We start from the raw sequence: 64,603 nt of genomic DNA, 5'->3' as shown, positions 1-64,603 counted from the left end.
GCGGACGGGGAGGCTCTGAGTGCCTTTCGGGGAGGCTGGTCGGCCTCCGAGTGCCTTTGTGGGCGGTCGCGGAGGCTCTGAGTGCCTTTCGGGGTGGCCGGCGAGGCTCCGAGTGCCTTTCGGGGAGGCTGGGTGGCCTCCGAGTGCCTTTGTGGGCGGCCGGGCAGGCTCCGAGTGCCTTTCGGGGAGTCCGGGCCACCTCCGACTGCCTTTCGGGGAGGCCGTGCCGCCTCCGAGTGCCTTTCGGGGTGGCCGGGGAGCCTCCGAGTGCCTTTTGGGGCGGCCCGACCCACTCCGAGTGCCTTTCGGGGCGGCCGTGGAGGCTCCGAGTGCCTTTCGGGGCGGCCGTGGAGGCTCCGAGTGCCTTTCGGGGCGGCCCAGTCGCCTCCGAGTGCCTTTCGGGGCGGCCAGGGAGGCTCCGAGTGCCTTTGTGGGCGGCCGGCGAGGCTCCGAGTGCCTTTCGTGGCGGCCAGGGAGGCTCCGAGTGCCTTTCGGGGTGGCCGGTCCGCCTCCGAGTGCCTTTGTGGGTGGCTGGGGAGGCTCCGAGTGCCTTTGTGGGCGACCGGGGAGGCTCCGAGTGCCTTTCGGGGAGGCTGAGCAGGCTCCAAGTTCCTTTTGGGGTGGCCGGGGAGGCTCCGAGTGCCTTTGTGGGTGGCCGGGGAGGCTCCGAGTGCCTTTCGGGATGGCCATCCTACCTCTGAGTGCCTTTCGGGGCAGCCGGGGAGGCTCCGAGTGCCTTTGGGTGCAGCCGGGCCGCCTCCGAGTGCCTTTGTGGGAGGCCGGGGAGGCTCTGAGTGCCTTTCGGGGCGGCCGGGGAGGCTCCAAGTGCCTTTCGGGGCTACCGGGGAGGCTCCGAGTGCCTTTCGGTGCAGCCGGGCTGCCTCCGAGTGCCTTTCGGGGAGTCCGGGCCACCTCTGAGTGCCTTTCGGGGCGGCCGGGCCAGATCCGAGTGCCTTTCGGGGTGGCCGGGCCGTCTCCGAATGCCTTTTGGGGTGGCCGGGGAGGCTCCGAGTGCCTTTGTGGGCGGTCGCGGAGGCTCCGAGTGCCTTTCGGGGTGGACGGGGAGGCTCTGAGTGCCTTTCGGGGAGGCTGGGCGGCCTCCGAGTGCCTTTGTGGGCGGTCGCGGAGGCTCCGAGTGCCTTTCGGGGCGGACAGGGAGGCTCTGAGTGCCTTTCGGGGAGGCTGGGTGGCCTCCGAGTGCCTTTGTGGGCGGCCGGGCCGGCTCCGAGTGCCTTTCGAGGTGGCTGGGGAGTCTCCGAGTGCCTTTGTGGGCGGTCGTGGAGGCTCCGAGTGCCTTTCGGGGAGGCTTAGCAGGCTCCAAGTTCCTTTTGGGGTGACCAGGGAGGCTCCGAGTGCCTTTCGGGGTGGCCGGGGAGGCTCCGAGTGCCTTTCGGGATGGCCAGACTACCTCTGAGTGCCTTTCGGGGCGGCCGGGGAGGCTCCGAGTGCCTTTGGGTGCGGCCGGGGAGGCTCCGAGTGCCTTTGTGGGTGGCCGGGGAGACTCCGAGTGCCTTTCGGGGCGGACGGGGAGGCTCTGAGTGCCTTTCGGGGAGGCTGGGCGGCCTCCGAGTGCCTTTCGGGGCAGCCGGTGAGGCTCCGAGTGCCTTTCGGGGCGGCCGGGGAGGCTCCGAGTGCCTTTCGGGGCAGCCGGGCGGGCTCTGAGTGCCTTTTGGGGCGACCGGGGCACTCCGAGTGCCTTTCGGGGCGGCCGGGCCACCTCTGAGTGCCTTTCGGGGCGACCGGGGAGGCTCCGAGTGCCTTTCGGGGCGTCTGCGGAGGCTCCGAGTGCCTTTCGGGGAGTCCGGGCCACCTCCAAGTGCCTTTCGGGGCGGCCGGGCCGGATCCGAGTGCCTTTCGGGGTGTCCGGGGAGGCTCCGAGTGCCTTTGTGTGCGGCCGGGCCGCCTCCGAGTGCCTTTCGGTGCGGCCGGGCCACCTCCGAGTGCCTTTGGGTGCGGCCGGGGAGGCTCCGAGTGCCTTTCGGTGCGGCCGGGCCACCTCCGAGTGCCTTTCGGGGAGGCCGGGCAGGTTCCGAGTGCGTTTCGGGGTGGCCGGGGAGGCTCCGAGTGCCTTTCGGGGTGGCCGGGGAGGCTCTGAGTGCCTTTGTGTGCGGCCGGGGAGGCTCCGAGTGCCTTTGTGGGTGGCCGGGGAGATTCCGAGTGCCTTTCGAGGTGGCTGGGGAGTCTCCGAGTGCCTTTGTGGGCGGCCGGGCCGGCTCCGAGTGCCTTTCGAGGTGGCTGGGGAGTCTCCGAGTGCCTTTCGGGGTGGTCGGGGAGGCTCTGAGTGCCTTTCGGTGCGACTGGGAAGTCTCCAAGTGCCTTTTGGGATGGCCGGGCCGTCTCCGAGTACCTTTCGGGGAGGCCGAGCAGGCTTCGAGTTCCTTTTGGGGTGGCCGGGGAGGCTCCGAGTGCCTTTCGGGGCAGCCGGTGAGGCTCCGAGTGCCTTTCGGGGTGGCCGAGCCGGCTCCGAGTGCCTTTGTGGGAGGCCGGGGAGGCTCTGAGTGCCTTTCGGGGTGCCCGGGGAGGCTCCGAGTGCCTTGCGGGGCTACCGGGGAGGCTCCGAGTGCCTTTCGGTGCGGCCGGGCCGCCTCCGAGTGGCTTTCGGGGCGGCCGGGGAGCCTCCGAGTGCGTTTCGGGGCGGCCGGGGAGGCTCCGAGTGCCTTTTGGGGCAGCCGGGGAGGCTCCGAGTGCCTTTCGGGGCGGCCGGGGAGGCTCCGAGTGCCTTTCGGTGCGGCCGGGCCGCCTCCGAGTGGCTTTCGGGGTGGCCGGGGAGGCTCCGAGTGCGTTTCGGGGTGGCCGGGGAGGCTCCGAGTGCCTTTTGGGGCAGCCGGGGAGGCTCCGAGTGCCTTTCGGGGCGGCCGGGCCGGCTCCGAGTGCCTTTCGGGGCAGCCGGCGAAGCTCTGAGTGCCTTTCGGGGAGGCCGGGGAGGCTCCAAGTGCCTTTCGGGGTGGCCAGGCAGGCTCCGAGTGCCTTTGTGGGTGGCCGGGGATTCTCCGAGTGCCTTTCGGGGCGGCCGGGGAGGCTCCGAGTGCCTTTCGGGGCAGCCGGGGAGGCTCTGAGTGCCTTTTGGGGCGACCGGGGCACTCCGAGTGCCTTTCGGGGTGGCCGGGCCACCTCTGAGTGCCTTTCGGGGCGACCGGGGAGGCTCCGAGTGCCTTTGTGGGCGGTCGTGGAGGCTCCGAGTGCCTTTCGGGGAGTCCGGGCCACCTCCAAGTGCCTTTCGGGGCGGCCTGGAAGGCTCCGAGTGCCTTTGTGGGTGGCCGGGGAGGCTCCGAGTGCCTTTCGGGGCGGCCGGGCCGCCTCCGAGTGCCTTTGGGTGCGGCTGGGGAGACTCCGAGTGCCTTTCGGGGCGGACGGGGAGGCTCTGAGTGCCTTTCGGGGAGGCTGGGCGGCCTCCGAGTGCCTTTGTGGGCGGTCGCGGAGGCTCCAAGTGCCTTTCGGGGCAGACGGGGAGGCTCTGAGTGCCTTTCGGGGAGGCTGGGCGGCCTCCAAGTGCCTTTGTGGGTGGCCGGGGAGACTCCGAGTGCCTTTTGGGGCGGACGGGGAGGCTCTGAGTGCCTTTCGGGGAGGCTGGGTGGCCTCCGAGTGCCTTTGTGGGCGGCCGGGCCGGCTCCGAGTGCCTTTCGAGGTGGCTGGGGAGTCTCCGAGTGCCTTTCGGGGTGGTCGGGGAGGCTCTGAGTGCCTTTCGGTGCGACTGGGAAGTCTCCAAGTGCCTTTTGGGATGGCCGGGCCGTCTCCGAGTACCTTTCGGGGAGGCCGAGCAGGCTTCGAGTTCCTTTTGGGGTGGCCGGGGAGGCTCCGAGTGCCTTTCGGGGAGGCCGGGCTGCCTCCGAGTGCCTTTGTGGGTGGCCGGGGAGGCTCCGAGTGCCTTTCGGGGTGGCCGGGCCGTCTCCGAGTGCCTTTGGGTGCGGCCGGGCCGCCTCCGAGTGCCTTTGGGTGCGACCGGGGAGGCTCCGAGTGCCTTTCGGTGCGGCCGGGCCACCTCCGAGTGCCTTTCGGGGAGGCCGGGCAGGTTCCGAGTGCCTTTCGGGGTGGCCGGGGAGGCTCCGAGTGCCTTTCGGGGTGGCCGGGGAGGCTCCGAGTGCCTTTGTGTGCGGCCGGGGAGGCTCCGAGTGCCTTTGTGGGTGGCCGGGCCGTCTCCGAGTGCCTTTGGGTGCGGCCGGGCCGCCTCCGAGTGCCTTTGTGTGCGACCGGGGAGGCTCCGAGTGTCTTTCGGGGCGGCCGGGCTGCCTCCGAGTTCCTTTCGGGGCGGCCGGGCCGCCTCCGAGTGCCTTTCGGGGCGGACGGGCCGCCTCCGAGTGCCTTTCGGGGTGGCCGGGGAGGCTCCGAGTGCCTTTTTGGGCGGCCCGGCCCACTCCGAGTGCCTTTCGGGGCGGCCGGGGAGGCTCCGAGTGCCTTTCGGGGCGGCCGTGGAGGCTCCGAGTGCCTTTCGGGGCGGCCCAGTCGCCTCCGAGTGCCTTTCGGGGCGGCCAGGGAGGCTCCGAGTGCCTTTGTGGGCGGCCGGCGAGGCTCCGAGTGCCTTTCGGGGCGGCCAGGGAGGCTCCGAGTGCCTTTCGGGATGGCCGGGCCGCCTCCGAGTGCCTTTGTGGGTGGCTGGGGAGGCTCCGAGTGCCTTTGTGGGCGGTCGCGGAGGCTCCGAGTGCCTTTCGGGGAGGCTGAGCAGGCTCCAAGTTCCTTTTGGGGTGGCCAGGGAGGCTCCGAGTGCCTTTCGGGGCGGCCGGGGAGGCTCCGAGTGCCTTTCGGGGAGTCCGGGCCACCTCCAAGTGCCTTTCGGGGCGGCCGGGCCGGATCCGAGTGCCTTTCGGGGCATCTGGGGAGGCTCCGAGTGCCTTTGTGGGCGGTCGCGGAGGCTCTGAGTGCCTTTCGGGGAAGCTGAGCAGGCTCCAAGTTCCTTTTGGGGTGGCCAGGGAGGCTCCGAGTGCCTTTCGGGGCAGCCGGGGAGGCTCCGAGTGCCTTTGGGTGCGGCCGGGCCGCCTCCGAGTGCCTTTGTGGGAGGCCGGGGAGGGTCTGAGTACCTTTCGGGGCGGCCGGGGAGGCTCCAAGTGCCTTTCGGGGCTACCGGGGAGGCTCCGAGTGCCTTTCGGTGCGGCCGGGCCGCCTCCGAGTGGCTTTCGGGGCGGTTGGGGAGGCTCCGAGTGCGTTTCGGGGTGGCCGGGGAGGCTCCGAGTGCCTTTCGGGGCAGCCGGGGAGGCTCCGAGTGCCTTTCGGGGCGGCCGGGCCGGCTCCAAGTGCCTTTCGGGGAAGCCGGCGAGGCTCTGAGTGCCTTTCGGGGCGGCCGGGGAGGCTCCAAGTGCCTTTCGGGATGGCCAGACTACCTCTGAGTGCCTTTCGGGGCAGCCGGGGAGGCTCCGAGTGCCTTTGGGTGCGGCCGGGCCGCTCCGAGTGCCTTTGTGGGAGGCCGGGGAGGCTCTGAGTGCCTTTCGGGGTGCCCGGGGAGGCTCCAAGTGCCTTTCGGGGCTACCGGGGAGGCTCCGAGTGCCTTTCGGTGCGGCCGGGCCGCCTCCGAGTGGCTTTCGGGGCGGCCGGGGAGGCTCCGAGTGCGTTTCGGGGTGGCCGGGGAGGCTCCGAGTGCCTTTTGGGGCAGCCGGGGAGGCTCCGAGTGCCTTTCGGGGCGGCCGGGCCGGCTCCGAGTGCCTTTCGGGGCAGCCGGCGAAGCTCTGAGTGCCTTTCGGGGAGGCCGGGGAGGCTCCAAGTGCCTTTCGGGGAGGCCAGGGAGGCTCCGAGTGCCTTTCGGGGCGGCCGGGCCCGCTCCGAGTGCCTTTTGGGGTGGCCGGTCCGCCTCCGAGTGCCTTTCGGGGCGGCCAGGGAGGCTCTGAGTGCCTTTCGGGGCGGCTGGGGAGGCTCCGAGTGCCTTTCGGGGTGGCCGGGGATGCTCCGAGTGCCTTTCGGGGCGGCCGGGCCGCCTCCGAGTGCCTTTCGTGGCGGGGACGCTCGGCCGCCTCCGAGTGCCTTTGGGGGCGGCCGGGGAGGCTCCGAGTGCCTTTCGGGGAGTCCGGGCCACCTCCAAGTGCCTTTCGGGGCGGCCGGGCAGGCTGCGACTGCCTTTCGGGGCGGCCAGGGAGGCTCCGAGTTCCTTTCGGGGTGCCCGGGCAGTCTCCGAGTGCCTTTGGGGGCGGCCGGGCCGGCTCTGAGTGCCTTTCGGGGCGGCCGGTGAGGCTCCGAGTGCCTTTGGGGGCGGCCGGGGAGGCTCCGAGTGCCTTTCGGGGCGGCCGGGGAGGCTCCGAGTGCCTTTCGGGGTGGCCGGGCAGGCTCCGAGTGCCTTTAGGGGCATCTGGGGAGGCTCCGAGTGCCTTTGTGGGCGGCCGGGGAGGCTGCGAGTGCCTTTCGGGGAGTCCGGTCCACCTCCAAGTGCCTTTCGGGGCGGCCGTGGAGCCTCCAAGTGCCTTTGTGGGCGGCCGGGAAGGCTCCGAGTGCCTTTGGGGGCGTCCGGACCGCCTCTGAGTGCCTTTGTGGGCGGCCGGGCAGGCTCCGAGTGCCTTTGGGGGCGGTCGGGGAGGCTCTGAGTGCCTTTTGGGGCGGCCGTGGAGGCTCCGAGTGCCTTTCGGGGCGTCCGGGGAGGCTCCGAGTGCCTTTGTGGGCGGCCGGGGAGGCTCCGAGTGCCTTTGTGGGCGGCCGGGGAGGCTCCGAGTGCCTTTCGGGGTGGCCGGGGAGGCTCCGAGTGCCTTTTGGGGCAGCCGGGCAGGCTCCGAGTGCCTTTCGGGGTGGCCGGGGAGGCTCCGAGTGCCTTTCGGGATGGCCAGACTACCTCTGAGTGCCTTTCGGGGCGGCCGGGGAGGCTCCGAGTACCTTTAGGTGCGGCCGGGGAGGCTCCGAGTGCCTTTGTGGGAGGCCGGGGAGGCTCTGAGTGCCTTTCGGGGCGGCCGGGGAGGCTCCGAGTGCCTTTCGGGGCTACCGGGGAGGCTCCTAGTGCCTTTTGGGGTGGCCGGGGAGGCTCCGAGTGCCTTTCGGGGCAGCCGGGCAGGCTCCGAGTGCCTTTCGGGGTGGCCGGGGAGGCTCCGAGTGCCTTTCGGGATGGCCAGACTACCTCTGAGTGCCTTTCGGGGCGGCCGGGGAGGCTCCGAGTACCTTTAGGTGCGGCCGGGGAGGCTCCGAGTGCCTTTGTGGGAGGCCGGGGAGGCTCTGAGTGCCTTTCGGGGCGGCCGGGGAGGCTCCGAGTGCCTTTCGGGGCTACCGGGGAGGCTCCGAGTGCCTTTCGGTGCGGCCGGGGAGGCTCCGAGTGGCTTTCGGGGCGGCTGGGGAGGCTCCGAGTGCGTTTCGGGGAGGCCGGGGAGGCTCCGAGTGCGTTTCGGGGAGGCCGGGGAGGCTCCGAGTGCCTTTTGGGGCAGCCGGCGAGGCTCTGAGTGCCTTTCGGGGAGGCCGGGGAGGCTCCAAGTGCCTTTTGGGGTGGCCGGGGAGGCTCCGAGTGCCTTTGTGTGCGGCCGGGGATGCTCCGAGTGCCTTTCGGGGCGGCCGGGGAGGCTCCGAGTGCCTTTCGGGGCAGCCGGGGAGGCTCTGAGTGCCTTTTGGGGCGACCGGTGCACTCCGAGTGCCTTTCGGGGCGGCCGGGCCGCCTCTGAGTGCCTTTCGGGGAGGCCGGGGAGGCTCCGAGTGCCTTTCGGGGCGGCCGGGGAGGCTCCGAGTGCCTTTCGGGGAGTCCGGGCCACCTCCAAGTGCCATTCGGGGCGGCCGGGCCGGATCCGAGTGCCTTTCGGGGTGGCCGGGCCAGCTCCGAATGCCTTTTGGGGTGGCCGGGGAGGCTCCAAGTGCGTTTCGGGGTGGCCGGGCTCGCTCCGAGTGCCTTTGTGGGTGGCTGGGGAGGCTCCGAGTGCCTTTGTGGGCGGTCGTGGAGGCTCCGAGTGCCTTTCGGGGAGGCTGAGCAGGCTCCAAGTTCCTTTTGGGGTGGCCAGGGAGGCTCCGAGTGCCTTTCGGTGTGGCCGGGGAGGCTCCGAGTGCCTTTCGGGATGGCCAGACTACCTCTGAGTGCCTTTCGGGGCGGCCGGGGAGGCTCCGAGTGCCTTTGGGTGCGGCCGGGGAGGCTCCGAGTGCCTTTGTGGGTGGCCGGGGAGACTCCGAGTGCCTTTCGGGGCTACCGGGGAGGCTCTGAGTGCCTTTCGGGGAGGCTGGGCGGCCTCCGAGTGCCTTTCGGGGCGGACGGGGAGGCTCTGAGTGCCTTTCGGGGAGGCTGGGCGGCCTCCGAGTGCCTTTGTGGGCGGCCGGGCCGGCTTCGAATGCCTTTCGAGGTGGTTGGGGAGTCTCGGAGTGCCTTTCGGGGTGGTCGGGGAGGCTCCGAGTGCCTTTCGGGGCTACCGGGGAGGCTCCGAGTGCCTTTCGGTGCGGCCGGGCCGCCTCCGAGTGCCTTTCGGGGCGGCCGGGGAGGCTCCGAGTGCGTTTCGGGGTGGCCGGGGAGGCTCCGAGTGCCTTTTGGGGCAGCCGGGGAGGCTCCGAGTGCCTTTGGGGGCGGCCGGGCCGGCTCCAAGTGCCTTTTGGGGCAGCCGGCGAGGCTCTGAGTGCCTTTCGGGGAGGCCGGGGAGGCTCCAAGTGCCTTTCGGGGTAGCCAGGCAGGCTCCCAGTGCCTTTGTGGGTGGCCGGGGATGCTCCGAGTGCCTTTCGGGGCGGCCGGGGAGGCTCCGAGTGCCTTTGGGGGTCCCCGGGCAGGCTCTGAGTGCCTTTTGGGGCGACCGGGGCACTCCGAGTACCTTTCGGGGCGGCCGGGCCACCTCTGAGTGCCTTTCGGGGCGACCGGGGAGGCTCCGAGTGCCTTTCGGGGGGGCCGGGGAGGCTCCGAGTGCCTTTCGGGGAGTCCGGGCCACCTCCAAGTGCCTTTCGGGGCGGCCGGGCCGGATCCGAGTGCCTTTCGGGGCATCTGGGGAGGCTCCGAGTGCCTTTGTGTGCGGCCGGGCCGCCTCCGAGTGCCTTTGGGTGCGGCCGGGCCGCCTCCGAGTGCCTTTGTGTGCGGCCGGGGAGGCTCCGAGTGCCTTTCGGGGAGGCCGGGCCACCTCCGAGTGCCTTTCGGGGAGGCCAGGCAGGTTCCGAGTGCCTTTCGGGGTGGCCGGGGAGGCTCCGAGTGCCTTTCGGGGCGGCCGGGGAGGCTCTGAGTGCCTTTGTGTGCGGCCGGGGAGGCTCCGAGTGCCTTTGTGGGTGGCCGGGGAGACTCCGAGTGCCTTTCGGGGCGGACGGGGAGGCTCTGAGTGCCTTTCGGGGAGGCTGGGCGGCCTCCGAGTGCCTTTGTGGGCGGCCGGGCCCGCTCCGAGTGCCTTTCGAGGTGGCTGGGGAGTCTCCGAGTGCCTTTCGGGGTGGTCGGGGAGGCTCCGAGTGCCTTTCGGTGCGACTGGGAAGTCTCCAAGTGCCTTTTGGGATGGCCGGGCCGTCTCCGAGTACCTTTCGGGGAGGCCGAGCAGGCTTCGAGTGCCTTTCGGGGTGGCCGGGGAGGCTCCGAGTGCCTTTCGGGGCAGCCGGTGAGGCTCCGAGTGCCTTTCGGGGTGGCCGAGCCGGCTCCGAGTGCCTTTCGGGGCGGCCGGGGAGGCTCCGAGTGCCTTTCGGGGAGGCCGGGGAGCCTCCGAGTGCCTTTGTGTGCGGCCGGGGAGGCTCCGAGTGCCTTTCGGGGTGGCCGGCGAGGCTCCGAGTGCCTTTCGGGGAGGCGGGGGAGGCTCCGAGTGCCTTTGGGGGTGGCCGGGCCGGCTCGAAGTGCCTTTGTGGGCGGCCGGCGAGGCTCTGAGTGCCTTTGTGGGCGGCCGGCGAGGCTCCGAGTGCCTTTCGGGGTGGCCAGGCAGGCTTCGAGTGCCTTTTGGGGAGGCCGGGCCGCCTCCGAGTGCCTTTGTGGGTGGCTGGGGAGGCTCCGAGTGCCTTTGTGGGCGGTCGCGGAGGCTCCGAGTGCCTTTCGGGGAGGCTGAGCAGGCTCCAAGTTCCTTTTGGGGTGGCCAGGGAGGCTCCGAGTGCCTTTCGGGGTGGCCGGGGAGGCTCCGAGTGCCTTTCGGGATGGCCAGACTACCTCTGAGTGCCTTTCGGGGCGGCCGGGGAGGCTCCGAGTGCCTTTGGGTGCGGCCGGGCCGCCTCCGAGTGCCTTTGTGGGAGGCCGGGGAGGCTCCAAGTGCCTTTCGGGGCTACCGGGGAGGCTCCGAGTGCCTTTCGGTGCGGCCGGGCCGCCTCCGAGTGGCTTTCGGGGTGGCCGGGGAGGCTCCGAGTGCCTTTGTGGGCAGCCGGGGAGGCTCCGAGTGCCTTTCGGGGCGGCCGGGCCGGCTCCGAGTGCCTTTCGGGGCAGCCGGCGAGGCTCTGAGTGCCTTTCGGGGAGGCCGGGCAGGCTCCAAGTGCCTTTCGGGGTGGCCAGGCAGGCTCCCAGTGCCTTTGTGGGTGGCCGGGGATGCTCCGAGTGCCTTTCGGGGCGGCCGGGGAGGCTCCGAGTGCCTTTCGGGGCAGCCGGGCAGGCTCTGAGTGCCTTTTGGGGCGACCGGGGCACTCCGAGTGCCTTTCGGGGCGGCCGGGCCACCTCTGAGTGCCTTTCGGGGCGACCGGGGAGGCTCCGAGTGCCTTTCGGGGCGTCTGCGGAGGCTCCGAGTGCCTTTCGGGGAGTCCGGGCCACCTCCAAGTGCCTTTCGGGGCGGCCGGGCCGGATCCGAGTGCCTTTCGGGGTGGCCTGGGAGGCTCCGAGTGCCTTTCGGGGCGGCTGGGCCGCCTCCGAGTGCCTTTGGGTGCGGCCGGGGAGGCTCCGAGTGCCTTTCGGTGCGGCCGGGCCACCTCCGAGTGCCTTTCGGGGCGGCCGGGAAGCTCCGAGTGCCTTTGGGGGTGGCCGGGGAGGCTCCGAGTGCCTTTCGGGATGGCCAGACTACCTCTGAGTGGCTTTCGGGGCGGCCGGGGAGGCTCCGAGTGCCTTTGGGTGCGGCCGGGGAGGCTCCGAGTGCCTTTGTGGGTGGCCGGGGAGACTCCGAGTGCCTTTCGGGGCGGACGGGGAGGCTCTGAGTGCCTTTCGGGGAGGCTGGGCGGCCTCCGAGTGCCTTTGTGGGCGGTCGCGGAGGCTCCGAGTGCCTTTCGGGGCGGCCGGGGAGGCTCCGAGTGCCTTTCGGGGCAGCCGGGCAGGCTCTGAGTGCCTTTTGGGGCGACCGGGGCACTCCGAGTGCCTTTCGGGGCGGCCGGGCCACCTCTGAGTGCCTTTCGGGGCGACCGGGGAGGCTCCGAGTGCCTTTCGGGGCGTCTGCGGAGGCTCCGAGTGCCTTTCGGGGAGTCCGGGCCACCTCCAAGTGCCTTTCGGGGCGGCCGGGCCGGATCCGAGTGCCTTTCGGGGTGTCCGGGGAGGCTCCGAGTGCCTTTGTGTGCGGCCGGGCCGCCTCCGAGTGCCTTTGGGTGCGTCCGGGCCACCTCCGAGTGCCTTTGGGTGCGGCCAGGGAGGCTCCGAGTGCCTTTCGGTGCGGCCGGGCCACCTCCGAGTGCCTTTCGGGGAGGCCGGGCAGGTTCCGAGTGCGTTTCGGGGTGGCCGGGGAGGCTCCGAGTGCCTTTCAGGGTGGCCGGGGAGGCTCTGAGTGCCTTTGTGTGCGGCCGGGGAGGCTCCGAGTGCCTTTGTGGGTGGCCGGGGAGATTCCGAGTGCCTTTCGGGGCGGACGGGGAGGCTCTGAGTGCCTTTCGGGGAGGCTGGGTGGCCTCCGAGTGCCTTTGTGGGCGGCCGGGCCCGCTCCGAGTGCCTTTCGAGGTGGCTGGGGAGTCTCCGAGTGCCTTTCGGGGTGGTCGGGGAGGCTCTGAGTGCCTTTCGGTGCGACTGGGAAGTCTCCAAGTGCCTTTTGGGATGGCCGGGCCGTCTCCGAGTACCTTTCGGGGAGGCCGAGCAGGCTTCGAGTTCCTTTTGGGGTGGCCGGGGAGGCTCCGAGTGCCTTTCGGGGCAGCCGGTGAGGCTCCGAGTGCCTTTCGGGGTGGCCGAGCCGGCTCCGAGTGCCTTTCGGGGCGGCCGGGGAGGCTCCGAGTGCCTTTCGGGGCGGCCGGGCCTCCTCCGAGTGCCTTTCGGGGCGGCCGGGGAGGCTCCGAGTGCCTTTCGGGGCGGCCGGGGAGGCTCCGAGTGCCTTTCGGGGAGGCCGGGGAGCCTCCGAGTGCCTTTGGGGGAGGCCGGGCCGGCTCGAAGTGCCTTTGGGGGCAGCCGGCGAGGCTCTGAGTGCCTTTCGGGGAGGCCGGGGAGGCTCCGAGTGCCTTTCGGGGCGGCCAGGCAGGCTTCGAGTGCCTTTTGGGGAGGCCGGGCCGCCTCCGAGTGCCTTTGTGGGTGGCTGGGGAGGCTCCGAGTGCCTTTGTGGGCGGTCGCGGAGTCTCCGAGTGCCTTTTGGGGAGGCTGAGCAGGCTCCAAGTTCCTTTTGGGGTGGCCAGGGAGGCTCCGAGTGCCTTTCGGGGTGGCCGGGGAGCCTCCGAGTGCCTTTCGGGATGGCCAGACTACCTCTGAGTGCCTTTGGGGGCGGCCGGGGAGGCTCCGAGTGCCTTTCGGGGCTACCGGGGAGGCTCCGAGTGCCTTTCGGGGTGCCCGGGGAGGCTCTGAGTGCCTTTCGGGGCTACCGGGGAGGCTCCGAGTGCCTTTCGGTGCGGCCGGGCCGCCTCCGAGTGGCTTTCGGGGCGGCCGGGGAGGCTCCGAGTGCGTTTCGGGGTGGCCGGGGAGGCTCCGAGTGCCTTTTGGGGCATCTGGGGAGGCTCCGAGTGCCTTTCGGGGCGGCCGGGCCGGCTCCGAGTGCCTTTCGGGGCAGCCGGCGAAGCTCTGAGTGCCTTTCGGGGAGGCCGGGGAGGCTCCAAGTGCCTTTCGGGGTGGCCAGGGAGGCTCCGAGTGCCTTTCGGGGCGGCCGGGCCCGCTCCGAGTGCCTTTCGGGGTGGCCGGGCCGCCTCCGAGTGCCTTTCGGGGCGGCCAGGGAGGCTCCGAGTGCCTTTCGGGGCGGCTGGGGAGGCTCCGAGTGCCTTTCGGGGTGGCCGGGGATGCTCCGAGTGCCTTTCAGGGCGGCCGGGCAGGCTCCGAGTGCCTTTCGTGGCGGGGACGCTCGGCCGCCTCCGAGTGCCTTTGGGGGCGGCTGGGGAGGCTCCGAGTGCCTTTCGGGGCGGCCGGGGAGGCTCCGAGTGCCTTTCGGGGCGGCCGGGCAGGCTCTGAGTGCCTGTTGGGGCGGCCGGGCAGGCTGCGACTGCCTTTCGGGGCGGCCGGGGAGGCTCCGAGTGCCTTTCGGGGTGCCCGGGCAGTCTCCGAGTGCCTTTGGGGGCGGCCGGGCCGGCTCTGAGTGCCTTTCGGGGCGGCCGGTGAGGCTCCGAGTGCCTTTAGGGGCGGCCGGGGAGGCTCCGAGTGCCTTTGTGGGTGGCCGGGGAGGCTCCGAGTGCCTTTCAGGGTGGCCGGGCAGGCTCCGAGTGCCTTTAGGGGCATCTGGGGAGGCTCCGAGTGCCTTTGTGGGCGGCCGTGGAGCCTCCGAGTGCCTTTGTGGGCGGCCGGGAAGGCTCCGAGTGCCTTTGGGGGCGTCCGGACCGCCTCTGAGTGCCTTTGTGGGCGGCCGGGCAGGCTCCGAGTGCCTTTGGGGGCGGTCGGGGAGGCTCCGAGTGCCTTTCGGGGCGGCCGGGGAGGCTCCGAGTGCCTTTCGGGGCGTCCGGGGAGGCTCCGAGTGCCTTTGTGGGCGGCCGGGGAGGCTTCGAGTGCCTTTGTGGGCGGCCGGGGAGGCTCCGAGTGCCTTTCGGGGTGGCCGGGGAGGCTCCGAGTGCCTTTTGGGGCAGCCGGGCAGGCTCCGAGTGCCTTTGTGGGCGGTCGCGGAGGCTCCGAGTGCCTTTCGGGGCAGACGGGGAGGCTCTGAGTGCCTTTCGGGGAGGCTGGGCGGCCTCCGAGTGCCTTTGTGGGCGGTCGCGGAGGCTCTGAGTGCCTTTCGGGGCGGACAGGGAGGCTCTGAGTGCCTTTCGGGGAGGCTGGGCGGCCTCCGAGTGCCTTTGTGGGCGGCCGGGCCGGCTCCGAGTGCCTTTCGGGGTGGTCGGGGAGGCTCTGAGTGCCTTTCGGTGCGACTGGGAAGTCTCCAAGTGCCTTTTGGGATGGCCGGGCCGTCTCCGAGTACCTTTCGGGGAGGCCGAGCAGGCTTCGAGTTCCTTTTGGGGTGGCCGGGGAGGCTCCGAGTGCCTTTCGGGGCAGCCGGTGAGGCTCCGAGTGCCTTTCGGGGTGGCCGAGCCGGCTCCGAGTGCCTTTGTGGGTGGCCGGAGAGGCTCCGAGTGCCTTTCGCGGTGGCCAGGCAGGCTCCGAGTGTCTTTCGGGGGGGCCGGGCTGCCTCCAAGTGCCTTTCGGGGCGGCCGGGCCGGATCCGAGTGCCTTTCGGGGTGGCCGGGCCAGCTCCGAATGCCTTTTGGGGTGGCCGGGGAGGCTCCGAGTGCCTTTGTGTGCGGCCGGGGAGGCTCCGAGTGCCTTTCGGGGCGGCCGGGCCGGATCCGAGTGCCTTTGGGTGCGGCCGGGCCGCCTCCGAGTGCCTTTTGGAGCGGCCCGGCCCACTCCGAGTGCCTTTCGGGGCGGCCGTGGAGGCTCCGAGTGCCTTTCGGGGCGGCCCAGTCGCCTCCGAGTGCCTTTCGGGGCGGCCAGGGAGGCTCCGAGTGCCTTTGTGGGTGGCCGGCGAGGCTCCGAGTGCCTCTCGGGGCGGCCAGGGAGGCTCCGAGTGCCTTTCGGGGTGGCCGGGCCGCCTCCGAGTGCCTTTGTGGGTGGCTGGGGAGGCTCCGAGTGCGTTTGTGGGCGACCGGGCAGGCTCCGAGTGCCTTTCGGGGAGGCTGAGCAGGCTCCAAGTTCCTTTTGGGGTGGCCAGGGAGGCTCCGAGTGCCTTTCGGGGTGGCCGGGGAGGCTCCGAGTGCCTTTTGGGATGGCCATCCTACCTCTGAGTGCCTTTCGGGGCAGCCGGGGAGGCTCCGAGTGCCTTTGGGTGCGGCCGGGGAGGCTCCAAGTGCCTTTCGGGGCTACCGGGGAGGCTCCGAGTGCCTTTCGGTGCGGCCGGGCTGCCTCCGAGTGCCTTTCGGGGAGTCCGGGCCACCTCCAAGTGCCTTTCGGGGCGGCCGGGCCAGATCCGAGTGCCTTTCGGGGTGGCCGGGCCAGCTCCGAATGCCTTTTGGGGTGGCCGGGGAGGCTCCGAGTGCCTTTGTGTGCGGCCGGGGAGGCTCCGAGTGCCTTTCGGGGCGGCCGGGCCGGATCCGAGTGCCTTTGGGTGCGGCCGGGGAGGCTCCGAGTGCCTTTCGGGGCGGACGGGGAGGCTCTGAGTGCCTTTCGGGGAGGCTGGGCGGCCTCCGAGTGCCTTTGTGGGTGGTCGCAGAGGCTCCGAGTGCCTTTCGGGGCAGACGGGGAGGCTCTGAGTGCCTTTCGGGGAGGCTGGGCGGCCTCCGAGTGCCTTTGTGGGCGGTCGCGGAGGCTCCGAGTGCCTTTCGGGGCGGACAGGGAGGCTCTGAGTGCCTTTCGGGGAGGCTGGGTGGCCTCCGAGTGCCTTTGTGGGCGGCCGGGCCGGCTCCGAGTGCCTTTCGAGGTGGCTGGGGAGTCTCCGAGTGCCTTTGTGGGCGGTCGTGGAGGCTCCGAGTGCCTTTCGGGGAGGCTGAGCAGGCTCCAAGTTCCTTTTGGGGTGGCCGGGGAGGCTCCGAGTGCCTTTCGGGGTGGCCGGGGAGGCTCCGAGTGCCTTTCGGGATGGCCAGACTACCTCTGAGTGCCTTTGGGTGCGGCCGGGGAGGCTCCGAGTGCCTTTGGGTGCGGCCGGGGAGGCTCCGAGTGCCTTTGTGGGTGGCCGGGGAGACTCCGAGTGCCTTTCGGGGCGGACGGGGAGGCTCTGAGTGCCTTTCGGGGAGGCTGGGCGGCCTCCGAGTGCCTTTGTGGGCGGTCGCGGAGGCTCCGAGTGCCTTTCGGGGCGGCCGGGGAGGCTCCGAGTGCCTTTCGGGGCAGCCGGGCAGGCTCTGAGTGCCTTTTGGGGCGACCGGGGCACTCCGAGTGCCTTTCGGGGCGGCCGGGCCACCTCTGAGTGCCTTTCGGGGCGACCGGGGAGGCTCCGAGTGCCTTTCGGGGCGTCTGCGGAGGCTCCGAGTGCCTTTCGGGGAGTCCGGGCCACCTCCAAGTGCCTTTCGGGGCGGCCGGGCCGGATCCGAGTGCCTTTCGGGGTGTCCGGGGAGGCTCCGAGTGCCTTTGTGTGCGGCCGGGCCGCCTCCGAGTGCCTTTGGGTGCGGCCGGGGAGGCTCCGAGTGCCTTTCGGTGCGGCCGGGCCACCTCCGAGTGCCTTTCGGGGAGGCCGGGCAGGTTCCGAGTGCCTTTCGGGGTGGCCGGGGAGGCTCCGAGTGCCTTTCGGGGTGGCCGGGGAGGCTCTGAGTGCCTTTGTGTGCAGCCGGGGAGGCTCCGAGTGCCTTTGTGGGTGGCCGGGGAGATTCCGAGTGCCTTTCGGGGCGGACGGGGAGGCTCTGAGTGCCTTTCGGGGAGGCTGGGTGGCCTCCGAGTGCCTTTGTGGGCGGCCGGGCCCGCTCCGAGTGCCTTTCGAGGTGGCTGGGGAGTCTCCGAGTGCCTTTCGGGGTGGTTGGGGAGGCTCTGAGTGCCTTTCGGTGCGACTGGGAAGTCTCCAAGTGCCTTTTGGGATGGCCGGGCCGTCTCCGAGTACCTTTCGGGGAGGCCGAGCAGGCTTCGAGTTCCTTTTGGGGTGGCCGGGGAGGCTCCGAGTGCCTTTCGGGGCAGCCGGTGAGGCTCCGAGTGCCTTTCGGGGTGGCCGAGCCGGCTCCGAGTGCCTTTCGGGGCGGCCGGGGAGGCTCCGAGTGCCTTTCGGGGGGGCCGGGCCTCCTCCGAGTGCCTTTCGGGGAGGCCGGGGAGGCTCCGAGTGCCTTTCGGGGCGGCCGGGGAGGCTCCGAGTGCCTTTCGGGGAGGCCGGGGAGGCTCCGAGTGCCTTTGGGGGAGGCCGGGCCGGCTCGAAGTGCCTTTGGGGGCGGCCGGCGAGGCTCTGAGTGCCTTTCGGGGAGGCCGGGGAGGCTCCGAGTGCCTTTCGGGGTGGCCAGGCAGGCTTCGAGTGCCTTTTGGGGAGGCCGGGCCGCCTCCGAGTGCCTTTGTGGGTGGCTGGGGAGGCTCCGAGTGCCTTTGTGGGCGGTCGCGGAGTCTCCGAGTGCCTTTTGGGGAGGCTGAGCAGGCTCCAAGTTCCTTTTGGGGTGGCCAGGGAGGCTCCGAGTGCCTTTCGGGGTGGCCGGGGAGCCTCCGAGTGCCTTTCGGGATGGCCAGACTACCGCCGAGTGCCTTTCGGGGCGGCCGGGGAGGCTCTGAGTGCCTGTTGGGGCGGCCGGGGAGGCTCCGAGTGCCTTTCGGGGTGCCCAGGGAGGCTCCAAGTGCCTTTCGGGGCTACCGGGGAGGCTCCGAGTGCCTTTCGGTGCGGCCGGGCCGCCTCCGAGTGGCTTTCGGGGCGGCCGGGGAGGCTCCGAGTGCGTTTCGGGGTGGCCGGGGAGGCTCCGAGTGCCTTTTGGGGCATCTGGGGAGGCTCCGAGTGCCTTTCGGGGCGGCCGGGCCGGCTCCGAGTGCCTTTCGGGGCAGCCGGCGAAGCTCTGAGTGCCTTTCGGGGAGGCCGGGGAGGCTCCAAGTGCCTTTCGGGGTGGCCAGGGAGGCTCCGAGTGCCTTTCGGGGTGGCCGGGCCCACTCCGAGTGCCTTTTGGGGTGGCCGGGCCGCCTCCGAGTGCCTTTCGGGGCGGCCAGGGAGGCTCCGAGTGCCTTTCGGGGCGGCTGGGGAGGCTCCGAGTGCCTTTCGGGGAGGCCGGGGATGCTCCGAGTGCCTTTCAGGGCGGCCGGGCAGGCTCCGAGTGCCTTTCGTGGCGGGGACGCTCGGCCGCCTCCGAGTGCCTTTGGGGGCGGCTGGGGAGGCTCCGAGTGCCTTTCGGGGCGGCCGGGGAGGCTCCGAGTGCCTTTCGGGGCGTCTGCGGAGGCTCCGAGTGCCTTTGGGGGCGGCCGGGCCGGCTCTGAGTGCCTTTCGGGGCGGCCGGTGAGGCTCCGAGTGCCTTTAGGGGCGGCCGGGGAGGCTCCGAGTGCCTTTCGGGGTGGCCGGGGAGGCTCCGAGTGCCTTTCAGGGTGGCCGGGAAGGCTCCGAGTGCCTTTAGGGGCATCTGGGGAGGCTCCGAGTGCCTTTGTGGGCGGCCGGGGAGGCTCCGAGTGCCTTTGTGGGAGTCCGGTCCACCTCCAAGTGCCTTTCGGGGCGGCCGTGGAGCCTCCGAGTGCCTTTGTGGGCGGCCGGGAAGGCTCCGAGTGCCTTTGGGGGCGTCCGGACCGCCTCTGAGTGCCTTTGTGGGCGGCCGGGCAGGCTCCGAGTGCCTTTGGGGGCGGTCGGGGAGGCTCCGAGTGCCTTTCGGGGCGGCCGGGGAGGCTCCGAGTGCCTTTCGGGGCGTCCGGGGAGGCTCTGAGTGCCTTTGTGGGCGGCCGGGGAGGCTTCGAGTGCCTTTGTGGGCGGCCGGGGAGGCTCCGAGTGCCTTTCGGGGTGGCCGGGGAGGCTCCGAGTGCCTTTTGGGGCAGCCGGGCAGGCTCCGAGTGCCTTTGTGGGCGGTCGCAGAGGCTCCGAGTGCCTTTCGGGGCAGACGGGGAGGCTCTGAGTGCCTTTCGGGGAGGCTGGGCGGCCTCCGAGTGCCTTTGTGGGCGGTCGCGGAGGCTCTGAGTGCCTTTCGGGGCGGACAGGGAGGCTCTGAGTGCCTTTCGGGGAGGCTGGGCGGCCTCCGAGTGCCTTTGTGGGCGGCCGGGCCGGCTCCGAGTGCCTTTCGGGGTGGTCGGGGAGGCTCTGAGTGCCTTTCGGTGCGACTGGGAAGTCTCCAAGTGCCTTTTGGGATGGCCGGGCCGTCTCCGAGTACCTTTCGGGGAGGCCGAGCAGGCTTCGAGTTCCTTTTGGGGTGGCCGGGGAGGCTCCGAGTGCCTTTCGGGGCAGCCGGTGAGGCTCCGAGTGCCTTTCAGGGTGGCCGAGCCGGCTCCGAGTGCCTTTGTGGGTGGCCGGAGAGGCTCCGAGTGCCTTTCGCGGTGGCCGGGCAGGCTCCGAGTGTCTTTCGGGGCGGCCGGGCTGCCTCTAAGTGCCTTTGTGGGCGGCCGGGCCGGATCCGAGTGCCTTTCGGGGTGGCCGGGCCAGCTCCGAATGCCTTTTGGGGTGGCCGGGGAGGCTCCGAGTGCCTTTGTGTGCGGCCGGGGAGGCTCCGAGTGCCTTTCGGGGCGGCCGGGCCGGATCCGAGTGCCTTTGGGTGCGGCCGGGCCGCCTCCGAGTGCCTTTTGGAGCGGCCCGGCCCACTCCGAGTGCCTTTCGGGGCGGCCGTGGAGGCTCCGAGTGCCTTTCGGGGCGGTCGCGGAGGCTCTGAGTGCCTTTCGGGGAGGCTGGGCGGCCTCCGAGTGCCTTTGTGGGCGGTCGCGGAGGCTCCGAGTGCCTTTCGGGGCGGCCGGGCCAGATCCGAGTGCCTTTCGGGGTGGCCGGGCCAGCTCCGAATGCCTTTTGGGGTGGCCGGGGAGGCTCCGAGTGCCTTTGTGTGCGGCCGGGGAGGCTCCGAGTGCCTTTCGGGGCGGCCGGGCCGGATCCGAGTGCCTTTGGGTGCGGCCGGGGAGGCTCCGAGTGCCTTTCGGGGCGGACGGGGAGGCTCTGAGTGCCTTTCGGGGAGGCTGGGCGGCCTCCGAGTGCCTTTGTGGGTGGTCGCAGAGGCTCCGAGTGCCTTTCGGGGCAGACGGGGAGGCTCTGAGTGCCTTTCGGGGAGGCTGGGCGGCCTCCGAGTGCCTTTGTGGGCGGTCGCGGAGGCTCCGAGTGCCTTTCGGGGCGGACAGGGAGGCTCTGAGTGCCTTTCGGGGAGGCTGGGTGGCCTCCGAGTGCCTTTGTGGGCGGCCGGGCCGGCTCCGAGTGCCTTTCGAGGTGGCTGGGGAGTCTCCGAGTGCCTTTGTGGGCGGTCGTGGAGGCTCCGAGTGCCTTTCGGGGAGGCTGAGCAGGCTCCAAGTTCCTTTTGGGGTGGCCGGGGAGGCTCCGAGTGCCTTTCGGGGTGGCCGGGGAGGCTCCGAGTGCCTTTCGGGATGGCCAGACTACCTCTGAGTGCCTTTCGGGGCGGCCGGGGAGGCTCCGAGTGCCTTTGGGTGCGGCCGGGGAGGCTCCGAGTGCCTTTGTGGGTGGCCGGGGAGACTCCGAGTGCCTTTCGGGGCGGACGGGGAGGCTCTGAGTGCCTTTCGGGGAGGCTGGGCGGCCTCCGAGTGCCTTTGTGGGTGGTCGCAGAGGCTCCGAGTGCCTTTCGGGGCAGACGGGGAGGCTCTGAGTGCCTTTCGGGGAGGCTGGGTGGCCTCCGAGTGCCTTTGTGGGCGGCCGGGCCCGCTCCGAGTGCCTTTCGAGGTGGCTGGGGAGTCTCCGAGTGCCTTTCAGGGTGGTCGGGGAGGCTCTGAGTGCCTTTCGGTGCGACTGGGAAGTCTCCAAGTGCCTTTTGGGATGGCCGGGCCGTCTCCGAGTACCTTTCGGGGAGGCCGAGCAGGCTTCGAGTTCCTTTTGGGGTGGCCGGGGAGGCTCCGAGTGCCTTTCGGGGCAGCCGGTGAGGCTCCGAGTGCCTTTCGGGGTGGCCGAGCCGGCTCCGAGTGCCTTTCGGGGCGGCCGGGGAGGCTCCGAGTGCCTTTCGGGGCGGCCGGGCCTCCTCCGAGTGCCTTTCGGGGCGGCCGGGGAGGCTCCGGGTGCCTTTCGGGGCGGCCGGGGAGGCTCCGAGTGCCTTTGGGGGAGGCCGGGCCGGCTCGAAGTGCCTTTGGGGGCGGCCGGCGAGGCTCTGAGTGCCTTTCGGGGAGGCCGGGGAGGCTCCGAGTGCCTTTCGGGGCGGCCAGGCAGGCTCCGAGTGCCTTTTGGGGAGGCCGGGCCGCCTCCGAGTACCTTTGTGGGTGGCTGGGGAAGCTCCGAGTGCCTTTGTGGGCGGTCGCGGAGTCTCCAAGTGCCTTTTGGGGAGGCTGAGCAGGCTCCAAGTTCCTTTTGGGGTGGCCAGGGAGGCTCCGAGTGCCTTTCGGGGTGGCCGGGGAGCCTCCGAGTGCCTTTCGGCATGGCCAGACTACCTCTGAGTGCCTTTCGGGGCGGCCGGGGAGGCTCCGAGTGCCTTTGGGTGCGGCCGGGCCGCCTCCGAGTGCCTTTGTGGGAGGCCGGGGAGGCTCTGAGTGCCTTTCGGGGTGCCCGGGGAGGCTCCAAGTGCCTTTCGGGGCTACCGGGGAGGCTCCGAGTGCCTTTCGGGGGGGCCGGGCCGCCTCCGAGTGGCTTTCAGGGTGGCCGGGCTTCCTCTGAGTGCCTTTCGGGGTGACTGGCCCACTCCGAGTGCCTTTTGGGGCAGCCGGGGAGGCTCCGAGTGCCTTTCGGGGCAGCCGGTGAGGCTCCGAGTGCCTTTCGGGGTGGCCGAGCCGGCTCCGAGTGCCTTTCGGGGCGGCCGGGGAGGCTCCGAGTGCCTTTCGGGGCGGCCGGGGAGGCTCCGAGTGCCTTTCGGGGTGGCCGGGCAGGCTCCGAGTGTCTTTAGGGGCATCTGGGGAGGCTCCGAGTGCCTTTCGGGGCGGCCGTGGAGCCTCCGAGTGCCTTTGTGGGCGGCCGGGAAGGCTCCGAGTGCCTTTGGGGGCGTCCGGACCGCCTCTGAGTGCCTTTGTGGGCGGCCGGGCAGGCTCCGAGTGCCTTTGGGGGTGGCCGGGGAGGCTCCGAGTGCCTTTCGGGGCGGCCGGGGAGGCTCCGAGTGCCTTTCGGGGCGTCCGGGGAGGCTCCGAGTGCCTTTGTGGGCGGCCGGGGAGGCTTCGAGTGCCTTTGTGGGCGGCCGGGGAGGCTCCGAGTGCCTTTCGGGGTGGCCGGGGAGGCTCCGAGTGCCTTTTGGGGCAGCCGGGCAGGCTCCGAGTGCCTTTGTGGGCGGTCGCGGAGGCTCCGAGTGCCTTTCGGGGCAGACGGGGAGGCTCTGAGTGCCTTTCGGGGAGGCTGGGCGGCCTCCGAGTGCCTTTGTGGGCGGTCGCGGAGGCTCTGAGTGCCCTTCGGGGCGGACAGGGAGGCTCTGAGTGCCTTTCGGGGAGGCTCGGTGGCCTCCGAGTGCCTTTGTGGGCGGCCGGGCCCGCTCCGAGTGCCTTTCGAGGTGGCTGGGGAGTCTCCGAGTGCCTTTCGGGGTGGTCGGGGAGGCTCTGAGTGCCTTTCGGTGCGACTGGGAAGTCTCCAAGTGCCTTTTGGGATGGCCGGGCCGTCTCCGAGTACCTTTCGGGGAGGCCGAGCAGGCTTCGAGTTCCTTTTGGGGTGGCCGGGGAGGCTCCGAGTGCCTTTCGGGGCAGCCGGTGAGGCTCCGAGTGCCTTTCGGGGTGGCCGAGCCGGCTCCGAGTGCCTTTGTGGGTGGCCGGGGAAGCTCCGAGTGCCTTTCGGGGCGGCCGGGCCTCCTCCGAGTGCCTTTTGGGGCGACCGGGGAGGCTCCGAGTGCCTTTCGGGGTGGCCGGGCAGGCTCCGAGTGCCTTTCCGGGCGGCCGGGGAGGCTCCGAGTGCCTTTCTGGGGCGGCCGGGCCGGCTCGAAGTGCCTTTGGGGGCGGCCGGCGAGGCTCTGAGTGCCTTTCGGGGAGGCCGGGGAGGCTCCGAGTGCCTTTCGGGGTGGCCAGGCAGGCTTCGAGTGCCTTTTGGGGAGGCCGGGCCGCCTCCGAGTGCCTTTGTGGGTGGCTGGGGAGGCTCTGAGTGCCTTTGTGGGCGGTCGCGGAGTCTCCGAGTGCCTTTTGGGGAGGCTGAGCAGGCTCCAAGTTCCTTTTGGGGTGGCCGGGCAGGCTCCGAGTGCCTTTCGGGGTGGCCGGGGAGGCTCCGAGTGCCTTTCGGGATGGCCAGACTACCTCTGAGTGCCTTTCGGGGCGGCCGGGGAGGCTCCGAGTGCCTTTAGGTGCGGCCAGGCCGCCTCCGAGTGCCTTTGTGGGAGGCCGGGGAGGCTCTGAGTGCCTTTTGGGGCGGCCGGGGAGGCTCCGAGTGCCTTTCGGGGCTACCGGGGAGGCTCCGAGTGCCTTTCGGTGCGGCCGGGCAGGCTCCGAGTGGCTTTCGGGGCGGCTGGGGAGGCTCCGAGTGCGTTTCGGGGAGGCCGGGGAGGCTCCGAGTGCCTTTCGGGGAGGCCGGGGAGGCTCCGAGTGCCTTTCGGGGCAGCCGGCGAGGCTCTGAGTGCCTTTCGGGGAGGCCGGGGAGGCTCCAAGTGCCTTTCGGGGTGGCCAGGCAGGCTCCCAGTGCCTTTGTGGGTGGCCGGGGATGCTCCGAGTGCCTTTCGGGGCGGCCGGGGAGGCTCCGAGTGCCTTTCGGGGCAGCCGGGGAGGCTCTGAGTGCCTTTTGGGGCGGCTGGGGAGCCTCCGAGTGCCTTTCGGGGCGGCCGGGCCACCTCTGAGTGCCTTTCGGGGAGGCCGGGGAGGCTCCGAGTGCCTTTCGGGGCTTCTGCGGAGGCTCCGAGTGCCTTTCGGGGAGTCCGGGCCACCTCCAAGTGCCTTTCGGGGCGGCCGGGCCGGATCCGAGTGCCTTTTGGGGTGGCCGGGCCAGCTCCGAATGCCTTTTGGGGTGGCCGGGGAGGCTCCGAGTGCCTTTCGGGGGGGCCGGGCTCGCTCCGAGTGCCTTTGTGGGTGGCTGGGGAGGCTCCGAGTGCCTTTGTGGGCGGTCGTGGAGGCTCCTAGTGCCTTTCGGGGAGGCTGAGCAGGCTCCAAGTTCCTTTTGGGGTGGCCGGGGAGGCTCCGAGTGCCTTTCGGGGCAGCTGGTGAGGCTCCGAGTGCCTTTCGGGATGGCCAGACTACCTCTGAGTGCCTTTCGGGGCGGCCGGGGAGGCTCCGAGTGCCTTTGGGTGCGTCCGGGGAGGCTCCGAGTGCCTTTGTGGGTGGCCGGGCCGGATCCGAGTGCCTTTCGGGGCTACCGGGGAGGCTCTGAGTGCCTTTCGGGGAGGCTGGGCGGCCTCCGAGTGCCTTTGTGGGCGGTCGCGGAGGCTCCGAGTGCCTTTCGGGGAGACTGGGCGGCCTCCGAGTGCCTTTGTGGGCGGCCGGGCCGGCTTCGAATGCCTTTCGAGGTGGTTGAGGAGTCTCCGAGTGCCTTTCGGGGTGGTTGGGGAGGCTCCGAGTGCCTTTCGGGGCTACTGGGGAGGCTCCGAGTGCCTTTGTGGGCGGCCGGGCCGCCTCCGAGTGCCTTTCGGGGCGGCCGGGGAGGCTCCGAGTGCGTTTCGGGGTGGCCGGGGAGGCTCCGAGTGCCTTTTGGGGCAGCCGGGGAGGCTCCGAGTGCCTTTGTGTGCGGCCGGGCCGGCTCCCAGTGCCTTTGTGGGTGGCCGGGGATGCTCCGAGTGCCTTTCGGGGCGGCCGGGGAGGCTCCGAGTGCCTTTCGGGGCAGCCGGGGAGGCTCTGAGTGCCTTTTGGGGCGACCGGGGCACTCCGAGTGTCTTTCGGGGCGGACGGGCCACCTCTGAGTGCCTTTCGGGGCGGCCGGGGAGGCTCCGAGTGCCTTTAGGGGCGGCCGTGGAGGCTCCGAGTGCCTTTCGGGGCGGCCGTGGAGGCTCCGAGTGCCTTTCGGGGCGGCCCAGTCGCCTCCGAGTGCCTTTCGGGGCGGCCAGGGAGGCTCCGAGTGCCTTTGTGGGCGGCCGGCGAGGCTCCGAGTGCGTTTCGTGGCGGCCAGGGAGGCTCCGAGTGCCTTTCGGGGTGGCCGGGCCGCCTCCGAGTGCCTTTGTGGGTGGCTGGGGAGGCTCCGAGTGCCTTTGTGGGTGGCCGGGGAGGCTCCGAGTGCCTTTCGGGGAGGCTGAGCAGGCTCCAAGTTCCTTTTGGGGTGGCCAGGGAGGCTCCGAGTGCCTTTCGGGGTGGCCGGGGAGGCTCCGAGTGCCTTTCGGGATGGCCATCCTACCTCTGAGTGCCTTTCGGGGCAGCCGGGGAGGCTCCGAGTGCCTTTGGGTGCGGCCGGGCCGCCTCCGAGTGCCTTTGTGGGAGGCCGGGGAGGCTCTGAGTGCCTTTCGGGGCTACCGGGGAGGCTCCGAGTGCCTTTGGGTGCGGCCGGGCTGCCTCCGAGTGCCTTTCGGGGAGTCCGGGCCACCTCCAAGTGCCTTTTGGGGTGGCCGGGCCAGATCCGAGTGCCTTTCGGGGTGGCCGGGGAGGCTCCGAATGCCTTTTGGGGTGGCCGGGGAGGCTCCGAGTGCCTTTGTGTGCGGCCGGGGAGGCTCCGAGTGCCTTTGGGTGCGGCCGGGGAGGCTCCGAGTGCCTTTCGGGGCGGACGGGGAGGCTCTGAGTGCCTTTCGGGGAGGCTGGGCGGCCTCCGAGTGCCTTTGTGGGTGGTCGCAGAGGCTCCGAGTGCCTTTCGGGGCAGACGGGGAGGCTCTGAGTGCCTTTCGGGGAGGCTGGGCGGCCTCCGAGTGCCTTTGTGGGCGGTCGCGGATGCTCCGAGTGCCTTTCGGGGCGGACAGGGAGGCTCTGAGTGCCTTTCGGGGAGGCTGGGTGGCCTCCGAGTGCCTTTGTGGGCGGCCGGGCCGGCTCCGAGTGCCTTTCGAGGTGGCTGGGGAGTCTCCGAGTGCCTTTGTGGGCGGTCGTGGAGGCTCCGAGTGCCTTTCGGGGAGGCTGAGCAGGCTCCAAGTTCCTTTTGCGGTGGCCGGGGAGGCTCCAAGTGCCTTTCGGGGTGGCCGGGGAGGCTCCGAGTGCCTTTCGGGATGGCCAGACTACCTCTGAGTGCCTTTCGGGGTGGCCGGGGAGGCTCCGAGTGCCTTTGGGTGCGGCCGGGGAGGCTCCGAGTGCCTTTGTGGGTGGCCGGGGAGACTCCGAGTGCCTTTCGGGGCGGACGGGGAGGCTCTGAGTGCCTTTCGGGGAGGCTGGGCGGCCTCCGAGTGCCTTTGTGGGCGGTCGCGGAGGCTCCGAGTGCCTTTCGGGGCGGCCGGGGAGGCTCCGAGTGCCTTTGTGGGCAGCCGGGCAGGCTCTGAGTGCCTTTTGGGGCGACCGGGGCACTCCGAGTGCCTTTCGGGGCGGCCGGGCCACCTCTGAGTGCCTTTCGGGGCGACCGGGGAGGCTCCGAGTGCCTTTCGGGGCGTCTGCGGAGGCTCCGAGTGCCTTTCGGGGAGTCCGGGCCACCTCCAAGTGCCTTTCGGGGCGGCCGGGCCAGATCCGAGTGCCTTTCGGGGTGTCCGGGGAGGCTCCGAGTGCCTTTGTGTGCGGCCGGGCCGCCTCCGAGTGCCTTTGGGTGCGGCCGGGCCACCTCCGAGTGCCTTTGGGTGCGACCGGGGAGGCTCCGAGTGCCTTTCGGTGCGGCCGGGCCACCTCCGAGTGCCTTTCGGGGAGGCCGGGCAGGTTCCGAGTGCGTTTCGGGGTGGCCGGGGAGGCTCCGAGTGCCTTTCAGGGCGGCCGGGCAGGCTCCGAGTGCCTTTGTGTGCGGCCGGGGAGGCTCCGAGTGCCTTTGTGGGTGGCCGGGGAGATTCCGAGTGCCTTTCGGGGCGGACGGGGAGGCTCTGAGTGCCTTTCGGGGAGGCTGGGTGGCCTCCGAGTGCCTTTGTGGGCGGCTGGGCCCGCTCCGAGTGCCTTTCGAGGTGGCTGGGGAGTCTCTGAGTGCCTTTCGGGGTGGTCGGGGAGGCTCTGAGTGCCTTTCGGTGCGACTGGGAAGTCTCCAAGTGCCTTTTGGGATGGCCGGGCCGTCTCCGAGTACCTTTCGGGGAGGCCGAGCAGGCTTCGAGTTCCTTTTGGGGTGGCCGGGGAGGCTCCGAGTGCCTTTCGGGGCAGCCGGTGAGGCTCCGAGTGCCTTTCGGGGTGGCCGAGCCGGCTCCGAGTGCCTTTCGGGGCGGCCGGGGAGGCTCCGAGTGCCTTTCGGGGCGGCCGGGCCTCCTCCGAGTGCCTTTCGGGGCGGCCGGGGAGGCTCCGAGTGCCTTTCGGGGCGGCCGGGGAGGCTCCGAGTGCCTTTCGGGGAGGCCGGGGAGGCTCCGAGTGCCTTTGGGGGAGGCCGGGCCGGCTCGAAGTGCCTTTGGGGGCGGCCGGCGAGGCTCTGAGTGCCTTTCGGGGAGGCCGGGGAGGCTCCGAGTGCCTTTCGGGGCGGCCAGGCAGGCTTCGAGTGCCTTTTGGGGAGGCCGGGCCGCCTCCGAGTGCCTTTGTGGGTGGCTGGGGAGGCTCTTAGTGCCTTTGTGGGCGGCCGGGAAGGCTCCGAGTGCCTTTGGGGGCGTCCGGACCGCCTCTGAGTGCCTTTGTGGGCGGCCGGGCAGGCTCCGAGTGCCTTTGGGGGCGGCCGGGGAGGCTCCGAGTGCCTTTCGGGATGGCCAGACTACCTCTGAGTGCCTTTCGGGGCGGCCGGGGAGGCTCCGAGTGCCTTTGGGTGTGGCCGGGGAGGCTCCGAGTGCCTTTGTGGGTGGCCGGGGAGGCTCCGAGTGCCTTTCTGGGAGTCCGGGCAGGTTCCGAGTGCGTTTCGGGGTGGCCGGGGAGGCTCCGAGTGCCTTTCGGGGCGGCCGGGGAGGCTCTGAGTGCCTTTGTGTGCGGCCGGGGAGTCTCCGAGTGCCTTTGTGTGCGGCCGGGGAGGCTCCGAGTGCCTTTGTGGGTGGCCGGGGAGACTCCGAGTGCCTTTCGGGGCGGACGGGGAGGCTCTGAGTGCCTTTTTGGGCGGCCGGGGAGACTCCGAGTGCCTTTCGGAGCGGACGGGGAGGCTCTGAGTGCCTTTGTGTGCGGCCGGGGAGGCTCCGAGTGCCTTTGTGGGTGGCCGGGGAGATTCCGAGGGCCTTTCGGGGCGGACGGGGAGGCTCTGAGTGCCTTTGTGTGCGGCCGGGGAGGCTCTGAGTGCCTTTGTGGGTGGCCGGGGAGATTCCGAGTGCCTTTCGGGGCGGACGGGGAGGCTCTGAGTGCCTTTCGGGGAGGCTGGTCGGCCTCCGAGTGCCTTTGTGGGCGGTCGCGGAGGCTCTGAGTGCCTTTCGGGGTGTCCGGCGAGGCTCCGAGTGCCTTTCGGGGAGGCTGGGTGGCCTCCGAGTGCCTTTGTGGGCGGCCGGGCAGGCTCCGAGTGCCTTTCGGGGAGTCCGGGCCACCTCCGACTGCCTTTCGGGGAGGCCGTGCCGCCTCCGAGTGCCTTTCGGGGTGGCCGGGGAGCCTCCGAGTGCCTTTTGGGGCGGCCCGACCCACTCCGAGTGCCTTTCGGGGCGGCCGTGGAGGCTCCGAGTGCCTTTCGGGGCGGCCGTGGAGGCTCCGAGTGCCTTTCGGGGCGGCCCAGTCGCCTCCGAGTGCCTTTCGGGGCGGCCAGGGAGGCTCCGAGTGCCTTTGTGGGCGGCCGGCGAGGCTCCGAGTGCCTTTCGTGGCGGCCAGGGAGGCTCCGAGTGCCTTTCGGGGTGGCCGGGCCGCCTCCGAGTGCCTTTGTGGGTGGCTGGGGAGGCTCCGAGTGCCTTTGTGGGCGACCGGGGAGGCTCCGAGTGCCTTTCGGGGAGGCTGAGCAGGCTCCAAGTTCCTTTTGGGGTGGCCGGGGAGGCTCCGAGTGCCTTTGTGGGCGGCCGGGCAGGCTCCGAGTGCCTTTCGGGGAGTCCGGGCCACCTCCGACTGCCTTTCGGGGAGGCCGTGCCGCCTCCGAGTGCCTTTCGGGGAGGCCGGGGAGCCTCCGAGTGCCTTTTGGGGCGGCCCGGCCCACTCCGAGTGCCTTTCGGGGCGGCCGTGGAGGCTCCGAGTGCCTTTCGGGGCGGCCGTGGAGGCTCCGAGTGCCTTTCGGGGCGGCCCAGTCGCCTCCGAGTGCCTTTCGGGGCGGCCAGGGAGGCTCCGAGTGCCTTTGTGGGCGGCCGGCGAGGCTCCGAGTGCCTTTCGTGGCGGCCAGGGAGGCTCCGAGTGCCTTTCGGGGTGGCCGGGCCGCCTCCGAGTGCCTTTGTGGGTGGCTGGGGAGGCTCCGAGTGCCTTTGTGGGCGAACGGGGAGGCTCCGAGTGCCTTTCGGGGAGGCTGAGCAGGCTCCAAGTTCCTTTTGGGGTGGCCGGGGAGGCTCCGAGTGCCTTTCGGGGTGGCCGGGGAGGCTCCGAGTGCCTTTCGGGATGGCCATCCTACCTCTGAGTGCCTTTCGGGGCAGCCGGGGAGGCTCCGAGTGCCTTTGGGTGCAGCCGGGCCGCCTCCGAGTGCCTTTGTGGGAGGCCGGGGAGGCTCTGAGTGCCTTTCGGGGCGGCCGGGGAGGCTCCAAGTGCCTTTCGGGGCTACCGGGGAGGCTCCGAGTGCCTTTCGGTGCAGCCGGGCTGCCTCCGAGTGCCTTTCGGGGAGTCCGGGCCACCTCTGAGTGCCTTTCGGGGCGGCCGGGCCAGATCCGAGTGCCTTTCGGGGTGGCCGGGCCGTCTCCGAATGCCTTTTGGGGTGGCCGGGGAGGCTCCGAGTGCCTTTGTGGGCGGTCGCGGAGGCTCCGAGTGCCTTTCGGGGTGGACGGGGAGGCTCCGAGTGCCTTTCGGGGAGGCTGGGCGGCCTCCGAGTGCCTTTGTGGGCGGTCGCGGAGGCTCCGAGTGCCTTTCGGGGCGGACAGGGAGGCTCTGAGTGCCTTTCGGGGAGGCTGGGTGGCCTCCGAGTGCCTTTGTGGGCGGCCGGGCCGGCTCCGAGTGCCTTTCGAGGTGGCTGGGGAGTCTCCGAGTGCCTTTGTGGGCGGTCGTGGAGGCTCCGAGTGCCTTTCGGGGAGGCTGAGCAGGCTCCAAGTTCCTTTTGGGGTGACCAGGGAGGCTCCGAGTGCCTTTCGGGGTGGCCGGGGAGGCTCCGAGTGCCTTTCGGGATGGCCAGACTACCTCTGAGTGCCTTTCGGGGCGGCCGGGGAGGCTCCGAGTGCCTTTGGGTGCGGCCGTGGAGGCTCCGAGTGCCTTTGTGGGTGGCCGGGGAGACTCCGAGTGCCTTTCGGGGCTACCGGGGAGGCTCTGAGTGCCTTTCGGGGAGGCTGGGCGGCCTCCGAGTGCCTTTGTGGGCGGTCGCGGAGGCTCCGAGTGCCTTTCAGGGCGGCCGGGGAGGCTCCGAGTGCCTTTCGGGGCAGCCGGGCGGGCTCTGAGTGCCTTTTGGGGCGACCGGGGCACTCCGAGTGCCTTTCGGGGCGGCCGGGCCACCTCTGAGTGCCTTTCGGGGCAACCGGGGAGGCTCCGAGTGCCTTTCGGGGCGTCTGCGGAGGCTCCGAGTGCCTTTCGGGGAGTCCGGGCCACCTCCAAGTGCCTTTCGGGGCGGCCGGGCCGGATCCGAGTGCCTTTCGGGGTGTCCGGGGAGGCTCCGAGTGCCTTTGTGTGCGGCCGGGCCGCCTCCGAGTGCCTTTCGGTGCGGCCGGGCCACCTCCGAGTGCCTTTGGGTGCGGCCGGGGAGGCTCTGAGTGCCTTTGGGTGCGGCCGGGGAGGCTCCGAGTGCCTTTGTGGGTGGCCGGGGAGATTCCGAGTGCCTTTCGGGGCGGACGGGGAGGCTCTGAGTGCCTTTCGGGGAGGCTGGGTGGCCTCCGAGTGCCTTTGTGGGCGGCCGGGCCGGCTCCGAGTGCCTTTCGAGGTGGCTGGGGAGTCTCCGAGTGCCTTTCGGGGTGGTCGGGGAGGCTCTGAGTGCCTTTCGGTGCGACTGGGAAGTCTCCAAGTGCCTTTTGGGATGGCCGGGCCGTCTCCGAGTACCTTTCGGGGAGGCCGAGCAGGCTTCGAGTTCCTTTTGGGGTGGCCGGGGAGGCTCCGAGTGCCTTTCGGGGCAGCCGGTGAGGCTCCGAGTGCCTTTCGGGGTGGCCGAGCCGGCTCCGAGTGCCTTTCGGGGCGGCCGGGGAGGCTCCGAGTGCCTTTCGGGGCGGCCGGGCCTCCTCCGAGTGCTTTTTGGGGCGGCCGGGGAGGCTCCGAGTGCCTTTCGGGGCGGCCAGGGAGGCTCCGAGTGCCTTTCGGGGAGGCCGGGGAGCCTCCGAGTGCCTTTGGGGGAGGCCGGGCCGGCTCGAAGTGCCTTTCGGGGCGGCCGGCGAGGCTCTGAGTGCCTTTCGGGGAGGCCGGGGAGGCTCCGAGTGCCTTTCGGGGTGGCCAGGCAGGCTTCGAGTGCCTTTTGGGGAGGCCGGGCCGCGTCCGAGTGCCTTTGTGGGTGGCTGGGGAGGCTCCGAGTGCCTTTGTGGGCGGTCGCGGAGTCTCCGAGTGCCTTTTGGGGAGGCTGAGCAGGCTCCAAGTTCCTTTTGGGGTGGCCAGGGAGGCTCCGAGTGCCTTTCGGGGTGGCCGGGGAGGCTCCGAGTGCCTTTCGGGATGGCCAGACTACCTCTGAGTGCCTTTCGGGGCGGCCGGGGAGGCTCCGAGTGCCTTTGGGTGCGGCCGGGCCGCCTCCGAGTGCCTTTGTGGGAGGCCGGGGAGGCTCTGAGTGCCTTTCGGGGTGCCCGGGGAGGCTCCGAGTGCCTTGCGGGGCTACCGGGGAGGCTCCGAGTGCCTTTCGGTGCGGCCGGGTCACCTCCGAGTGGCTTTCGGGGCGGCCGGGGAGGCTCCGAGTGCGTTTCGGGGTGGCCGGGGAGGCTCCGAGTGCCTTTTGGGGTGCCCGGGGAGGCTCCGAGTGCCTTTCGGGGCGGCCGGGGAGGCTCCGAGTGCCTTTCGGTGCGGCCGGGCCGCCTCCGAGTGGCTTTCGGGGTGGCCGGGGAGGCTCCGAGTGCGTTTCGGGGTGGCCGGGGAGGCTCCGAGTGCCTTTTGGGGCAGCCGGGGAGGCTCCGAGTGCCTTTCGGGGCGGCCGGGCCGGCTCCGAGTGCCTTTCGGGGCAGCCGGCGAAGCTCTGAGTGCCTTTCGGGGAGGCCGGGGAGGCTCCAAGTGCCTTTCGGGGTGGCCAGGCAGGCTCCGAGTGCCTTTGTGGGTGGCCGGGGATGCTCCGAGTGCCTTTCGGGGCGGCCGGGGAGGCTCCGAGTGCCTTTCGGGGCAGCCGGGGAGGCTCTGAGTGCCTTTTGGGGCGACCGGGGCACTCCGAGTGCCTTTCGGGGTGGCCGGGCCACCTCTGAGTGCCTTTCGGGGCGACCGGGGAGGCTCCGAGTGCCTTTCGGGGCGTCTGCGGAGGCTCCGAGTGCCTTTCGGGGAGTCCGGGCCACCTCCAAGTGCCTTTCGGGGCGGCCTGGAAGGCTCCGAGTGCCTTTGTGGGTGGCCGGGGAGGCTCCGAGTGCCTTTCGGGGCGGCCGGGCCGCCTCCGAGTGCCTTTGGGTGCGGCCGGGGAGGCTCCGAGTGCCTTTCGGGGCGGACGGGGAGGCTCTGAGTGCCTTTCGGGGAGGCTGGGCGGCCTCCGAGTGCCTTTGTGGGCGGTCGCGGAGGCTCCAAGTGCCTTTCGGGGCAGACGGGGAGGCTCTGAGTGCCTTTCGGGGAGGCTGGGCGGCCTCCAAGTGCCTTTGTGGGTGGCCGGGGAGACTCCGAGTGCCTTTTGGGGCAGACGGGGAGGCTCTGAGTGCCTTTCGGGGAGGCTGGGTGGCCTCCGAGTGCCTTTGTGGGCGGCCGGGCCGGCTCCGAGTGCCTTTCGAGGTGGCTGGGGAGTCTCCGAGTGCCTTTCGGGGTGGTCGGGAAGGCTCTGAGTGCCTTTCGGTGCGACTGGGAAGTCTCCAAGTGCCTTTTGGGATGGCCGGGCCGTCTCCGAGTACCTTTCGGGGAGGCCGAGCAGGCTTCGAGTTCCTTTTGGGGTGGCCGGGGAGGCTCCGAGTGCCTTTCGGGGAGGCCGGGCTGCCTCCGAGTGCCTTTGTGGGTGGCCGGGGAGGCTCCGAGTGCCTTTCGGGGTGGCCGGGCCGTCTCCGAGTGCCTTTGGGTGCGGCCGGGCCGCCTCCGAGTGCCTTTGTGTGCGGCCGGGGAGGCTCCGAGTGCCTTTCGGTGCGGCCGGGCCACCTCCGAGTGCCTTTCGGGGAGGCCGGGCAGGTTCCGAGTGCCTTTCGGGGTGGCCGGGGAGGCTCCGAGTGCCTTTCGGGGTGGCCGGGGAGGCTCTGAATGCCTTTGTGTGCGGCCGGGGAGGCTCCGAGTGCCTTTGTGGGTGGCCGGGCCGTCTCCGAGTGCCTTTGGGTGCGGCCGGGCCGCCTCCGAGTGCCTTTGTGTGCGACCGGGGAGGCTCCGAGTGTCTTTCGGGGCGACCGGGCTGCCTCCGAGTTCCTTTCGGGGCGGCCGGGCCGCCTCCGAGTGCCTTTCGGGGAGGACGGGCCGCCTCCGAGTGCCTTTCGGGGTGGCCGGGGAGGCTCCGAGTGCCTTTTTGGGCGGCCCGGCCCACTCCGAGTGCCTTTCGGGGCGGCCGGGGAGGCTCCGAGTGCCTTTCGGGGCGGCCGTGGAGGCTCCGAGTGCCTTTCGGGGCGGCCCAGTCGCCTCCGAGTGCCTTTCGGGGCGGCCAGGGAGGCTCCGAGTGCCTTTGTGGGCGGCCGGCGAGGCTCCGAGTGCCTTTCGGGGCGGCCAGGGAGGCTCCGAGTGCCTTTCGGGATGGCCGGGCCGCCTCCGAGTGCCTTTGTGGGTGGCTGGGGAGGCTCCGAGTGCCTTTGTGGGCGGTCGCGGAGGCTCCGAGTGCCTTTCGGGGAGGCTGAGCAGGCTCCAAGTTCCTTTTGGGGTGGCCAGGGAGGCTCCGAGTGCCTTTCGGGGCGGCCGGGGAGGCTCCGAGTGCCTTTCGGGGAGTCCGGGCCACCTCCAAGTGCCTTTCGGGGCGGCCGGGCCGGATCCGAGTGCCTTTCGGGGCATCTGGGGAGGCTCCGAGTGCCTTTGTGGGCGGTCGCGGAGGCTCTGAGTGCCTTTCGGGGAAGCTGAGCAGGCTCCAAGTTCCTTTTGGGGTGGCCAGGGAGGCTCCGAGTGCCTTTCGGGGTGGCCGGGGAGGCTCCGAGTGCCTTTGGGTGCGGCCGGGCCGCCTCCGAGTGCCTTTGTGGGAGGCCGGGGAGGGTCTGAGTACCTTTCGGGGCGGCCGGGGAGGCTCCAAGTGCCTTTCGGGGCTACCGGGGAGGCTCCGAGTGCCTTTCGGTGCGGCCGGGCCGCCTCCGAGTGGCTTTCGGGGCGGTTGGGGAGGCTCCGAGTGCGTTTCGGGGTGGCCGGGGAGGCTCCGAGTGCCTTTCGGGGCAGCCGGGGAGGCTCCGAGTGCCTTTCGGGGCGGCCGGGCCGGCTCCAAGTGCCTTTCGGGGAAGCCGGCGAGGCTCTGAGTGCCTTTCGGGGCGGCCGGGGAGGCTCCAAGTGCCTTTCGGGATGGCCAGACTACCTCTGAGTGCCTTTCGGGGCAGCCGGGGAGGCTCCGAGTGCCTTTGGGTGCGGCCGGGCCGCTCCGAGTGCCTTTGTGGGAGGCCGGGGAGGCTCTGAGTGCCTTTCGGGGTGCCCGGGGAGGCTCCAAGTGCCTTTCGGGGCTACCGGGGAGGCTCCGAGTGCCTTTCGGTGCGGCCGGGCCGCCTCCGAGTGGCTTTCGGGGCGGCCGGGGAGGCTCCGAGTGCGTTTCGGGGTGGCCGGGGAGGCTCCGAGTGCCTTTTGGGGCAGCCGGGGAGGCTCCGAGTGCCTTTGGGGGCGGCCGGGCCGGCTCCGAGTGCCTTTCGGGGCAGCCGGCGAAGCTCTGAGTGCCTTTCGGGGAGGCCGGGGAGGCTCCAAGTGCCTTTCGGGGTGGCCAGGGAGGCTCCGAGTGCCTTTCGGGGCGGCCGGGCCCGCTCCGAGTGCCTTTTGGGGTGGCCGGGCCGCCTCCGAGTGCCTTTCGGGGCGGCCAGCGAGGCTCTGAGTGCCTTTCGGGGCGGCTGGGGAGGCTCCGAGTGCCTTTCGGGGTGGCCGGGGATGCTCCGAGTGCCTTTGTGGGTGGCTGGGGAGGCTCCGAGTGCCTTTGTGGGCGAACGGGGAGGCTCCGAGTGCCTTTCGGGGAGGCTGAGCAGGCTCCAAGTTCCTTTTGGGGTGGCCGGGGAGGCTCCGAGTGCCTTTCGGGGTGGCCGGGGAGGCTCCGAGTGCCTTTCGGGATGGCCATCCTACCTCTGAGTGCCTTTCGGGGCAGCCGGGGAGGCTCCGAGTGCCTTTGGGTGCAGCCGGGCCGCCTCCGAGTGCCTTTGTGGGAGGCCGGGGAGGCTCTGAGTGCCTTTCGGGGCGGCCGGGGAGGCTCCAAGTGCCTTTCGGGGCTACCGGGGAGGCTCCGAGTGCCTTTCGGTGCAGCCGGGCTGCCTCCGAGTGCCTTTCGGGGAGTCCGGGCCACCTCTGAGTGCCTTTCGGGGCGGCCGGGCCAGATCCGAGTGCCTTTCGGGGTGGCCGGGCCGTCTCCGAATGCCTTTTGGGGTGGCCGGGGAGGCTCCGAGTGCCTTTGTGGGCGGTCGCGGAGGCTCCGAGTGCCTTTCGGGGTGGACGGGGAGGCTCCGAGTGCCTTTCGGGGAGGCTGGGCGGCCTCCGAGTGCCTTTGTGGGCGGTCGCGGAGGCTCCGAGTGCCTTTCGGGGCGGACAGGGAGGCTCTGAGTGCCTTTCGGGGAGGCTGGGTGGCCTCCGAGTGCCTTTGTGGGCGGCCGGGCCGGCTCCGAGTGCCTTTCGAGGTGGCTGGGGAGTCTCCGAGTGCCTTTGTGGGCGGTCGTGGAGGCTCCGAGTGCCTTTCGGGGAGGCTGAGCAGGCTCCAAGTTCCTTTTGGGGTGACCAGGGAGGCTCCGAGTGCCTTTCGGGGTGGCCGGGGAGGCTCCGAGTGCCTTTCGGGATGGCCAGACTACCTCTGAGTGCCTTTCGGGGCGGCCGGGGAGGCTCCGAGTGCCTTTGGGTGCGGCCGTGGAGGCTCCGAGTGCCTTTGTGGGTGGCCGGGGAGACTCCGAGTGCCTTTCGGGGCTACCGGGGAGGCTCTGAGTGCCTTTCGGGGAGGCTGGGCGGCCTCCGAGTGCCTTTGTGGGCGGTCGCGGAGGCTCCGAGTGCCTTTCAGGGCGGCCGGGGAGGCTCCGAGTGCCTTTCGGGGCAGCCGGGCGGGCTCTGAGTGCCTTTTGGGGCGACCGGGGCACTCCGAGTGCCTTTCGGGGCGGCCGGGCCACCTCTGAGTGCCTTTCGGGGCAACCGGGGAGGCTCCGAGTGCCTTTCGGGGCGTCTGCGGAGGCTCCGAGTGCCTTTCGGGGAGTCCGGGCCACCTCCAAGTGCCTTTCGGGGCGGCCGGGCCGGATCCGAGTGCCTTTCGGGGTGTCCGGGGAGGCTCCGAGTGCCTTTGTGTGCGGCCGGGCCGCCTCCGAGTGCCTTTCGGTGCGGCCGGGCCACCTCCGAGTGCCTTTGGGTGCGGCCGGGGAGGCTCTGAGTGCCTTTGGGTGCGGCCGGGGAGGCTCCGAGTGCCTTTGTGGGTGGCCGGGGAGATTCCGAGTGCCTTTCGGGGCGGACGGGGAGGCTCTGAGTGCCTTTCGGGGAGGCTGGGTGGCCTCCGAGTGCCTTTGTGGGCGGCCGGGCCCGCTCCGAGTGCCTTTCGAGGTGGCTGGGGAGTCTCCGAGTGCCTTTCGGGGTGGTCGGGGAGGCTCTGAGTGCCTTTCGGTGCGACTGGGAAGTCTCCAAGTGCCTTTTGGGATGGCCGGGCCGTCTCCGAGTACCTTTCGGGGAGGCCGAGCAGGCTTCGAGTTCCTTTTGGGGTGGCCGGGGAGGCTCCGAGTGCCTTTCGGGGCAGCCGGTGAGGCTCCGAGTGCCTTTCGGGGTGGCCGAGCCGGCTCCGAGTGCCTTTCGGGGCGGCCGGGGAGGCTCCGAGTGCCTTTCGGGGCGGCCGGGCCTCCTCCGAGTGCTTTTTGGGGCGGCCGGGGAGGCTCCGAGTGCCTTTCGGGGCGGCCAGGGAGGCTCCGAGTGCCTTTCGGGGAGGCCGGGGAGCCTCCGAGTGCCTTTGGGGGAGGCCGGGCCGGCTCGAAGTGCCTTTCGGGGCGGCCGGCGAGGCTCTGAGTGCCTTTCGGGGAGGCCGGGGAGGCTCCGAGTGCCTTTCGGGGTGGCCAGGCAGGCTTCGAGTGCCTTTTGGGGAGGCCGGGCCGCGTCCGAGTGCCTTTGTGGGTGGCTGGGGAGGCTCCGAGTGCCTTTGTGGGCGGTCGCGGAGTCTCCGAGTGCCTTTTGGGGAGGCTGAGCAGGCTCCAAGTTCCTTTTGGGGTGGCCAGGGAGGCTCCGAGTGCCTTTCGGGGTGGCCGGGGAGGCTCCGAGTGCCTTTCGGGATGGCCAGACTACCTCTGAGTGCCTTTCGGGGCGGCCGGGGAGGCTCCGAGTGCCTTTGGGTGCGGCCGGGCCGCCTCCGAGTGCCTTTGTGGGAGGCCGGGGAGGCTCTGAGTGCCTTTCGGGGTGCCCGGGGAGGCTCCGAGTGCCTTGCGGGGCTACCGGGGAGGCTCCGAGTGCCTTTCGGTGCGGCCGGGTCACCTCCGAGTGGCTTTCGGGGCGGCCGGGGAGGCTCCGAGTGCGTTTCGGGGTGGCCGGGGAGGCTCCGAGTGCCTTTTGGGGTGCCCGGGGAGGCTCCGAGTGCCTTTCGGGGCGGCCGGGGAGGCTCCGAGTGCCTTTCGGTGCGGCCGGGCCGCCTCCGAGTGGCTTTCGGGGTGGCCGGGGAGGCTCCGAGTGCGTTTCGGGGTGGCCGGGGAGGCTCCGAGTGCCTTTTGGGGCAGCCGGGGAGGCTCCGAGTGCCTTTCGGGGCGGCCGGGCCGGCTCCGAGTGCCTTTCGGGGCAGCCGGCGAAGCTCTGAGTGCCTTTCGGGGAGGCCGGGGAGGCTCCAAGTGCCTTTCGGGGTGGCCAGGCAGGCTCCGAGTGCCTTTGTGGGTGGCCGGGGATGCTCCGAGTGCCTTTCGGGGCGGCCGGGGAGGCTCCGAGTGCCTTTCGGGGCAGCCGGGGAGGCTCTGAGTGCCTTTTGGGGCGACCGGGGCACTCCGAGTGCCTTTCGGGGTGGCCGGGCCACCTCTGAGTGCCTTTCGGGGCGACCGGGGAGGCTCCGAGTGCCTTTCGGGGCGTCTGCGGAGGCTCCGAGTGCCTTTCGGGGAGTCCGGGCCACCTCCAAGTGCCTTTCGGGGCGGCCTGGAAGGCTCCGAGTGCCTTTGTGGGTGGCCGGGGAGGCTCCGAGTGCCTTTCGGGGCGGCCGGGCCGCCTCCGAGTGCCTTTGGGTGCGGCCGGGGAGGCTCCGAGTGCCTTTCGGGGCGGACGGGGAGGCTCTGAGTGCCTTTCGGGGAGGCTGGGCGGCCTCCGAGTGCCTTTGTGGGCGGTCGCGGAGGCTCCAAGTGCCTTTCGGGGCAGACGGGGAGGCTCTGAGTGCCTTTCGGGGAGGCTGGGCGGCCTCCAAGTGCCTTTGTGGGTGGCCGGGGAGACTCCGAGTGCCTTTTGGGGCAGACGGGGAGGCTCTGAGTGCCTTTCGGGGAGGCTGGGTGGCCTCCGAGTGCCTTTGTGGGCGGCCGGGCCGGCTCCGAGTGCCTTTCGAGGTGGCTGGGGAGTCTCCGAGTGCCTTTCGGGGTGGTCGGGAAGGCTCTGAGTGCCTTTCGGTGCGACTGGGAAGTCTCCAAGTGCCTTTTGGGATGGCCGGGCCGTCTCCGAGTACCTTTCGGGGAGGCCGAGCAGGCTTCGAGTTCCTTTTGGGGTGGCCGGGGAGGCTCCGAGTGCCTTTCGGGGAGGCCGGGCTGCCTCCGAGTGCCTTTGTGGGTGGCCGGGGAGGCTCCGAGTGCCTTTCGGGGTGGCCGGGCCGTCTCCGAGTGCCTTTGGGTGCGGCCGGGCCGCCTCCGAGTGCCTTTGTGTGCGGCCGGGGAGGCTCCGAGTGCCTTTCGGTGCGGCCGGGCCACCTCCGAGTGCCTTTCGGGGAGGCCGGGCAGGTTCCGAGTGCCTTTCGGGGTGGCCGGGGAGGCTCCGAGTGCCTTTCGGGGTGGCCGGGGAGGCTCTGAATGCCTTTGTGTGCGGCCGGGGAGGCTCCGAGTGCCTTTGTGGGTGGCCGGGCCGTCTCCGAGTGCCTTTGGGTGCGGCCGGGCCGCCTCCGAGTGCCTTTGTGTGCGACCGGGGAGGCTCCGAGTGTCTTTCGGGGCGACCGGGCTGCCTCCGAGTTCCTTTCGGGGCGGCCGGGCCGCCTCCGAGTGCCTTTCGGGGAGGACGGGCCGCCTCCGAGTGCCTTTCGGGGTGGCCGGGGAGGCTCCGAGTGCCTTTTTGGGCGGCCCGGCCCACTCCGAGTGCCTTTCGGGGCGGCCGGGGAGGCTCCGAGTGCCTTTCGGGGCGGCCGTGGAGGCTCCGAGTGCCTTTCGGGGCGGCCCAGTCGCCTCCGAGTGCCTTTCGGGGCGGCCAGGGAGGCTCCGAGTGCCTTTGTGGGCGGCCGGCGAGGCTCCGAGTGCCTTTCGGGGCGGCCAGGGAGGCTCCGAGTGCCTTTCGGGATGGCCGGGCCGCCTCCGAGTGCCTTTGTGGGTGGCTGGGGAGGCTCCGAGTGCCTTTGTGGGCGGTCGCGGAGGCTCCGAGTGCCTTTCGGGGAGGCTGAGCAGGCTCCAAGTTCCTTTTGGGGTGGCCAGGGAGGCTCCGAGTGCCTTTCGGGGCGGCCGGGGAGGCTCCGAGTGCCTTTCGGGGAGTCCGGGCCACCTCCAAGTGCCTTTCGGGGCGGCCGGGCCGGATCCGAGTGCCTTTCGGGGCATCTGGGGAGGCTCCGAGTGCCTTTGTGGGCGGTCGCGGAGGCTCTGAGTGCCTTTCGGGGAAGCTGAGCAGGCTCCAAGTTCCTTTTGGGGTGGCCAGGGAGGCTCCGAGTGCCTTTCGGGGTGGCCGGGGAGGCTCCGAGTGCCTTTGGGTGCGGCCGGGCCGCCTCCGAGTGCCTTTGTGGGAGGCCGGGGAGGGTCTGAGTACCTTTCGGGGCGGCCGGGGAGGCTCCAAGTGCCTTTCGGGGCTACCGGGGAGGCTCCGAGTGCCTTTCGGTGCGGCCGGGCCGCCTCCGAGTGGCTTTCGGGGCGGTTGGGGAGGCTCCGAGTGCGTTTCGGGGTGGCCGGGGAGGCTCCGAGTGCCTTTCGGGGCAGCCGGGGAGGCTCCGAGTGCCTTTCGGGGCGGCCGGGCCGGCTCCAAGTGCCTTTCGGGGAAGCCGGCGAGGCTCTGAGTGCCTTTCGGGGCGGCCGGGGAGGCTCCAAGTGCCTTTCGGGATGGCCAGACTACCTCTGAGTGCCTTTCGGGGCAGCCGGGGAGGCTCCGAGTGCCTTTGGGTGCGGCCGGGCCGCTCCGAGTGCCTTTGTGGGAGGCCGGGGAGGCTCTGAGTGCCTTTCGGGGTGCCCGGGGAGGCTCCAAGTGCCTTTCGGGGCTACCGGGGAGGCTCCGAGTGCCTTTCGGTGCGGCCGGGCCGCCTCCGAGTGGCTTTCGGGGCGGCCGGGGAGGCTCCGAGTGCGTTTCGGGGTGGCCGGGGAGGCTCCGAGTGCCTTTTGGGGCAGCCGGGGAGGCTCCGAGTGCCTTTGGGGGCGGCCGGGCCGGCTCCGAGTGCCTTTCGGGGCAGCCGGCGAAGCTCTGAGTGCCTTTCGGGGAGGACGGGGAGGCTCCAAGTGCCTTTCGGGGTGGCCAGGGAGGCTCCGAGTGCCTTTCGGGGCGGCCGGGCCCGCTCCGAGTGCCTTTTGGGGTGGCCGGGCCGCCTCCGAGTGCCTTTCGGGGCGGCCAGCGAGGCTCTGAGTGCCTTTCGGGGCGGCTGGGGAGGCTCCGAGTGCCTTTCGGGGTGGCCGGGGATGCTCCGAGTGCCTTTCGGGGCGGCCGGGCCGCCTCCGAGTGCCTTTCGTGGCGGGGACGCTCGGCCGCCTCCGAGTGCCTTTGGGGGCGGCCGGGGAGGCTCCGAGTGCCTTTCGGGGAGTCCGGGCCACCTCCAAGTGCCTTTCGGGGCGGCCGGGCAGGCTGCGACTGCCTTTCGGGGCGGCCAGGGAGGCTCCGAGTTCCTTTCGGGGTGCCCGGGCAGTCTCCGAGTGCCTTTGGGTGCGGCCGGGCCGGCTCTGAGTGCCTTTCGGGGCGGCCGGTGAGGCTCCGAGTGCCTTTGGGGGCGGCCGGGGAGGCTCCGAGTGCCTTTCGGGGCGGCCGGGGAGGCTCCGAGTGCCTTTCGGGGTGGCCGGGCAGGCTCCGAGTGCCTTTAGGGGCATCTGGGGAGGCTCCGAGTGCCTTTGTGGGCGGCCGGGGAGGCTGCGAGTGCCTTTCGGGGAGTCCGGTCCACCTCCAAGTGCCTTTCGGGGTGGCCGTGGAGCCTCCAAGTGCCTTTGTGGGCGGCCGGGAAGGCTCCGAGTGCCTTTGGGGGCGTCCGGACCGCCTCTGAGTGCCTTTGTGGGCGGCCGGGCAGGCTCCGAGTGCCTTTGGGGGCGGTCGGGGAGGCTCTGAGTGCCTTTCGGGGCGGCCGTGGAGGCTCCGAGTGCCTTTCGGGGCGTCCGGGGAGGCTCCGAGTGCCTTTGTGGGCGGCCGGGGAGGCTCCGAGTGGCTTTCGGGGCGGCTGGGGAGGCTCCGAGTGCGTTTCGGGGAGGCCGGGGAGGCTCTGAGTGCCTTTCGGGGAGGCCGGGGAGGCTCCGAGTGCCTTTTGGGGCAGCCGGCGAGGCTCTGAGTGCCTTTCGGGGAGGCCGGGGAGGCTCCAAGTGCCTTTCGGGGTGGCCAGGCAGGCTCCGAGTGCCTTTGTGGGTGGCCGGGGATGCTCCGAGTGCCTTTCGGGGCGGCCGGGGAGGCTCCGAGTGCCTTTTGGGGCAGCCGGGGAGGCTCTGAGTGCCTTTTGGGGCGACCGGTGCACTCCGAGTGCCTTTCGGGGCGGCCGGGCCACCTCTGAGTGCCTTTCGGGGCGACCGGGGAGGCTCCGAGTGCCTTTCGGGGCGGCCGGGGAGGCTCCGAGTGCCTTTCGGGGAGTCCGGGCCACCTCCAAGTGCCTTTCGGGGCGGCCGGGCCGGATCCGAGTGCCTTTCGGGGTGGCCGGGCCAGCTCCGAATGCCTTTTGGGGTGGCCGGGGAGGCTCCAAGTGCCTTTCGGGGGGGCCGGGCTCGCTCCGAGTGCCTTTGTGGGTGGCTGGGGAGGCTCCGAGTGCCTTTGTGGGCGGTCGTGGAGGCTCCGAGTGCCTTTCGGGGAGGCTGAGCAGGCTCCAAGTTCCTTTTGGGGTGGCCAGGGAGGCTCCGAGTGCCTTTCGGTGTGGCCGGGGAGGCTCCGAGTGCCTTTCGGGATGGCCAGACTACCTCTGAGTGCCTTTCGGGGCGGCCGGGGAGGCTCCGAGTGCCTTTGGGTGCGGCCGGGGAGGCTCCGAGTGCCTTTGTGGGTGGCCGGGGAGACTCCGAGTGCCTTTCGGGGCTACCGGGGAGGCTCTGAGTGCCTTTCGGGGAGGCTGGGCGGCCTCCAAGTGCCTTTGTGGGTGGCCGGGGAGACTCCGAGTGCCTTTTGGGGCAGACGGGGAGGCTCTGAGTGCCTTTCGGGGAGGCTGGGCGGCCTCCGAGTGCCTTTGTGGGCGGCCGGGCCGGCTTCGAATGCCTTTCGAGGTGGTTGGGGAGTCTCGGAGTGCCTTTCGGGGTGGTCGGGGAGGCTCCGAGTGCCTTTCGGGGCTACCGGGGAGGCTCCGAGTGCCTTTCGGTGCGGCCGGGCCGCCTCCGAGTGCCTTTCGGGGCGGCCGGGGAGGCTCCGAGTGCGTTTCGGGGTGGCCGGGGAGGCTCCGAGTGCCTTTGTGGGCAGCCGGGGAGGCTCCGAGTGCCTTTGGGGGCGGCCGGGCCGGCTCCAAGTGCCTTTTGGGGCAGCCGGCGAGGCTCTGAGTGCCTTTCGGGGAGGCCGGGGAGGCTCCAAGTGCCTTTCGGGGTAGCCAGGCAGGCTCCCAGTGCCTTTGTGGGTGGCCGGGGATGCTCCGAGTGCCTTTCGGGGCGGCCGGGGAGGCTCCGAGTGCCTTTGGGGGTCCCCGGGCAGGCTCTGAGTGCCTTTTGGGGCGACCGGGGCACTCCGAGTGCCTTTCGGGGCGGCCGGGCCACCTCTGAGTGCCTTTCGGGGCGACCGGGGAGGCTCTGAGTGCCTTTCGGGGGGGCCGGGGAGGCTCCGAGTGCCTTTCGGGGAGTCCGGGCCACCTCCAAGTGCCTTTCGGGGCGGCCGGGCCGGATCCGAGTGCCTTTCGGGGCATCTGGGGAGGCTCCGAGTGCCTTTGTGTGCGGCCGGGCCGCCTCCGAGTGCCTTTGGGTGCGGCCGGGCCGCCTCCGAGTGCCTTTGTGTGCGGCCGGGGAGGCTCCGAGTGCCTTTCGGGGAGGCCGGGCCACCTCCGAGTGCCTTTCGGGGAGGCCAGGCAGGTTCCGAGTGCCTTTCGGGGTGGCCGGGGAGGCTCCGAGTGCCTTTCGGGGTGGCCGGGGAGGCTCTGAGTGCCTTTGTGTGCGGCCGGGGAGGCTCCGAGTGCCTTTGTGGGTGGCCGGGGAGACTCCGAGTGCCTTTCGGGGCGGACGGGGAGGCTCTGAGTGCCTTTCGGGGAGGCTGGGTGGCCTCCGAGTGCCTTTGTGGGCGGCCGGGCCCGCTCCGAGTGCCTTTCGAGGTGGCTGGGGAGTCTCCGAGTGCCTTTCGGGGTGGTCGGGGAGGCTCCGAGTGCCTTTCGGTGCGACTGGGAAGTCTCCAAGTGCCTTTTGGGATGGCCGGGCCGTCTCCGAGTACCTTTCGGGGAGGCCGAGCAGGCTTCGAGTTCCTTTTGGGGTGGCCGGGGAGGCTCCGAGTGCCTTTCGGGGCAGCCGGTGAGGCTCCGAGTGCCTTTCGGGGTGGCCGAGCCGGCTCCGAGTGCCTTTCGGGGCGGCCGGGGAGGCTCCGAGTGCCTTTCGGGGAGGCCGGGGAGCCTCCGAGTGCCTTTGTGTGCGGCCGGGGAGGCTCCGAGTGCCTTTCGGGGTGGCCGGCGAGGCTCCGAGTGCCTTTCGGGGAGGCGGGGGAGGCTCCGAGTGCCTTTGGGGGTGGCCGGGCCGGCTCGAAGTGCCTTTGTGGGCGGCCGGCGAGGCTCTGAGTGCCTTTGTGGGCGGCCGGGGAGGCTCCGAGTGCCTTTCGGGGTGGCCAGGCAGGCTTCGAGTGCCTTTTGGGGAGGCCGGGCCGCCTCCGAGTGCCTTTGTGGGTGGCTGGGGAGGCTCCGAGTGCCTTTGTGGGCGGTCGCGGAGGCTCCGAGTGCCTTTCGGGGAGGCTGAGCAGGCTCCAAGTTCCTTTTGGGGTGGCCAGGGAGGCTCCGAGTGCCTTTCGGGGTGGCCGGGGAGGCTCCGAGTGCCTTTCGGGATGGCCAGACTACCTCTGAGTGCCTTTCGGGGCGGCCGGGGAGGCTCCGAGTGCCTTTGGGTGCGGCCGGGCCGCCTCCGAGTGCCTTTGTGGGAGGCCGGGGAGGCTCCAAGTGCCTTTCGGGGCTACCGGGGAGGCTCCGAGTGCCTTTCGGTGCGGCCGGGCCGCCTCCGAGTGGCTTTCGGGGTGGCCGGGGAGGCTCCGAGTGCCTTTGTGGGCAGCCGGGGAGGCTCCGAGTGCCTTTCGGGGCGGCCGGGCCGGCTCCGAGTGCCTTTCGGGGCAGCCGGCGAGGCTCTGAGTGCCTTTCGGGGAGGCCGGGCAGGCTCCAAGTGCCTTTCGGGGTGGCCAGGCAGGCTCCCAGTGCCTTTGTGGGTTGCCGGGGATGCTCCGAGTGCCTTTCGGGGCGGCCGGGGAGGCTCCGAGTGCCTTTCGGGGCAGCCGGGCAGGCTCTGAGTGCCTTTTGGGGCGACCGGGGCACTCCGAGTGCCTTTCGGGGCGGCCGGGCCACCTCTGAGTGCCTTTCGGGGCGACCGGGGAGGCTCCGAGTGCCTTTCGGGGCGTCTGCGGAGGCTCCGAGTGCCTTTCGGGGAGTCCGGGCCACCTCCAAGTGCCTTTCGGGGCGGCCGGGCCGGATCCGAGTGCCTTTCGGGGTGGCCTGGGAGGCTCCGAGTGCCTTTCGGGGCGGCTGGGCCGCCTCCGAGTGCCTTTGGGTGCGGCCGGGGAGGCTCCGAGTGCCTTTCGGTGCGGCCGGGCCACCTCCGAGTGCCTTTCGGGGCGGCCGGGAAGCTCCGAGTGCCTTTCGGGGTGGCCGGGGAGGCTCCGAGTGCCTTTCGGGATGGCCAGACTACCTCTGAGTGGCTTTCGGGGCGGCCGGGGAGGCTCCGAGTGCCTTTGGGTGCGGCCGGGGAGGCTCCGAGTGCCTTTGTGGGTGGCCGGGGAGACTCCGAGTGCCTTTCGGGGCTACCGGGGAGGCTCTGAGTGCCTTTCGGGGAGGCTGGGTGGCCTCCGAGTGCCTTTGTGGGCGGTCGCGGAGGCTCCGAGTGCCTTTCGGGGCGGCCGGGGAGGCTCCGAGTGCCTTTCGGGGCAGCCGGGCAGGCTCTGAGTGCCTTTTGGGGCGACCGGGGCACTCCGAGTGCCTTTCGGGGCGGCCGGGCCACCTCTGAGTGCCTTTCGGGGCGACCGGGGAGGCTCCGAGTGCCTTTCGGGGCGTCTGCGGAGGCTCCGAGTGCCTTTCGGGGAGTCCGGGCCACCTCCAAGTGCCTTTCGGGGCGGCCGGGCCGGATCCGAGTGCCTTTCGGGGCATCTGGGGAGGCTCCGAGTGCCTTTGGGTGCGTCCGGGCCACCTCCGAGTGCCTTTGGGTGCGGCCAGGGAGGCTCCGAGTGCCTTTCGGTGCGGCCGGGCCACCTCCGAGTGCCTTTCGGGGAGGCCGGGCAGGTTCCGAGTGCGTTTCGGGGTGGCCGGGGAGGCTCCGAGTGCCTTTCAGGGTGGCCGGGGAGGCTCTGAGTGCCTTTGTGTGCGGCCAGGGAGGCTCCGAGTGCCTTTGTGGGTGGCCGGGGAGATTCCGAGTGCCTTTCGGGGCGGACGGGGAGGCTCTGAGTGCCTTTCGGGGAGGCTGGGTGGCCTCCGAGTGCCTTTGTGGGCGGCCGGGCCCGCTCCGAGTGCCTTTCGAGGTGGCTGGGGAGTCTCCGAGTGCCTTTCGGGGTGGTCGGGGAGGCTCTGAGTGCCTTTCGCTGCGACTGGGAAGTCTCCAAGTGCCTTTTGGGATGGCCGGGCCGTCTCCGAGTACCTTTCGGGGAGGCCGAGCAGGCTTCGAGTTCCTTTTGGGGTGGCCGGGGAGGCTCCGAGTGCCTTTCGGGGCAGCCGGTGAGGCTCCGAGTGCCTTTCGGGGTGGCCGAGCCGGCTCCGAGTGCCCTTCGGGGCGGCCGGGGAGGCTCCGAGTGCCTTTGGGTGCGGCCGGGCCTCCTCCGAGTGCCTTTGTGGGCGGCCGGGGAGGCTCCGAGTGCCTTTCGGGGTGGCCGGCGAGGCTCCGAGTGCCTTTCGGGGAGGCCGGGGAGCCTCCGAGTGCCTTTGGGGGAGGCCGGGCCGGCTCGAAGTGCCTTTGGGGGCGGCCGGCGAGGCTCTGAGTGCCTTTCGGGGAGGCCGGGGAGGCTCCGAGTGCCTTTCGGTGCGGCCGGGCCACCTCCGAGTGCCTTTCGGGGAGGCCGGGCAGGTTCCGAGTGCCTTTCGGGGTGGCCAGGGAGGCTCCGAGTGCCTTTCGGGGTGGCCGGGGAGGCTCTGAATGCCTTTGTGTGCGGCCGGGGAGGCTCCGAGTGCCTTTGTGGGTGGCCGGGCCTTCTCCGAGTGCCTTTGGGCGCGGCCGGGCCGCCTCCGAGTGCCTTTGTGTGCGACCGGGGAGGCTCCGAGTGTCTTTCGGGGCGGCCGGGCTGCCTCCGAGTTCCTTTCGGGGCGGCCGGGGAGGCTCCGAGTGCCTTTCGGGGAGGACGGGCCGCCTCCGAGTGCCTTTCGGGGTGGCCGGGGAGGCTCCGAGTGCCTTTTTGGGCGGCCCGGCCCACTCCGAGTGCCTTTCGGGGCGGCCGGGGAGGCTCCGAGTGCCTTTCGGGGCGGCCGTGGAGGCTCCGAGTGCCTTTCGGGGCGGCCCAGTCGCCTCCGAGTGCCTTTCGGGGCGGCCAGGGAGGCTCCGAGTGCCTTTGTGGGCGGCCGGCGAGGCTCCGAGTGCCTTTCGGGGCGGCCAGGGAGGCTCCGAGTGCCTTTCGGGATGGCCGGGCCGCCTCCGAGTGCCTTTGTGGGTGGCTGGGGAGGCTCCGAGTGCCTTTGTGGGCGGTCGCGGAGGCTCCGAGTGCCTTTCGGGGAGGCTGAGCAGGCTCCAAGTTCCTTTTGGGGTGGCCAGGGAGGCTCCGAGTGCCTTTCGGGGCGGCCGGGGAGGCTCCGAGTGCCTTTCGGGGAGTCCGGGCCACCTCCAAGTGCCTTTCGGGGCGGCCGGGCCGGATCCGAGTGCCTTTCGGGGCATCTGGGGAGGCTCCGAGTGCCTTTGTGGGCGGTCGCGGAGGCTCTGAGTGCCTTTCGGGGAAGCTGAGCAGGCTCCAAGTTCCTTTTGGGGTGGCCAGGGAGGCTCCGAGTGCCTTTCGGGGTGGCCGGGGAGGCTCCGAGTGCCTTTGGGTGCGGCCGGGCCGCCTCCGAGTGCCTTTGTGGGAGGCCGGGGAGGGTCTGAGTACCTTTCGGGGCGGCCGGGGAGGCTCCAAGTGCCTTTCGGGGCTACCGGGGAGGCTCCGAGTGCCTTTCGGTGCGGCCGGGCCGCCTCCGAGTGGCTTTCGGGGCGGTTGGGGAGGCTCCGAGTGCGTTTCGGGGTGGCCGGGGAGGCTCCGAGTGCCTTTCGGGGCAGCCGGGGAGGCTCCGAGTGCCTTTCGGGGCGGCCGGGCCGGCTCCAAGTGCCTTTCGGGGAAGCCGGCGAGGCTCTGAGTGCCTTTCGGGGCGGCCGGGGAGGCTCCAAGTGCCTTTCGGGATGGCCAGACTACCTCTGAGTGCCTTTCGGGGCAGCCGGGGAGGCTCCGAGTGCCTTTGGGTGCGGCCGGGCCGCTCCGAGTGCCTTTGTGGGAGGCCGGGGAGGCTCTGAGTGCCTTTCGGGGTGCCCGGGGAGGCTCCAAGTGCCTTTCGGGGCTACCGGGGAGGCTCCGAGTGCCTTTCGGTGCGGCCGGGCCGCCTCCGAGTGGCTTTCGGGGCGGCCGGGGAGGCTCCGAGTGCGTTTCGGGGTGGCCGGGGAGGCTCCGAGTGCCTTTCGGGGCAGCCGGGGAGGCTCCGAATGCCTTTGGGGGCGGCCGGGCCGGCTCCGAGTGCCTTTCGGGGCAGCCGGCGAAGCTCTGAGTGCCTTTCGGGGAGGCCGGGGAGGCTCCAAGTGCCTTTCGGGGAGGCCAGGGAGGCTCCGAGTGCCTTTCGGGGCGGCCGGGCCCGCTCCGAGTGCCTTTTGGGGTGGCCGGGCCGCCTCCGAGTGCCTTTCGGGGCGGCCAGCGAGGCTCTGAGTGCCTTTCGGGGCGGCTGGGGAGGCTCCGAGTGCCTTTCGGGGTGGCCGGGGATGCTCCGAGTGCCTTTCGGGGCGGCCGGGCCGCCTCCGAGTGCCTTTCGTGGCGGGGACGCTCGGCCGCCTCCGAGTGCCTTTGGGGGCGGCCGGGGAGGCTCCGAGTGCCTTTCGGGGAGTCCGGGCCACCTCCAAGTGCCTTTCGGGGCGGCCGGGCAGGCTGCGACTGCCTTTCGGGGCGGCCAGGGAGGCTCCGAGTTCCTTTCGGGGTGCCCGGGCAGTCTCCGAGTGCCTTTGGGTGCGGCCGGGCCGGCTCTGAGTGCCTTTCGGGGCGGCCGGTGAGGCTCCGAGTGCCTTTGGGGGCGGCCGGGGAGGCTCCGAGTGCCTTTCGGGGCGGCCGGGGAGGCTCCGAGTGCCTTTCGGGGTGGCCGGGCAGGCTCCGAGTGCCTTTAGGGGCATCTGGGGAGGCTCCGAGTGCCTTTGTGGGCGGCCGGGGAGGCTGCGAGTGCCTTTCGGGGAGTCCGGTCCACCTCCAAGTGCCTTTCGGGGTGGCCGTGGAGCCTCCAAGTGCCTTTGTGGGCGGCCGGGAAGGCTCCGAGTGCCTTTGGGGGCGTCCGGACCGCCTCTGAGTGCCTTTGTGGGCGGCCGGGCAGGCTCCGAGTGCCTTTGGGGGCGGTCGGGGAGGCTCTGAGTGCCTTTCGGGGCGGCCGTGGAGGCTCCGAGTGCCTTTCGGGGCGTCCGGGGAGGCTCCGAGTGCCTTTGTGGGCGGCCGGGGAGGCTCCGAGTGCCTTTGTGGGCGGCCGGGGAGGCTCCGAGTGCCTTTCGGGGTGGCCGGGGAGGCTCCGAGTGCCTTTTGGGGCAGCCGGGCAGGCTCCGAGTGCCTTTCGGGGTGGCCGGGGAGGCTCCGAGTGCCTTTCGGGATGGCCAGACTACCTCTGAGTGCCTTTCGGGGCGGCCGGGGAGGCTCCGAGTACCTTTCGGTGCGGCCGGGGAGGCTCCGAGTGCCTTTGTGGGAGGCCGGGGAGGCTCTGAGTGCCTTTCGGGGCGGCCGGGGAGGCTCCGAGTGCCTTTCGGGGCTACCGGGGAGGCTCCTAGTGCCTTTCGGGGTGGCCGGGGAGGCTCCGAGTGCCTTTTGGGGCAGCCGGGCAGGCTCCGAGTGCCTTTCGGGGTGGCCGGGGAGGCTCCGAGTGCCTTTCGGGATGGCCAGACTACCTCTGAGTGCCTTTCGGGGCGGCCGGGGAGGCTCCGAGTACCTTTAGGTGCGGCCGGGGAGGCTCCGAGTGCCTTTGTGGGAGGCCGGGGAGGCTCTGAGTGCCTTTCGGGGCGGCCGGGGAGGCTCCGAGTGCCTTTCGGGGCTACCGGGGAGGCTCCGAGTGCCTTTCGGTGCGGCCGGGGAGGCTCCGAGTGGCTTTCGGGGCGGCTGGGGAGGCTCCGAGTGCGTTTCGGGGAGGCCGGGGAGGCTCCGAGTGCGTTTCGGGGAGGCCGGGGAGGCTCCGAGTGCCTTTTGGGGCAGCCGGCGAGGCTCTGAGTGCCTTTCGGGGAGGCCGGGGAGGCTCCAAGTGCCTTTCGGGGTGGCCAGGCAGGCTCCCAGTGCCTTTGTGGGTGGCCGGGGATGCTCCGAGTGCCTTTCGGGGCGGCCGGGGAGGCTCCGAGTGCCTTTCGGGGCAGCCGGGGAGGCTCTGAGTGCCTTTCGGGGCGACCGGTGCACTCCGAGTGCCTTTCGGGGCGGCCGGGCCGCCTCTGAGTGCCTTTCGGGGAGGCCGGGGAGGCTCCGAGTGCCTTTCGGGGCGGCCGGGGAGGCTCCGAGTGCCTTTCGGGGAGTCCGGGCCACCTCCAAGTGCCTTTCGGGGCGGCCGGGCCGGATCCGAGTGCCTTTCGGGGTGGCCGGGCCAGCTCCGAATGCCTTTTGGGGTGGCCGGGGAGGCTCCAAGTGCCTTTCGGGGGGGCCGGGCTCGCTCCGAGTGCCTTTGTGGGTGGCTGGGGAGGCTCCGAGTGCCTTTGTGGGCGGTCGTGGAGGCTCCGAGTGCCTTTCGGGGAGGCTGAGCAGGCTCCAAGTTCCTTTTGGGGTGGCCAGGGAGGCTCCGAGTGCCTTTCGGTGTGGCCGGGGAGGCTCCGAGTGCCTTTCGGGATGGCCAGACTACCTCTGAGTGCCTTTCGGGGCGGCCGGGGAGGCTCCGAGTGCCTTTGGGTGCGGCCGGGGAGGCTCCGAGTGCCTTTCGGGGTGGCCGGGGAGACTCCGAGTGCCTTTCGGGGCTACCGGGGAGGCTCTGAGTGCCTTTCGGGGAGGCTGGGCGGCCTCCGAGTGCCTTTCGGGGCGGACGGGGAGGCTCTGAGTGCCTTTCGGGGAGGCTGGGCGGCCTCCGAGTGCCTTTGTGGGCGGCCGGGCCGGCTTCGAATGCCTTTCGAGGTGGTTGGGGAGTCTCGGAGTGCCTTTCGGGGTGGTCGGGGAGGCTCCGAGTGCCTTTCGGGGCTACCGGGGAGGCTCCGAGTGCCTTTCGGTGCGGCCGGGCCGCCTCCGAGTGCCTTTCGGGGCGGCCGGGGAGGCTCCGAGTGCGTTTCGGGGTGGCCGGGGAGGCTCCGAGTGCCTTTGTGGGCAGCCGGGGAGGCTCCGAGTGCCTTTGGGGGCGGCCGGGCCGGCTCCAAGTGCCTTTTGGGGCAGCCGGCGAGGCTCTGAGTGCCTTTCGGGGAGGCCGGGGAGGCTCCAAGTGCCTTTCGGGGTAGCCAGGCAGGCTCCCAGTGCCTTTGTGGGTGGCCGGGGATGCTCCGAGTGCCTTTCGGGGCGGCCGGGGAGGCTCCGAGTGCCTTTGGGGGTCCCCGGGCAGGCTCTGAGTGCCTTTTGGGGCGACCGGGGCACTCCGAGTGCCTTTCGGGGCGGCCGGGCCACCTCTGAGTGCCTTTCGGGGCGACCGGGGAGGCTCTGAGTGCCTTTCGGGGGGGCCGGGGAGGCTCCGAGTGCCTTTCGGGGAGTCCGGGCCACCTCCAAGTGCCTTTCGGGGCGGCCGGGCCGGATCCGAGTGCCTTTCGGGGCATCTGGGGAGGCTCCGAGTGCCTTTGTGTGCGGCCGGGCCGCCTCCGAGTGCCTTTGGGTGCGGCCGGGCCGCCTCCGAGTGCCTTTGTGTGCGGCCGGGGAGGCTCCGAGTGCCTTTCGGGGAGGCCGGGCCACCTCCGAGTGCCTTTCGGGGAGGCCAGGCAGGTTCCGAGTGCCTTTCGGGGTGGCCGGGGAGGCTCCGAGTGCCTTTCGGGGTGGCCGGGGAGGCTCTGAGTGCCTTTGTGTGCGGCCGGGGAGGCTCCGAGTGCCTTTGTGGGTGGCCGGGGAGACTCCGAGTGCCTTTCGGGGCGGACGGGGAGGCTCTGAGTGCCTTTCGGGGAGGCTGGGTGGCCTCCGAGTGCCTTTGTGGGCGGCCGGGCCCGCTCCGAGTGCCTTTCGAGGTGGCTGGGGAGTCTCCGAGTGCCTTTCGGGGTGGTCGGGGAGGCTCCGAGTGCCTTTCGGTGCGACTGGGAAGTCTCCAAGTGCCTTTTGGGATGGCCGGGCCGTCTCCGAGTACCTTTCGGGGAGGCCGAGCAGGCTTCGAGTTCCTTTTGGGGTGGCCGGGGAGGCTCCGAGTGCCTTTCGGGGCAGCCGGTGAGGCTCCGAGTGCCTTTCGGGGTGGCCGGGGAGGCTCCGAGTGCCTTTGTGGGTGGCCGGGGAGGCTCCGAGTGCCTTTCGGGGAGGCCGGGGAGCCTCCGAGTGCCTTTGTGTGCGGCCGGGGAGGCTCCGAGTGCCTTTCGGGGTGGCCGGCGAGGCTCCGAGTGCCTTTCGGGGAGGCGGGGGAGGCTCCGAGTGCCTTTGGGGGTGGCCGGGCCGGCTCGAAGTGCCTTTGTGGGCGGCCGGCGAGGCTCTGAGTGCCTTTGTGGGCGGCCGGGGAGGCTCCGAGTGCCTTTCGGGGTGGCCAGGCAGGCTTCGAGTGCCTTTTGGGGAGGCCGGGCCGCCTCCGAGTGCCTTTGTGGGTGGCTGGGGAGGCTCCGAGTGCCTTTGTGGGCGGTCGCGGAGGCTCCGAGTGCCTTTCGGGGAGGCTGAGCAGGCTCCAAGTTCCTTTTGGGGTGGCCAGGGAGGCTCCGAGTGCCTTTCGGGGTGGCCGGGGAGGCTCCGAGTGCCTTTCGGGATGGCCAGACTACCTCTGAGTGCCTTTCGGGGCGGCCGGGGAGGCTCCGAGTGCCTTTGGGTGCGGCCGGGCCGCCTCCGAGTGCCTTTGTGGGAGGCCGGGGAGGCTCCAAGTGCCTTTCGGGGCTACCGGGGAGGCTCCGAGTGCCTTTCGGTGCGGCCGGGCCGCCTCCGAGTGGCTTTCGGGGTGGCCGGGGAGGCTCCGAGTGCCTTTGTGGGCAGCCGGGGAGGCTCCGAGTGCCTTTCGGGGCGGCCGGGCCGGCTCCGAGTGCCTTTCGGGGCAGCCGGCGAGGCTCTGAGTGCCTTTCGGGGAGGCCGGGCAGGCTCCAAGTGCCTTTCGGGGTGGCCAGGCAGGCTCCCAGTGCCTTTGTGGGTGGCCGGGGATGCTCCGAGTGCCTTTCGGGGCGGCCGGGGAGGCTCCGAGTGCCTTTCGGGGCAGCCGGGCAGGCTCTGAGTGCCTTTTGGGGCGACCGGGGCACTCCGAGTGCCTTTCGGGGCGGCCGGGCCACCTCTGAGTGCCTTTCAGGGCGACCGGGGAGGCTCCGAGTGCCTTTCGGGGCGTCTGCGGAGGCTCCGAGTGCCTTTCGGGGAGTCCGGGCCACCTCCAAGTGCCTTTCGGGGCGGCCGGGCCGGATCCGAGTGCCTTTCGGGGTGGCCTGGGAGGCTCCGAGTGCCTTTCGGGGCGGCTGGGCCGCCTCCGAGTGCCTTTGGGTGCGGCCGGGGAGGCTCCGAGTGCCTTTCGGTGCGGCCGGGCCACCTCCGAGTGCCTTTCGGGGCGGCCGGGAAGCTCCGAGTGCCTTTCGGGGTGGCCGGGGAGGCTCCGAGTGCCTTTCGGGATGGCCAGACTACCTCTGAGTGGCTTTCGGGGCGGCCGGGGAGGCTCCGAGTGCCTTTGGGTGCGGCCGGGGAGGCTCCGAGTGCCTTTGTGGGTGGCCGGGGAGACTCCGAGTGCCTTTCGGGGCTACCGGGGAGGCTCTGAGTGCCTTTCGGGGAGGCTGGGCGGCCTCCGAGTGCCTTTGTGGGCGGTCGCGGAGGCTCCGAGTGCCTTTCGGGGCGGCCGGGGAGGCTCCGAGTGCCTTTCGGGGCAGCCGGGCAGGCTCTGAGTGCCTTTTGGGGCGACCGGGGCACTCCGAGTGCCTTTCGGGGCGGCCGGGCCACCTCTGAGTGCCTTTCGGGGCGACCGGGGAGGCTCCGAGTGCCTTTCGGGGCGTCTGCGGAGGCTCCGAGTGCCTTTTGGGGAGTCCGGGCCACCTCCAAGTGCCTTTCGGGGCGGCCGGGCCAGATCCGAGTGCCTTTCGGGGTGTCCGGGGAGGCTCCGAGTGCCTTTGTGTGCGGCCGGGCCGCCTCCGAGTGCCTTTCGGTGCGGCCGGGCCACCTCCGAGTGCCTTTGGGTGCGGCCAGGGAGGCTCCGAGTGCCTTTCGGTGCGGCCGGGCCACCTCCAAGTGCCTTTCGGGGAGGCCGGGCAGGTTCCGAGTGCGTTTCGGGGTGGCCGGGGAGGCTCCGAGTGCCTTTCAGGGTGGCCGGGGAGGCTCTGAGTGCCTTTGTGTGCGGCCGGGGAGGCTCCGAGTGCCTTTGTGGGTGGCCGGGGAGATTCCGAGTGCCTTTCGGGGCGGACGGGGAGGCTCTGAGTGCCTTTCGGGGAGGCTGGGTGGCCTCCGAGTGCCTTTGTGGGCGGCCGGGCCCGCTCCGAGTGCCTTTCGAGGTGGCTGGGGAGTCTCCGAGTGCCTTTCGGGGTGGTCGGGGAGGCTCTGAGTGCCTTTCGCTGCGACTGGGAAGTCTCCAAGTGCCTTTTGGGATGGCCGGGCCGTCTCCGAGTACCTTTCGGGGAGGCCGAGCAGGCTTCGAGTTCCTTTTGGGGTGGCCGGGGAGGCTCCGAGTGCCTTTCGGGGCAGCCGGTGAGGCTCCGAGTGCCTTTCGGGGTGGCCGAGCCGGCTCCGAGTGCCCTTCGGGGCGGCCGGGGAGGCTCCGAGTGCCTTTCGGGGCGGCCGGGCCTCCTCCGAGTGCCTTTGTGGGCGGCCGGGGAGGCTCCGAGTGCCTTTCGGGGCGGCCGGGGAGGCTCCGAGTGCCTTTCGGGGAGGCCGGGGAGCCTCCGAGTGCCTTTGGGGGAGGCCGGGCCAGCTCGAAGTGCCTTTGTGGGCGGCCGGCGAGGCTCTGAGTGCCTTTCGGGGAGGCCGGGGAGGCTCCGAGTGCCTTTCGGGGTGGCCAGGCAGGCTTCGAGTGCCTTTTGGGGAGGCCGGGCCGCGTCCGAGTGCCTTTGTGGGTGGCTGGGGAGGCTCCGAGTGCCTTTGTGGGCGGTCGCGGAGTCTCCGAGTGCCTTTTGGGGAGGCTGAGCAGGCTCCAAGTTCCTTTTGGGGTGGCCAGGGAGGCTCCGAGTGCCTTTCGGGGTGGCCGGGGAGGCTCCGAGTGCCTTTCGGGATGGCCAGACTACCTCTGAGTGCCTTTCGGGGCGGCCGGGGAGGCTCCGAGTGCCTTTGGGTGCGGCCGGGCCGCCTCCGAGTGCCTTTGTGGGAGGCCGGGGAGGCTCTGAGTGCCTTTCGGGGTGCCCGGGGAGGCTGCAAGTGCCTTTCGGGGCTACCGGGGAGGCTCCGAGTGCCTTTCGGTGCGGCCGGGCCGCCTCCGAGTGGCTTTCGGGGCGGCCGGGGAGGCTCCGAGTGCGTTTCGGGGTGGCCGGGGAGGCTCCGAGTGCCTTTCGGGGCAGCCGGGGAGGCTCCGAGTGCCTTTGGGGGCGGCCGAGCCGGCTCCGAGTGCCTTTCGGGGCAGCCGGCGAAGCTCTGAGTGCCTTTCGGGGAGGCCGGGGAGGCTCCAAGTGCCTTTCGGGGCGGCCAGGCAGGCTCCGAGTGCCTTTGTGGGTGGCCGGGGATGCTCCGAGTGCCTTTCGGGGCGGCCGGGGAGGCTCCGAGTGCCTTTCGGGGCAGCCGGGGAGGCTCTGAGTGCCTTTTGGGGCGACCGGGGCACTCCGAGTGCCTTTCGGTGCGGCCGGGCCACCTCTGAGTGCCTTTCGGGGCGACCGGGGAGGCTCCGAGTGCCTTTCGGGGCGTCTGCGGAGGCTCCGAGTTCCTTTCGGGGAGTCCGGGCCACCTCCAAGTGCCTTTCGGGGCGGCCGGGCCGGCTCTGAGTGCCTTTCGGGGCGGCCGGTGAGGCTCCGAGTGCCTTTAGGGGTGGCCGGGGAGGCTCCGAGTGCCTTTCGGGGGGGCCGGGCTCGCTCCGAGTGCCTTTGTGGGTGGCTGGGGAGGCTCCGAGTGCCTTTGTGGGCGGTCGTGGAGTCTCCGAGTGCCTTTCGGGGAGGCCAGGCAGGCTCCAAGTTCCTTTTGGGGTGGCCAGGGAGGCTCCGAGTGCCTTTCGGGGTGGCCGGGGAGGCTCCGAGTGCCTTTCGGGATGGCCAGACTACCTCTGAGTGGCTTTCGGGGCGGCCGGGGAGGCTCCGAGTGCCTTTCGGGGTGGCCGGGGAGGCTCCGAGTGCCTTTGTGGGAGGCCGGGGAGACTCCGAGTGCCTTTCGGGGCTACCGGGGAGGCTCTGAGTGCCTTTCGGGGAGGCTGGGTGGCCTCCGAGTGCCTTTCGGGGCGGACGGGGAGGCTCTGAGTGCCTTTCGGGGAGGCTGGGCGGCCTCCGAGTGCCTTTGTGGGCGGCCGGGCCGGCTTCGAATGCCTTTCGAGGTGGTTGGGGAGTCTCGGAGTGCCTTTCGTGGCGTCCGGGGAGGCTCCGAGTGCCTTTCGGGGCTACCGGGGAGGCTCCGAGTGCCTTTCGGTGCGGCCGGGCCGCCTCCGAGTGCCTTTTGGGGCGGCCGGGGAGGCTCCGAGTGCCTTTGGGTCGGCCGGGCCGCCTCCGATTGCCTTTGTGGGAGGCCGGGGAGGCTCCGAGTGCCTTTCGGGGCGGCCGGGGAGGCTCCGAGTGCCTTTCGGGGCAGCCGGGCAGGCTCTGAGTGCCTTTTGGGGCGACCGGGGCACTCCGAGTGCCTTTTGGGGCGGCCGGGCCACCTCTGAGTGCCTTTCGGGGCGGCCGGGCCGGCTCCGAGTGCCTTTCGGGGCAGCCGGCGAGGCTCTGAGTGCCTTTCGGGGAGGCCGGGCAGGCTCCAAGTGCCTTTCGGGGTGGCCAGGCAGGCTCCCAGTGCCTTTGTGGGTGGCCGGGGATGCTCCGAGTGCCTTTCGGGGCGGCCGGGGAGGCTCCGAGTGCCTTTCGGGGCAGCCGGGCAGGCTCTGAGTGCCTTTTGGGGCGACCGGGGCACTCCGAGTGCCTTTCGGGGCGGCCGGGCCACCTCTGAGTGCCTTTCGGGGCGACCGGGGAGGCTCCGAGTGCCTTTCGGGGCGTCTGCGGAGGCTCCGAGTGCCTTTCGGGGAGTCCGGGCCACCTCCAAGTGCCTTTCGGGGCGGCCGGGCCGGATCCGAGTGCCTTTCGGGGTGGCCTGGGAGGCTCCGAGTGCCTTTCGGGGCGGCTGGGCCGCCTCCGAGTGCCTTTGTGGGCGGCCGGGGAGGCTCCGAGTGCCTTTCGGTGCGGCCGGGCCACCTCCGAGTGCCTTTCGGGGAGGCCGGGAAGCTCCGAGTGCCTTTCGGGGTGGCCGGGGAGGCTCCGAGTGCCTTTCGGGGTGGCCGGGGAGGCTCTGAGTGCCTTTGTGTGCGGCCGGGGGGGCTCCGAGTGCCTTTGTGGGTGGCCGGGGAGACTCCGAGTGCCTTTTGGGGCGGACAGGGAGGCTCTGAGTGCCTTTCGGGGAGGCTGGGTGGCCTCCGAGTGCCTTTGTGGACAGTCGCGGAGGCTCCAAGTGCCTTTCGGTGCGACTGGGAAGTCTCCAAGTGCCTTTTGAGATGGGCCGGGCCGTCTCCGAGTACCTTTCGGGGAGGCCGAGCAGGCTTCGAGTTCCTTTTGGGGTGGCCGGGGAGGCTCCGAGTGCCTTTCGGGGAGGCCGGGCTGCCTCCGAGTGCCTTTGTGGGTGGCCGGGGAGGCTCCGAGTGCCTTTCGGGGTGGCCGGGCCGTCTCCGAGTGCCTTTGGGTGCGGCCGGGCCTCCTCCGAGTGCCTTTGTGTGCGGCCGGGGAGGCTCCGAGTGCCTTTCGGTGCGGCCGGGCCACCTCCGAGTGCCTTTCGGGGAGGCCGGGCAGGTTCCGAGTGCCTTTCGGGGTGGCCGGGGAGGCTCCGAGTGCCTTTGGGGGTGGCCGGGGAGGCTCTGAGTGCCTTTGTGTGCGGCCGGGGAGATTCCGAGTGCCTTTCGGAGCGGACGGGGAGGCTCCGAGTGCCTTTCGGGGAGGATGGGCGGCCTCCGAGTGCCTTTGTGGGCGGTCGCTGAGGCTCCGAGTGCCTTTCGGGGCGGACGGGGAGGCTCTGAGTGCCTTTCGGGGCGGCCGGGCCACCTCTGAGTGCCTTTCGGGGCGACCGGGGAGGCTCCGAGTGCCTTTCGGGGCGGACGGGGAGGCTCCAAGTGCCTTTCGGGGAGGCTGGGTGGCCTCCGAGTGCCTTTCGGGGCGGCCGGGCCGGATCCGAGTGCCTTTCGGGGTGTCCGGGGAGGCTCCGAGTGCCTTTGTGTGCGGCCGGGCCGCCTCCGAGTGCCTTTGGGTGCGTCCGGGCCACCTCCGAGTGCCTTTGGGTGCGGCCGGGGAGGCTCCGAGTGCCTTTCGGTGCGGCCGGGCCACCTCCGAGTGCCTTTCGGGGAGGCCGGGCAGGTTCCGAGTGCGTTTCGGGGTGGCCGGGGAGGCTCCGAGTGCCTTTCAGGGTGGCCGGGGAGGCTCTGAGTGCCTTTGTGTGCGGCCGGGGAGGCTCCGAGTGCCTTTGTGGGTGGCCGGGGAGATTCCGAGTGCCTTTCGGGGCGGACGGGGAGGCTCTGAGTGCCTTTCGGGGAGGCTGGGTGGCCTCCGAGTGCCTTTGTGGGCGGCCGGGCCCGCTCCGAGTGCCTTTCGAGGTGGCTGGGGAGTCTCCGAGTGCCTTTCGGGGTGGTCGGGGAGGCTCTGAGTGCCTTTCGGTGCGACTGGGAAGTCTCCAAGTGCCTTTTGGGATGGCCGGGCCGTCTCCGAGTATCTTTCGGGGAGGCCGAGCAGGCTTCGAGTTCCTTTTGGGGTGGCCGGGGAGGCTCCGAGTGCCTTTCGGGGCAGCCGGTGAGGCTCCGAGTGCCTTTCGGGGTGGCCGAGCCGGCTCCGAGTGCCCTTCGGGGCGGCCGGGGAGGCTCCGAGTGCCTTTCGGGGAGGCCGGGCCTCCTCCGAGTGCCTTTGTGGGCGGCCGGGGAGGCTCCGAGTGCCTTTCGGGGAGGCCGGGCCACCTCCGAGTGCCTTTCGGGGAGGCCGGGGAGCCTCCGAGTGCCTTTGGGGGAGGCCGGGCCGGCTCGAAGTGCCTTTGGGGGCGGCCGGCGAGGCTCTGAGTGCCTTTCGGGGAGGCCGGGGAGGCTCCGAGTGCCTTTCGGGGTGGCCAGGCAGGCTTCGAGTGCCTTTTGGGGAGGCCGGGCCGCGTCCGAGTGCCTTTGTGGGTGGCTGGGGAGGCTCCGAGTGCCTTTGTGGGCGGTCGCGGAGTCTCCGAGTGCCTTTTGGGGAGGCTGAGCAGGCTCCAAGTTCCTTTTGGGGTGGCCAGGGAGGCTCCGAGTGCCTTTCGGGGTGGCCGGGGAGGCTCCGAGTGCCTTTCGGGATGGCCAGACTACCTCTGAGTGCCTTTCGGGGCGGCCGGGGAGGCTCCGAGTGCCTTTGGGTGCGGCCGGGCCGCCTCCGAGTGCCTTTGTGGGAGGCCGGGGAGGCTCTGAGTGCCTTTCGGGGTGCCCGGGGAGGCTGCAAGTGCCTTTCGGGGCTACCGGGGAGGCTCCGAGTGCCTTTCGGTGCGGCCGGGCCGCCTCCGAGTGGCTTTCGGGGCGGCCGGGGAGGCTCCGAGTGCGTTTCGGGGTGGCCGGGGAGGCTCCGAGTGCCTTTCGGGGCAGCCGGGGAGGCTCCGAGTGCCTTTGGGGGCGGCCGGGCCGGCTCCGAGTGCCTTTCGGGGCAGCCGGCGAAGCTCTGAGTGCCTTTCGGGGAGGCCGGGGAGGCTCCAAGTGCCTTTCGGGGCGGCCAGGCAGGCTCCGAGTGCCTTTGTGGGTGGCCGGGGATGCTCCGAGTGCCTTTCGGGGCGGCCGGGGAGGCTCCGAGTGCCTTTCGGGGCAGCCGGGGAGGCTCTGAGTGCCTTTTGGGGCGACCGGGGCACTCCGAGTGCCTTTCGGTGCGGCCGGGCCACCTCTGAGTGCCTTTCGGGGCGACCGGGGAGGCTCCGAGTGCCTTTCGGGGCGTCTGCGGAGGCTCCGAGTTCCTTTCGGGGAGTCCGGGCCACCTCCAAGTGCCTTTCGGGGCGGCCGGGCCGGCTCTGAGTGCCTTTCGGGGCGGCCGGTGAGGCTCCGAGTGCCTTTAGGGGTGGCCGGGGAGGCTCCGAGTGCCTTTCGGGGGGGCCGGGCTCGCTCCGAGTGCCTTTGTGGGTGGCTGGGGAGGCTCCGAGTGCCTTTGTGGGCGGTCGTGGAGGCTCCGAGTGCCTTTCGGGGAGGCTGAGCAGGCTCCAAGTTCCTTTTGGGGTGGCCAGGGAGGCTCCGAGTGCCTTTCGGTGTGGCCGGGGAGGCTCCGAGTGCCTTTCGGGATGGCCAGACTACCTCTGAGTGCCTTTCGGGGCGGCCGGGGAGGCTCCGAGTGCCTTTCGGGGTGGCCGGGGAGGCTCCGAGTGCCTTTGTGGGTGGCCGGGGAGACTCCGAGTGCCTTTCGGGGCTACCGGGGAGGCTCTGAGTGCCTTTCGGGGAGGCTGGGTGGCCTCCGAGTGCCTTTCGGGGCGGACGGGGAGGCTCTGAGTGCCTTTCGGGGAGGCTGGGCGGCCTCCGAGTGCCTTTGTGGGCGGCCGGGCCGGCTTCGAATGCCTTTCGAGGTGGTTGGGGAGTCTCGGAGTGCCTTTCGTGGCGTCCGGGGAGGCTCCGAGTGCCTTTCGGGGCTACCGGGGAGGCTCCGAGTGCCTTTCGGTGCGGCCGGGCCGCCTCCGAGTGCCTTTCGGGGCGGCCGGGGAGGCTCCGAGTGCCTTTTGGGGCAGCCGGGGAGGCTCCGAGTGCCTTTGGGGGCGGCCGGGCCGGCTCCAAGTGCCTTTTGGGGCAGCCGGCGAGGCTCTGAGTGCCTTTCGGGGAGGCCGGGGAGGCTCCAAGTGCCTTTCGGGGTAGCCAGGCAGGCTCCCAGTGCCTTTGTGGGTGGCCGGGGATGCTCCGAGTGCCTTTCGGGGCGGCCGGGGAGGCTCCGAGTGCCTTTGGGGGTCCCCGGGCAGGCTCTGAGTGCCTTTTGGGGCGACCGGGGCACTCCGAGTGCCTTTCGGGGCGGCCGGGCCACCTCTGAGTGCCTTTCGGGGCGACCGGGGAGGCTCCGAGTGCCTTTCGGGGTGGCCGGGGAGGCTCCGAGTGCCTTTCGGGGAGTCCGGGCCACCTCCAAGTGCCTTTCGGGGCGGCCGGGCCGGATCCGAGTGCCTTTCGGGGTGTCCGGGGAGGCTCCGAGTGCCTTTGTGTGCGGCCGGGCCGCCTCCGAGTGCCTTTGGGTGCGGCCGGGCCGCCTCCGAGTGCCTTTGTGTGCGGCCGGGGAGGCTCCGAGTGCCTTTCGGTGCGGCCGGGCCACCTCCGAGTGCCTTTCGGGGAGGCCGGGCAGGTTCCGAGTGCCTTTGGGGGCGTCCGGGGAGGCTCCGAGTGCCTTTCGGGGCGGCCGGGGAGGCTCTGAGTGCCTTTGTGTGCGGCCGGGGAGGCTCCGAGTGCCTTTGTGGGTGGCCGGGGAGATTCCGAGTGCCTTTCGGGGCGGACGGGGAGGCTCTGAGTGCCTTTCGGGGAGGCTGGGTGGCCTCCGAGTGCCTTTGTGGGCGGCCGGGCCCGCTCCGAGTGCCTTTCGAGGTGGCTGGGGAGTCTCCGAGTGCCTTTCGGGGTGGTCGTGGAGGCTCCGAGTGCCTTTCGCTGCGACTGGGAAGTCTCCAAGTGCCTTTTGGGATGGCCGGGCCGTCTCCGAGTACCTTTCGGGGAGGCCGAGCAGGCTTCGAGTTCCTTTTGGGGTGGCCGGGGAGGCTCAGAGTGCCTTTCGGGGCAGCCGGTGAGGCTCCGAGTGCCTTTCGGGGTGGCCGAGCCGGCTCCGAGTGCCTTTCGGGGCTGCCGGGGAGGCTCCGAGTGCCTTTCGGGGAGGCCGGGGAGCCTCCGAGTGCCTTTGTGTGCGGCCGGGGAGGCTCCGAGTGCCTTTCGGGGTGGCCGGCGAGGCTCCGAGTGCCTTTCGGGGAGGCGGGGGAGGCTCCGAGTGCCTTTGGGGGTGGCCGGGCCGGCTCGAAGTGCCTTTGTGGGCGGCCGGCGAGGCTCTGAGTGCCTTTGTGGGCGGCCGGGGAGGCTCCGAGTGCCTTTCGGGGTGGCCAGGCAGGCTTCGAGTGCCTTTTGGGGAGGCCGGGCCGCCTCCGAGTGCCTTTCGAGGTGGCTGGGGAGGCTCCGAGTGCCTTTGTGGGCGGTCGCGGAGGCTCCGAGTGCCTTTCGGGGAGGCTGAGCAGGCTCCAAGTTCCTTTTGGGGTGGCCAGGGAGGCTCCGAGTGCCTTTCGGGGTGGCCGGGGAGGCTCCGAGTGCCTTTCGGGATGGCCAGACTACCTCTGAGTGCCTTTCGGGGCGGCCGGGGAGGCTCCGAGTGCCTTTGGGTGCGGCCGGGCCGCCTCCGAGTGCCTTTGTGGGAGGCCGGGGAGGCTCCAAGTGCCTTTCGGGGCTACCGGGGAGGCTCCGAGTGCCTTTCGGTGCGGCCGGGCCGCCTCCGAGTGGCTTTGTGGGAGGCCGGGGAGGCTCCAAGTGCCTTTCGGGGCTACCGGGGAGGCTCCGAGTGCCTTTCGGTGCGGCCGAGCCGCCTCCGAGTGGCTTTCGGGGCGGCCGGGGAGGCTCCGAGTGCCTTTCGGGGCAGCCGGGGAGGCTCCGAGTGCCTTTCGGGGCGGCCGGGCCGGCTCCAAGTGCCTTTCGGGGCAGCCGGCGAGGCTCTGAGTGCCTTTCGGGGAGGCCGGGGAGGCTCCAAGTGCCTTTCGGGGTGGCCAGGCAGGCTCCCAGTGCCTTTGTGGGTTGCCGGGGATGCTCCGAGTGCCTTTCGGGGCGGCCGGGGAGGCTCCGAGTGCCTTTCGGGGCAGCCGGGGAGGCTCTGAGTGCCTTTTGGGGCGACCGGGGCACTCCGAGTGCCTTTCGGGGCGGCCGGGCCACCTCTGAGTGCCTTTCGGGGCGACCGGGGAGGCTCCGAGTGCCTTTCGGGGCGTCTGCGGAGGCTCCGAGTGCCTTTCTGGGAGTCCGGGCCACCTCCAAGTGCCTTTCGGGGCGGCCGGGCCGGATCCGAGTGCCTTTCGGGGTGTCCGGGGAGGCTCCGAGTGCCTTTGTGTGCGGCCGGGCAGCCTCCGAGTGCCTTTTGCGTGCGGCCGGGGAGGCTCCGAGTGCCTTTCGGTGCGGCCGGGCCACCTCCGAGTGCCTTTCGGGGCGGCCGGGAAGCTCCGAATGCCTTTCGGGGTGGCCGGGGAGGCTCCGAGTGCCTTTCGGGGTGGCCGGCGAGGCTCTGAGTGCCTTTGTGTGCGGCCGGGGGGGCTCCGAGTGCCTTTGTGGGTGGCCGGGGAGACTCCGAGTGCCTTTTGGGGCGGACGGGGAGGCTCTGAGTGCCTTTCGGGGAGGCTGGGTGGCCTCCGAGTGCCTTTGTGGGCGGCCGGGCCCGCTCCGAGTGCCTTTCGAGGTGGCTGGGGAGTCTCCGAGTGCCTTTCGGGGTGGTCGGGGAGGCTCCGAGTGCCTTTCGGTGCGACTGGGAAGTCTCCAAGTGCCTTTTGGGATGGCCGGGCCGTCTCCGAGTACCTTTCGGGGAGGCCGAGCAGGCTTCGAGTTCCTTTTGGGGTGGCCGGGGAGGCTCCGAGTGCCTTTCGGGGCAGCCGGTGAGGCTCCGAGTGCCTTTCGGGGTGGCCGAGCCGGCTCCGAGTGCCTTTCGGGGCGGCCGGGGAGGCTCCGAGTGCCTTTCGGGGAGGCCGGGGAGCCTCCGAGTGCCTTTGTGTGCGGCCGGGGAGGCTCCGAGTGCCTTTCGGGGTGGCCGGCGAGGCTCCGAGTGCCTTTCGGGGAGGCGGGGGAGGCTCCGAGTGCCTTTGGGGGTGGCCGGGCCGGCTCGAAGTGCCTTTGTGGGCGGCCGGCGAGGCTCTGAGTGCCTTTGTGGGCGGCCGGGGAGGCTCCGAGTGCCTTTCGGGGTGGCCAGGCAGGCTTCGAGTGCCTTTTGGGGAGGCCGGGCCGCCTCCGAGTGCCTTTGTGGGTGGCTGGGGAGGCTCCGAGTGCCTTTGTGGGCGGTCGCGGAGGCTCCGAGTGCCTTTCGGGGAGGCTGAGCAGGCTCCAAGTTCCTTTTGGGGTGGCCAGGGAGGCTCCGAGTGCCTTTCGGGGTGGCCGGGGAGGCTCCGAGTGCCTTTCGGGATGGCCAGACTACCTCTGAGTGCCTTTCGGGGCGGCCGGGGAGGCTCCGAGTGCCTTTGGGTGCGGCCGGGCCGCCTCCGAGTGCCTTTGTGGGAGGCCGGGGAGGCTCCAAGTGCCTTTCGGGGCTACCGGGGAGGCTCCGAGTGCCTTTCGGTGCGGCCGGGCCGCCTCCGAGTGGCTTTCGGGGTGGCCGGGGAGGCTCCGAGTGCCTTTGTGGGCAGCCGGGGAGGCTCCGAGTGCCTTTCGGGGCGGCCGGGCCGGCTCCGAGTGCCTTTCGGGGCAGCCGGCGAGGCTCTGAGTGCCTTTCGGGGAGGCCGGGCAGGCTCCAAGTGCCTTTCGGGGTGGCCAGGCAGGCTCCCAGTGCCTTTGTGGGTGGCCGGGGATGCTCCGAGTGCCTTTCGGGGCGGCCGGGGAGGCTCCGAGTGCCTTTCGGGGCAGCCGGGCAGGCTCTGAGTGCCTTTTGGGGCGACCGGGGCACTCCGAGTGCCTTTCGGGGCGGCCGGGCCACCTCTGAGTGCCTTTCGGGGCGACCGGGGAGGCTCCGAGTGCCTTTCGGGGCGTCTGCGGAGGCTCCGAGTGCCTTTCGGGGAGTCCGGGCCACCTCCAAGTGCCTTTCGGGGCGGCCGGGCCGGATCCGAGTGCCTTTCGGGGTGGCCTGGGAGGCTCCGAGTGCCTTTCGGGGCGGCTGGGCCGCCTCCGAGTGCCTTTGGGTGCGGCCGGGGAGGCTCCGAGTGCCTTTCGGTGCGGCCGGGCCACCTCCGAGTGCCTTTCGGGGCGGCCGGGAAGCTCCGAGTGCCTTTCGGGGTGGCCGGGGAGGCTCCGAGTGCCTTTCGGGATGGCCAGACTACCTCTGAGTGGCTTTCGGGGCGGCCGGGGAGGCTCCGAGTGCCTTTGGGTGCGGCCGGGGAGGCTCCGAGTGCCTTTGTGGGTGGCCGGGGAGACTCCGAGTGCCTTTCGGGGCTACCGGGGAGGCTCTGAGTGCCTTTCGGGGAGGCTGGGCGGCCTCCGAGTGCCTTTGTGGGCGGTCGCGGAGGCTCCGAGTGCCTTTCGGGGCGGCCGGGGAGGCTCCGAGTGCCTTTCGGGGCAGCCGGGCAGGCTCTGAGTGCCTTTTGGGGCGACCGGGGCACTCCGAGTGCCTTTCGGGGCGGCCGGGCCACCTCTGAGTGCCTTTCGGGGCGACCGGGGAGGCTCCGAGTGCCTTTCGGGGCGTCTGCGGAGGCTCCGAGTGCCTTTTGGGGAGTCCGGGCCACCTCCAAGTGCCTTTCGGGGCGGCCGGGCCA

Source organism: Struthio camelus, chromosome 15, assembly GCF_040807025.1.
Source record: "Struthio camelus isolate bStrCam1 chromosome 15, bStrCam1.hap1, whole genome shotgun sequence".
NCBI classification, from domain to species: domain Eukaryota; kingdom Metazoa; phylum Chordata; class Aves; order Struthioniformes; family Struthionidae; genus Struthio; species Struthio camelus.
Note: the sequence above shows the minus strand (reverse complement) of the source record.